Source organism: Eptatretus burgeri, chromosome 14, assembly GCF_056783735.1.
Source record: "Eptatretus burgeri isolate ZD-2024b chromosome 14, Ebu_testis_v1, whole genome shotgun sequence".
NCBI lineage: Eukaryota > Metazoa > Chordata > Myxini > Myxiniformes > Myxinidae > Eptatretus > Eptatretus burgeri.
In genome coordinates, this window is record NC_140974.1 from 46583585 (window position 1) to 46636084 (window position 52500).

The following is a 52500-nucleotide window of genomic DNA, read 5'->3' on the forward strand; positions in this document are numbered from 1 at the left end:
TCCATGTTGAGAAAGAAAGCTGCTACACCGCAACCCGCTCTCCACATGATTCAGTGTACCAGAGCCGAATGGATGGATAGGATATCCACAGGTGGGATGGGATAAACGTGAGCGAAAGTAGACATTGGTGAAAGTATTCCCAGGCAGAATCAACAGCAGGTTCTGTGGAGATGGGAGCTCAATCCTTTTGAGAGAGCGCAGATTGCAATCTTTAACAGTTCGATAAAAATACAAATTTATTTCAAGCCTAAGGGACACTTTACTCAGACAGAACTCATGTTTTGCAGCCCTACTCCTGAATCAAACCAAAGACCAAATCACTGCACCATAGTCCCAAGAAGGAAGCCAGACAGAACAATACACACACACACACACACACACACACACACACACACACACACACACACACACACACACACAGTTATAATGAGCAACACCCTGCTCTGGCGCATGCTCCCATACCTGCCCTGACCTGTAAATACTTCCAAAAGCTATCTTATTTAAAGTTATCACCTTAACTTAAAAGCAATTTACTGATTTCCCAACTGCCCGGATCATCAGCTGGGCACCGTTTTCCCTTAAGGTCTCGATCCTTTCAGCCCAGAACCTCTCCAAACGGCGGATCCACAACCCCGGTCGCAGGTCCACATCAGTAGATTACTCAACATCAATGGACCCACAACCTCAAAGTTGTGTCCAGACAGTCAGTCAACACAGCAATGCAATATCCTTATACAAACTTATTTAATTATTACTTTTATTTAAAGTATTACAACATATGAATAACTTTAATCATACACCACTTTATATGATAATAAACTAAGTGATAAACACTTTACCTTGAAGACATGACAGACACAGGCAGATTGAAAGGAAAATGTGAACAAGCAATTTATTTACAACAAGCAATGTGGAGAAGGGAACTAAAGGGCTTCAATGGAATGAAAGGGTATCCGGGGCATGAAAAGGGTAAATGCAATAAAAGGTAATCAAGGTGTTCATCCCAGGCAGGTCGGTACAAAAGGGCAAAGAAAATGCACAAGTTGCAGACTTTACTTATTTCTTACCTACCGGATAACATGACAAGGGTACCCATTAGACACTCACACAGGGGAGACAATTGGGATGAGACACTACAATGAGAATGGTCCAACATTACTCTTTTACTTCATTCATAGGTGAGACCCTAACCCTAACAGCTTGGTTGGCATCATAACTCAGAAAAGCAAGCTGTCTCTGACTACTTCTTTAATAGCCCAAATTAGTGCCATTTCTTGTGGGGTCGGTCGGGGAAGGTTTTTGTCCTTTGTCTTTCACAAACCGACTGTCCAGGCCCTGTGTTGATATCATATGTCATGATGTGGACAAGCCATATGGGGCTGCCATCTTGTTGTTGTGATTTCGTCACTAATCTCACGAGATATAAGAAAGGAATGCGAGTTCTTATATGCAGAACATGGTGTCTTGCTGCTCAATGACTGCCACATGGTGTCAAAGTTGTTGAAGCCACGACACAAAAGAAGGTGTAAAATTTTTCAGAAAAATGGAAATGTTTAAGCCGACTTTGTCCTTTACCACACAGGAATGTGCGAGAGAACTGAAGGAGCCTGGACCAGCTATTCCAGACAAACCACACTGTGCGGAGCTCATCCACAAGCCTGCCAAAACACAAGTCGCCATCCTGCTCCACTCTGCTGGCGTTGAAGCGCAGGATATTCACAAGCTCACATTTAAATTTACCGACGAGAAGAATCCTGACAATTGGGAACAGGTAATTGAGAAGTTTCTGCACATACTGTGAGCAACGGAAGAATGAGGTATTTGAAAGATACAAGTTTTGGCAATGCAGTCAGCATGACGGAGACAACAGACTACTGGGTCAATGATTTGTGAATTCTGATGGACAGCTGTGAGTGTAGTGACCAGAGAGAGAAAGACCTCAGGGATAGGATCATGTTTGGAGTGAAGGAAGAATGAGTGAAAGAGAGACTCTTGAGGGAAGCCAACGTTACCCTACAGAGGACTCTGGATATTTATCATGTGGTGGAGGCTGTAGTAAAACTCAGCTTCAAGCAACGACATCTAGTCAGCAGCCTGTGTGGGTACCTCCTGTGCACTGGCACAAGGCAAAGGAAAAAAAAGAGGTGGAATCAGAAAGCAGCCACAGAAGGGAGCCAGTGACCAAAACAGCTGGTGATATCGGTCATAGCCCGACGTGAGGGTGTGTGTGTGGTAACTGCAGTGCGTAATACCCACCACGTCGCTGCCCAACATCTGGCAAGCTCTGTAGTGTCTGCAACAACCCAAGTCACATTTAGGCACAGCATTGCTCAAAAAAGAAAGTGAAAGCAAAGGAACAGTCCATGTGGTTGCACAGGAGTCAGATGACAATGACCCAAATCTGTAAATAGGGACAGTAACGTCAACACCAGCTGTGACAGCTGTGTCCAACTCTTTGGAAACTGAGTGAGTGATAGAAAGCAAGGATTGGCTGTGAGTGGTCGGATGTCTGGCTCGGAATATGCAAGTAGTAGGGTACCTCAGAAATCAGTACTGCAACCATTATAATTCATAATTTACATCAATGATTTGGATAATGTGGTTAAGAGTCAGCTTTTCAAATTATGCAGATAACACTAAGTTTCGTTTGGAGGTTAGGTCAATATCAGAGAGAGGGGTGATCAGATTCAGGAAGGTCTAGATATTTTGATAGATTGGGCAAAAAAATTGACAGATGCAGTTTAACATAAATAAATGTAAGGTGCTGGCGATGGGTAAAAATAATTAAAATAAAGATTACATGACATCTAACACTTTTACAGGAAGGAATGCGATTTTAATAACACCGACGACAGTCTCCTTCAAATCATCAAGACCAGTTGGTGGCACCTCCTAATTATGAATGGGCCATTTGATTTCACGTGATGTCTATGTCCATGATTGATCATTGCTCTGTGGGCCTCTACATGACGTCTATGTCCATGATTGATCATCGCTCTGTGGGCCTCTAAAGAAGCCTCGTAGCAGAAATTGAGGTTGAACGCGAGTGGTGAAATCATCGTAACTTGCAAAATGATTTACATAAGGGACATGTTGTTGTCCTCAGAACATAGAAGAAAGGAAACTTCATGGTGACTCTCTGTGTAGTTGTTCCTCCAGTACCTATGATTTGTCACTTCTGAGGGCTGTGAAATTACAGCGTGTCTCACAGAGGATTGTTGAGATCAAAGAACTAACATTATATCACCAGCAGTGGTCCAGCGCCCACGCAAGCTCTTTGCTGTCTCTTTCTGTCCTGACAAGTTCCATGTTTGTATGAGTAATTGTTTCTCTATGGAACTGCCTTCCAGAGGTCATTCTTTCAGTCTTCCTACCAGGGCTTCCAGCAGGCAGTGCACTTCCACATCATGTGGAAGTGCACTGCCCCCATCCTGACCCATGATCTTTATTACCCTATTAACCCCTCGTAACCCAATCCTCTTGTTGGTTTCAGTGTTTCCTGCTCTTTCTCTCTCTGTCTCTCTCTCTGTCTCTCTGTCTGTCTCTCTGTCTCTCTCTTTATTCCATAAGCCTCCCCCTTGTAGAGGAAATTTCAAAAACTCTCATGGTAAACTTGGAGCAAAAGTCTGTCCACTCCCTCTGATACAAAGCAAGGGAAATCACCACTGATAGTCAAATAAAACAGGGTACAATGTCCGATTCTCACCAATCATGGATAAAGCTATTTTGTTAAATAGTACAGTCCATTCAATCTAATGTAGAGATATGGTCCAATGTTAAACAAAATGCAATAAAAACAATTATAGCCGCTGTGTACACAGAAAAAGGAATGTGGAACGAAAACGCCCATCAAAAGTAGAACATTTACAGGTGGAGGGGGGAAAATAACAACAAGAAAAAGAGCAATCGGAGATTGTTTTGTATGGTGTTTTTGTAGTTTTGTGTGGTGTATTTTCTATGGTGTTCGTGTACTGGCGTGTTACATCATTAATAAGAGACCTAGCTAAAACTGCCACTTTGTAACTGCTGGCAGTGATGACCAGGCACCAAGACGTCCCACGTTGATCAGACACCTGACCCTGACTCATTACATTTATTATTATTTAATTGAATTTGGAATGGGATTAAAATAAATTCAATTCAAATCAAATGGAAGACCAAATAGGTACAGCCCTGCATTGGAGTCATCAGAAGGAACCCGAACAAGCTAAAAGCAAAGATGAAGTCATCAGGAGGAACCTGGATCGGATTAGCATTTCAGCTACTACTCCTCTACCCTCAAACCCCCTGTTCTTCATTGCACGGCTCGTGAGCCACTGGCTCTGTTGGCCTAAAGTGCGGCCCCTGACGTGCGGCCAATAATGCACAAATGTGAAAACACTCCATCATTATCTGCCATAAATGCTATCTAATTGACCCAATACTTTCAAATAAGTGTTCCAACGCGAAGCATAAAAGTAACATAACTACTCAGGATATGGTGGCAGCATTCAAACAATTCTGCTTGTGTCCCAATTAACCACAACGAAGAAGAGTATGTGAAGGCAGGGTCTAATAGCAGCCATTATAGAGTCCTGCAGGCAGTGTGGCAGCTCTCACACTGATCTTATCAGCAAAAGTCGCCCCCCCCCCAAACAATAATGAAGATCACTGTTCAAACCAAACCAGGCACAGCAAAGTGAGTCTTAGTCAAAAAATTAAAAAAACCCCAGATAGTTTCACATTGATTGGTTAAGCGGTTTCAGAGAAAACGTTATTTAATTTTTCCCCAATCCAATATGGCTACCAGACCACGTGTGTCGATCAGGTTGAAATTTAAAGCATATATTCCACATCACCACTCGATCATAAATGTGAAGGTTCACTTTGATTGATTAAGCGGTTCCAGAGAAAACATTATTTAATATTTTTCTTCAATCCAATATGGCTACCAAACCACGTGACATCAATTATTTCTGAATACCCTGGTGGCCCCAAAGCTTGGGGAACATTTGTGTGAAGTTTCCCTTCGATCTGTCCAGCCGTTCTGGAGAAGAAAATTTTATAGGTCAGGTCAGGTATGGGAGAATGCGCCAGAGTAGCGCATCGCTGCGTCCACTTTCCACCGGTACTCCAGGGGCCTCCGTCTGGCCATCCCCCAGGCAGATGCCAGGCCCATCCCCATCTCCTTGAGATGCCGGTCAACCTGCTGCAACCATGAGGCACGTGGTCGGCCCATTGGCCTCCTCCACTCACGAGACTCCCTCACTGTATTTTATAGGTTTTCGGGTAAATCCAATATGGCTGCCACAACATGCGACCTATGACGTCGTATTGAACACTCTACATGAGTCGTCGTCCCTTTGTTGAATATTTTGTCTCAATCCGACAAGCAATTGTGGTGAAAAACATTAAAGTTCTGTGCAGACAGACAGACAGACAGACAAACAAACAGACCCAAATACAATACCCTCTCCTTCAGCGAGGGTAATTAACACAATTAAAAGTAAATTTATAAAGTTGCCACTGTTACAGCTTCCCAGCAAATCTTTGTTTGATAATTCCATTTATGCGACCTACGTTTCATTGTAAAAGATACCAAAAAAGGTAACAATGTATATACATATATATATATATATATATATATATATATATATATATATATATATATATATATATATATATATATATATATGTATATATCATCAACATGTAGCACAGGGAATCACTGAAAGACCAACTCTGCTGCAAGGTCCCCTCAAAGATCATCACTCCACCATCGTCTATATCTATATATGTTGATGGTTGTATTGGTCCAGCCTGTTTTGCCTGTTTTGGTGTTATTTTATATTAAATATTGTATATATTATATTAATCATTGCATCATCACTATTATTATTATTATTATTATTATTATTATTAGAGCTAAATTATATGTGATGAATTATTTGGAATTGTACATCGCATCTGGCTGTCTTTTTCTGGAGTCCAAATCCTTCTCCACGAGATGTGGGTACCCATGCTCGCGCGCGTGTGTGTGTGTGTGTGTGTGTGTGTGTGTGTGTGTGTGTGTGTGTGTGTGTGTGTGTGTGTGTGTGTGTGTGTGTGTGTGTGTGTGTGTGTGTGTATATATATATATATATATATATATATACACATACACACACACCACACTTCAATATACACTACCTATAAGGTATTGGCGGGTTTTTTGATCAGTGAACGGACTCGACATGACCGCATGATCCCCTCACTCCCTGCCCCATCTCGACGGGCCTCTCCGGATTCTGCTCTTACCTCGATGGACCATCCGCGTGTCCTTTGTCATAGAACGAGGTCTGAACCGCATGTCCATCCTATTATAAGCACATTTGGACGAACGAACCCACATAACAATCGCTAAAGAGGAATATGTATTAATAGATCATATAAATAGACAAAGACTGGGTCACATATACATATATATATATATATATACATTTTTTTTTTTTGTAAAAATGTCACGCTTTAATATTACCTGATATAAATCGGAGATCATCATCGGTACAATTGCAGAGACGAGTGTCGTGTCGAATGGTACGCCGACTGTGTGACGGCCAGTGTCACTCAGGGCAGTGTTGGATGAGCTTTTTCATCATGATCCCCATCAGGATGATTGCAGCCATTCCAGCAGAGGAGCCCCGCGCGCCTGCATCTGTTCTCAGCACCTCGTCATTCAGCCCCGACTCCCTCCCACGGTCCCACCCCATCCAGCCGTCATGTATCCCTGGCCACTCACCTCAATCCATGCCCACATCGCACCACCCCCTCCCCCAACATCAACCGGCTTATCCGATCACTTGAACCATCCGTCTGTCCATCGATGGGTGCGTGCACACACATCCTTCAATCTGTACACCCAGCAATATTAATCTTTCTGTACGTATAACCCACGTCTCTGTCTGTCTCGCATCCATCCATCGATCCACTCCCCCCATCTCTTACATATGATTCGTGTGACCCCCCGATCAATCCCTCCGATTCCGCCCCCCCCCCCAGCATTGCGCTGTCATTTTGTTTTATTCGCTTTCCCCATTTCTCTCCACGTCCGAGGGTCTCAACTCCTTCCTCGTCAGAAAGGGAATATCGCACACGTGGGCTATTGTGACGACATGCGTAAAAAGGATCAACTGCTGTTGCACTTTGTGGGTGGGATGCGTTGGGTTTGGGGTCGGGATGAGAGTGCGAGTGCTCTTGGACAAGAGGGTAGGATGGAATTGACCGAAGAGGTATCGTGAGAATCACATATGGTAACGAATGAAGATGCTTACGTTTGTTTCATCACGACATTATACAATAAATCGACAATTGTCATCTTGGACCATCCTGAGAGACGATCTTAAGGATTGCACATGATGAGGGTTTCTGGCAGGACTCTGGTTCAGCAACCCCGTAACCCAAGATGCTATGCTCAGTGTAAAAGCGGGATGGTTTCAACACACGAATGCAAGACGAGATGAACGATGGCGAGGAGAGCTTTCGCGAGGGAATCCAAGGATTCCTGGTGTAAAAATAGCACAGCTGCCCGAAGGCCATGCAGCAACTCTGGCTGTTGCTTCCATGACGAGGCTGGGCAGAATATAAATATATATATATATATATATATATATATATATATATATATGTGTGTGTGTGTGTGTGTGTGTACTTGTGGTGTATGCTTACACGTTGTAAGCAATAACGAACAGTGCTTCCCCATTGTCTCGGGTCGCTCACCTGCATTTGTTTTGTTTCAATTATTTTTTTTTTCATTTAAGGATGCTTTCCGATGGTTTTGTGATTTTTTCCGGTGTATTGGCTTCGATGTCCATCGGCTTGCCAAATCTCAGCTTTCAACGTCACCCAGAAGGCACCGAATATTAATATCAGTGAGTCGGTGAGGCAGTTAGTGAGTGGTTTCAAGGATCACATGGAAATTATGAACAGGAGGAGGCCATTCGGCCCATCATGCCTGCACCACACCAATACCAGATTAAACCAGAGTTGGTGTCAAAGCCACCCAATGCTCACCTGTTCATACATTTATCGTTTTTAAAAGACTCATCTAATAATTAATATTTTTTATAAAGCATTGCAGTGAAGTCTGATCCAAAAAATTTCAAAGCAAGATATGTATTTGTATATTGTAATCAGTAACAAGAGCGCAAGTGAGCACAATATATGCCCGAACAAGAAGGTATATACAGAATTGTGCCACTACATGGAAAACAGCATTCTGGTTGCCATGGCGACCACTTTAGATGACGAACGTAAGTCACGACACACCGTCTCCACAGTCTGTACCTATGTAACAAATATGAATTGTGAAAGTTGAAAACTTTGGGAGTTAGAGTGCGGACAGGGCGGATGGAAAACAGCATCCTGGTTGCCATGGCAACCACTTTAGATGATGAACGTATGTCGCGACACACCATCTCCACACTCTGTACCGACGTACCAAATATGAAATGTGAAAGTATAAAACTTTGGGAGTTAGAGTGCGGACAGGAACGGACGGACAGACAGACAGACAGACAGACGGACGGACAGACAACACATAATACGCCCCGATATATGTATATGTGTATATATATATATATATATATATATATATATATATATATATATATATATATATATATATATATGGCGTATAAAAAAATAGTGTGGTAGATAAAAACATTAGAAAGGAAAAAATAACTTGCACCAAAAACTTTAACATTTTCATGCTCATGCTCACGCTCACACTGACACTCACGTTCACGCCGGGGGTATCGCTATAGCTCTCTGTTCTTCAAACAGGCGAGCTAAAAAAACGAGTACGTGCCCGTACGTGCGTGGCCATACGTGCAAACCAAAAAAAAAAAAAACTTTCAAACAACCACACAGGCCGTTCCTTCGCTCTCGTAAACGACGACTGGGTTGGGGCATTGTGTTTATCTATAAATGCGCGTAACAAATCGAGAAATTATTAGAATACAGTAAGTCATCACTATCCGGAAGTGGTGTGTGCCCGTACGGAATGTTCACAGGCATTCCACGAATTATCGCTTGCATTGAAGTCACAACTGCTGTGATACTTACACACAGAGTTAAATAAAATCCAAATTAAAATCAAGTTTACCTCCCTGTCTTTGCTTGCCATGACATTCGCTGCCATTGACCATTGCCACTCCTACGCCACGGTAACTAAGGCACCGATCGATCCCCATCGGCCACGCCTTCACAGCAATGGGTCTTGTCATTGGTTTGGTAAATAAATGGCCATAACTTGGGAAACACTTGTCCGATTAATATCAAACCTTGAAAAGGCACATACTCAGGTCCCCAGCAATATACCTGGCAAGTTTCAATTAGATCGGACCAGTGGTTGTCGAGAAACAACGGTCACACACACACACACACACACACACACACACACACACACACACACACACACACACACACACACACACACACACACACACACACACACACACACACACACACACACAATGCTGGAATTATAGATAGATAAATCCATCAACAGCCCCTCCCTTTGTGTGCAGCCTTTTGGCTGCTGGTTGCATCATTGGATAGGGGCACAGATAAGCCACTGATGCAGTGCCCCGATTACCAATACACTGGTACTCATTTCGCCGACCTCGAAAAGATGACAGACCGAGTCAGCCCCCTTGTGTTAATTCAGCAGCCAACGGGGCTTGAACTCAGGACCCTAAGATCTCAAGACACCACCCGAACTGCTCAGCCAACATCAGGCTTCGAGCATTATATTGTTGCGGATTCGCGCCCGCCGGCGTGCGAACGGCCACGTAACTCGAATCGCGGCTCGTCGCCCACCGGACGGAAAATCCAGTCGTGACCCTCTCGGACTAACGCCGGGAACTAGTCACGGGTGGACCTTTCGGCCTCACCACGATCGTGCCAATCGGCCCCCTGCGTGGGATAGGGTTGCTCGCCAAATTCGACCTACCTAAGTACCCACACGGAGGGTAGACCGGGCGGTCGCACCTCGCCGCAGGTCGACTTCGGACACGGGCCACTTTAAGCGACCCGTTCCGTACTATCGGGATAACCGAGCGGTGTTATCGTCGGCCCCGACGGTTCGATTAATTATCGGGCGTTTTCGCCCACGACCAACCCTTTACGTGAAGTAAGATGGAGATTCAATAAAGGAAAAGACGAAGCGAAACGGGAAAACAGTTCAACAATAAGCACATTTATTTCGCGATGAACGGAAAGCACACATATACAATTACACCAAAAGCAAATGTAATAGAAGAAGAAACACACAATATTACACAAAAAGCAAATATAAAAGAAGACAATGCAGAGCTATCCGACTACCGAGCACACGGCAACACTTATACAATTTTACTTCACAGACGGCGCCGACAACACATATACCCAAAGCAAAAGAAAAAGAACTACCCTCCAGGATGAGGGGGGTAGGCGGGCCTGGGGCCGAGACCGCGTCGGGCCTACCCGTCTGGTGATGAGCCGCGAAATGGCGCTGGCGCCCCGACTCCGTGGGCCTCGCTGGGACTGCCTGGTATGGGGGTGGGAAAGGGGCCCCCTTGTCGCACTATCTCAGCGCGGGGGGAAACAGGAGGGGGTTGTTGATGCTCGGGGGATGGAGGATATCTCCCTGTCTCGGGTCCCGCAACGAGCGTCTCCACCACGACCTCGGTCGCGCCGCCGGCCTCTCCCTCCGCAGCTCCCCAACTCCGACACGAGCACCCCCTCGACCGTCTTCGCCGCCGCCACCTCTCCACAGCTCCGTCCTCTTCACTCTGACTACTACCACTTCTTCCCAGCTCCACCGACAACTCCCAACTGCGAACTGCCTTGACTGACGAACGCAGCCGTTTATATCCCCCGTGGCCTCGCTCCTTCACCTTTGACCCTTTACCTCCGACCCTTCACCTCTAACTGGCTCCCCATTGGACCGAGGAAAAGTGGGCGTGAATGCTTTTGATCCATGAATTTGCATATAGCGACCACACTCCAACGCCCTGGAGGCGGGGCCAAATCGCCCCACGCTCACCGATAGGACGGAACAGAAGTGGGCGTGAGTCGTTTTTGATCCGTTTTCTTCGGAAAGTCTGTGATGTTTCTGAACACGCTGCTCGGTGCGCGCCCTGCACGAGTCCAGTATCGGTGCCCACAAGTGGCGCAAGAATGGTGGTGATGCGATGGTGGCGAGTTGTGACGGTAAAGGTCGTGGCTGTTGTTGTGAAGCGGCGTTGTGGTTGGTGGTTGTTGTGTGATGGCTGTTGAGACGTGGTTGGTGGTGGTAGTAATGGCGGCTGGTCCAAAATAAAGATAGTAAAAGAAAAACGGCTATCCTGAAGAGTCGCAACCCGACTGAATGACATTTATTCCCTCGAAACAACGGGTTTGGGCCTAACTACACATATACTTACAGAGATATCTCACCTAAGGGACCTGAATGGTGGTTTGCGAATTTCGTCAACCACAACAATATATTATATATATATATATATATATATATATATATATATATATATATATATATATATATATATATATATATATATATTGTTGCGGATTCGCGCCCGCCGGCGTGCGAACGGCCATGTAACTCGAATCGCGGCACGTCGCCCACCAGACGGACAATCCCGTCGTGACCCTCTCGGACTAACGCTGGGAACTAGTCACGGGTGGGCCTTTCGGCCTCACCACGATCGTGCCAATCGGCCCCCCGCGTGGGATAGGGTTGCTCGCCAAATTCGACCTACCTAAGTACCCACACGGAGGGTAGACCGGGCGATCGCACCTCGCCGCAGGTCGACTTCGGACACGGGCCACTTTAAGCGACCCGTTCCGTACTATCGGGATAACCGAGTGGTGTTATCGTCAACCTGGATGGTTCGATTAATTATCGGGCGTTTTTGCCCACGACCCACCCTTTACGTGAAGTAAGATGGAGATTCAATAAAGGAAAAGACGAAGCGAAACGGGAAAACAGTTCAACATAAAGCACATTTATTTCACGATGAACGGAAAGCACACATATACAATTACACCAAAAGCAAATGTAAAAGAAGAAGAAACACACAATATTACACAAAAAGCAAATGTAAAAGAAGAAACACCACAATAATGCACAAAAAGCAAATGTAAAAGCAAAACACAATGCAGATCTACCACCGACTACCGAGCACACGGCAACACTTATACAGTTTTACTTCACAGACGGCGCCGACAACACATATACTCAAAGCAAAAGAAAAGGACCACCCTCAAGGATGATAGGGGCAGACGGGCCTGGGGCCGAGACCGCGTCGGGCCTACCCGTCTGATGATGAGCCGCAAAATGGCGGTGGCGCCCCGACTCCGCGGGCCTCGCGGACAGTGTCTGGAATGGGGTGGGAACGGGGCCCCCTTCTCGCACTATCTCAGCGCGGGGGGAAAACAGGAGGGGGTTGTTGATGCTCGGGGGAAGGAGGATATCTCCCTGGCTCGGGTCCCGCGACGAGCGTCTCCACCACGACCTCGGTCGCGTTACCGGCCTCTCCTCTCCGCAGCTCCCCGACTCTGACATGAGCACCCCCTCGACTGCCTTCGCCGCCGCCACCTCTCCAACTCTCCACAGCTCCGTCCAACTGCCTTCTCCGACTCCTCTCTTGACTGGCTCTTCCCAACTCAACTCCGAACTCCACTTGACTGACTACTACTGCTTCTTCTTCTTCTTCTTCCCAACTCAACTCGACTCCACCAACTCCCAACTCAACTGCCCTTTTTGGCGAGCGAACGCGGCCCTTTATAGCCCCCGTGGCCTCGCTCCTTCACCTTCGACCCTTTACCTCTGGCTGGCTCCCCATTGGACAGAAGAAAAGTGGGCGTGAATGCTTTTTGATCCGCGAATCTGCATATAGCGACCACACTCCGACGGACCTGGAGGCGGGGCCAAATCGCCCCACGCTCGCCGATAGGACGGAACAGAAGTGGGCGTGAGTCGTTTTTGATCCGATTGCTTCGGAAAGGCCGGCGCTTTTGCACCCGCTGCTCGGTGCGCGCCCTGCACGAGTCCAGTATCGGTGCCCACAAGCGGCGCGGGAATGACGGTGATGCGATGGTTGCGAGAGCGAGATGTGACTGCAAGGGTCGTGGCTGTTGTTGTGAAGCGGCGTTGCGGTTGGTGGTTGTTGTGTGATGGCTGTTGAGACGTGGTTGGTGATGGTTGTGATAGTAGTAATGGCGGCTGGTCCAAAATAAAGATAGTAAAAGAAAAACGGCTATCTAGAAGGGTCGCAGCCCGAATGAATGACATTTATTCCCTCTAAACAACGGGTTTGGGCCTAACTACACATATACTTACAGAGATATCTCACCTAAGGGACCTGAATGGTGGTTTGCGAATTTCGTCAACCACAACAATATATTAAACACAGAGGTTAGAATGAGCTTTATATATTAGACACATATTTAGTGCATTAAGTAACATATGCAACTGTTATGACAAAGGAGCAGGTCCAGTCGGTGTCAGTCCAGTCGGTGACATTTCCTTAAATACATTTTTACTTCTGTATAGTAGTTAGACAGTATTTAAAATATCATTTTTTGGAGCAATAAGTCTACAAATTATGTGTGGGTGTTCGTTATGTAATACGTATGTAAAACAGTGGTGGCTGTATGTCACCCCCCCTCCTCCCAAAAAAAACTACTCCGAGACCCTTGGGCCAATTGACACCAACATTTCAGAGTATACCCAAGTGATCCCTACTCAGGATTTTTGTGAAATATTTTTCAAACAAATTAAAAAATATATATATATATATATATATATATATCGAAAATTTTTATTTGGGATTTTTTTAAATCAGATTTCTCATCGTTGTTATTACTCGGGTTGTTTCTCCATTGTGGAGGACTAGTGGGCAGAGAAGGGCACTCCCTCCCGTAGGGCAGGTGTAGCCGCGAGTAGTCGAGAAAGAGCTCGTGTGCAAAGGATGAGCAAGAAAAAAAAGAGAGATCGGTTATAGCAAAGATGAAGTTCAGATTGATTACACACAATTATAATTCATACTCGTGCACTGTGCTTTAGTTTATACAGTGTCGGTTCTGCCAAAGCAGTTCCTTGGCAAGACATATCTCGTGCTTTTTGATACGTTCTGGCATCCTGCCTTGCTCTCCAAACTGTCGGCGTGTCGCATCCAAAGGCCAACTCCACCACCCGAACCTTCTTGGATTACTGACTTCCTCTACTCTCGGAGCCAACATGTGGCACTCAATGGAATCCTTTCATCTCCTCTCCCTGTCAAGGCGAGTGTGCCCCAAGACAGTGTTCTGGGCCGAGTCCTTTTCCTGATCTTCATCAGTGATCTCTATGACTCTCTGGAAAATCCTCTTTCTCTATTTTCTGATGACTCCACTCTCATCCTAAACCTCAAACATCCGGAACCTTCACTCTAACCTGACAGATCTTTCCATACAGGTTTCTAATGACAAACCAGACATAATCTGCTCAACTGAAACTTTCCTCCTTCAAGACGTCTCTGACTCCTTAGTATATCTTCCTGGTTACTCCCTCCGGTATGACAAACCTGAGCCTCGTCCTGGTGGCAGAGTTGCTCTCTTCATTAAAAACTCTTCCTCACTCTCCATGCACTACTCTCACCCCCCCTCCCCAACACCCCCAGGAAGACCTCTGGCTCTGGCTTCCCATCCTCTCCCACCTCATGTTTCTTTGTTTGTTGTACCGTCCACCAAACATTGATGACTCCATTAACAACTTGCTCTCCAAAAACATGGACCAACTTCTATCCTCTCATCCGAATTCTTTCTTCCTCATATGTGATGACTTCAATTGTCATCATGCCAGTTGGCTAGGTGTGGGCACCTCTCTCACCTGTCATGGCACTTCAGCAAAAGACTTCTGCGACTCGTTAGGACCGACACAATCTGTCAACCTCTCGATCCGGATCTCAACCAATGGTATTCCATTTCTTCTGGATCTGATTTTGACCAATTTCCCTGAAAATATCTGCCGTTCTTCCTTCGCTCCAATCTGTTCATCTGACCACATGCTTGTCAAAGTAGACATCTCCTTGGCTGCTATTAAAGAACCACCTCATCGCTGTCAAGTCTGGCATTTCACTCAGGCCGACTGACAGGGACTTCAAGCAGCCATCAAACATCTGGACTGGTCTCCCATCTCTACTTTCTCTGACAACTCATCCTGGGAATTCTTTCAAAGAAACTTGCTATCTCTCATGCACAGATTTATCCGATCTCATATTCAGTTGTCCTACCCTTCCTCCCGCCAATGGTACAATGAAGCTTGTGGCGTTATCCTGAAACAACTTGTTATCCTGAAACAACTTGTTATCCTGAAACAACTTGTTATCCTGAAACAACTTGCCTTCACCTCATGGAAGGCAAATCCAACTGAAGGCAATCTCAGTTCCTTCAACAAAGCTCAGAACAAGTGTGTGTCCACCCTCAGGAGAGCCAGGAAACAACATCTTTCTAATCTCAAGTCTGAACTCTCAGACCTGTCTCTCTCCTCCAAATCCTGGCCGCATATATTTAAGTCGGTTTCTGGTGTATGTTCCCCCTCCATCCCTCCCTTACCTCAAATGGCCGCACAGCTGACATTGCACATGAAAAGGGTGAATGCCTAAACTCTGCATTTGAATCGAAATATTGTGTTCCAAACCCATCGCTTTCTGCACCCATCTTACGGGACATTTTCACAAAAGCAGGTCAGGTAACGGTAAAGACTGTCCCAGAATTTCTATCAAGCATATATTGCCCAGTCAGTGCAGAGGCCTTATGGTGATCCTGCGTTGCTGACATCATTTGAACATTTTTCTTGGCCTTATAAGGGGTTCAAGCACTATTTCGAGAATATCAAAGAAAGTTGATTTTTGAGTTTGTTCTTTACCATTACCTGACCCGCTTTTGTGAAAATGTCACTTACCCAGTCGCACCTAGCTGTTCCTGGACTCTGTGTCCTCTTCCGACAAGGTGGAGATTTTGTTGTCAAACCTCAACTCTGATTCTGCAATTAGTCCAGACGGCATCAGCCCACGTGTCCTAAAAACCTGCTCTGCTGCTCTTGCTCACCCTCTCTCTGTTCTATTCACCCTCTCATTTGCTCAAGGTCATCTGCCATCTACTTGGAAAACCAGCAAACATTACCGCTCCGCATAAAAAAGGCGCAAAAACAAATCCTTGCAACGACAGAGCAATCAGCCTTCTCCCAATCATGTCCAGGCTGGAGTTCCTCAAGGCAGCGTTCTGGGCCCTGTTCTTTTTCTGGATTTCATCAATGATCTCTCGGACTCTCTGGAAAATCCTCTTTATCTCTTCGCTGAACCATCTGTCATCCCTCTGAACGGTAAGTAGCAGCCTCTTCACTCTCTGCAGATCTAGATAAAATCACAAGCTGGTCAAACACGTGGAACATGGCCTTCAATACTTTCTCAACAATCCTCTTGAAGAAGTCCTTTCATTCAAGCTTTTGGGTCTCACTATTTGCCATGATCTTTCTTGGGAAAGCCACATCTCCAACCTGGACTCCAAAGCCAGTTACCGATGGGGCATCCTCCGTCGCGCAAAGTCCTTCCTTCCTTGGCACACCGAAACTTCTAACCACTTACAAAGCTTTCATCCACAGCCTGATGGAGTGGTGCTCTCCCTTCTGGGCTGGTGCTCCCACCTCTCACCTTTCTCGGCTTCACACTGTGGAAACCAAGACATTTAGGATCACCGTTATCTCCCGTGATAAAGCTGAGTCTTTGGGTCTCACTCTCTCACCGGAGGCAGGTTGATAATCTATATCTCTTCAATCCCACTCCTCTGTCCAGGTCTTCAAAACAGCTGTTCACCACCCTCTCATATGTTTCCCCATCTCCAAAATCTTGATCTTTTCTACCCCCGCTAATCCACCCCAAACCCACCTCCTTCAAAATTCCCTGTTTTCCTTCCTGAAAGTCCCTGGATAGGAGTGTCCATCTTGTTAACCTCCGCCATCTTCGAAGATGGACGGAGGTTACTGTTTTCACCCCTTTCTGTTTGTTTGTGAACAGTATTACGGAAAAACTCCTCGACGGATTTCGACGAAACTTGGTGGGGGGGGGGGGGTTAGGTATGGTCCAAGTATCATGCCATTAAATTTTCCCCCCCCCCAAAAAAAATTGTTGGAGAAAATTTTTTTTTTGCATTTCTACATGTTTTAAGTGATTTCCAACCCCCCCAAAAAGTTTTTTTTGCATTTATACATGTTTTAAGTGATTTCCAACCGCCCCCCCCAAAAAATTGTTACCCCCCCAAAAAAATTGTTAGAGAAAAAAAAAATTTTTTTTTTTGTATTTCTACATATTTTAAGTGATTTCCAACCCCCAACCCCAAAAAATTGTTTGAGAATTTTTTTTTTTTTTTGCATTTTTACATGTTTTAAGTGATTTCCAACCCCCCCCCCCCAAAAAAAGGGGAATTTTTTTGCATTTCTACATGTTTTAAATGATTTTCAACCCCCCCCAAAAAAAATTGTTAGAGAAAAAAAAATTTTGCAACTTTTTTTTCAACAAAATTTCGTTTTTTTTTTTTTTTTGCATTTTTACATGTTTTAAGTGATTTCCACCCCCCCCCGCCCCCCCAAAAAAAAATGTTGGAGAAAAGAACTATAACTGTGTCAGCACTGTTGACATATTTAATGAATAAGATACAAGGTTCACTTGAGTGACCCAGCAGTATTGGCGGCGGAGGTTTTGCACTCTCCCGAGTGCTCCCCCTCTAGTTTATCCCATGTACCCCACCCCATCCCTCTCCCTTCCACAGATATCCTATTGTCTTTGTTCCCCTCTATTTTGTGCTTCCCTCTCCCGCCCCTCTTGTCTCCTGCCTCGTTATACGTTTCTGTGCATTAGCTCTTACACGAGCCTCAACATGGGGAAACAAACAAACAAAAAAAATTGGCTTAAAAATTGAAGCAAGCGCTTCATCCGAAACCGTTAAGGAACATCTAGCTTGGCAAGCGCTCGCTAGCTGCTTGGTATCGATCAGTCTGTGTGTGTTAATCGTTGCGAATGGAATGGAAGGGAAACATTGCGCTTTTAAAATTGATCCGACTTTTCAATTATTACTCAACAGAGGGGGCTTCAGTACCCATGATTCAGTGCGCGGGCGCCATATTGGTTGGCAGCTGAAGAACTGAGAAAAGGGAAACAAGAACGAACAGTAACAAAGCCAAATCATTATAAAGCGAAACGTTCCATTACACATTACAGTAAGTGACGAGGACGACGAGATAAACGTGCGAGTTTGTGGACCGACTGATCCTGTCGTTACCACAGAAGTGAATGGAGCCAACATTGCGGCGCGCACAGCATTGTGGGATTATTCTGAAAACCCTCGATCGGTGTTTTGACGAGAGGGCAACAGGTGTGCGGGTTTTCAGATTTCACTTGCCAACTATAATTCCTATATTAGGTGCGAGTACACCTTCGGGATGAAACAGCACCGGCACGTGGATAATTAATGGACCCGTTACGCTCTTTTTTTTTTTCTGTCGACATTTCCTTGTATAAATAAATAAAAAATGCAGTGTATTCGGTCCTTTTAAATATTGTGAAAAGTAACGTCGTTGCTCATTGTCGTACTTCTAGTCTGCTATCGAGCGGCGACCTGCTTTGTCATGAGGACAAACAAAAAAAAAAAACAGAGAAAGATTATTTGCACAATTTTTTACCGCCATGGCGGTGTAATTCGCGCCAGTTCGCATCCGGACGTCATTCAGCGAATATGTACGATCGTTTACAAAAGTACCACACGTATTTGTTTATATTTAATTGTTTCAATGAGGGGATGATATATAACCCCGATTCCACGGAAAGGATCAACATAAACAAAAATTGAAAAAAATTATATTAAATTTTTTTTTTTTTTCTTAGTTGTGAAACTCGCGTCGTTAAAGAAATACGATCCGTAAAGCGCAATAAAGAAATAAAGGGCGAGAGGAGGAGTGTGAGAGTGAGAAAGTGAAGACCGTTTTGAATTGAGACCTTGGAGGTGTTCAGCATGTCTGGTAGGTGGTTTCCGTGGACGAGTGAAACATGATCGCTGTGTGATTTCCTTATAATACGAGGTGGACGGGCCGTGCGGACTTGTGGCCTGTAACATTGTACATCGATCAACGGGACACGCAACATCCTCGTTTCCTGGCAGTTCGATGTGCAGAGGAACGGGGGGGTGGTGGGGGTGGTGGTGGTGGTGGTGGTGGTGGTGGTGGTGGTGGTGGTGGTGGTGGTGGTGGTGGTGGTGGTGATTTCTTATTAAAAATGGGATTGGAGAGGGCTCGGTACAGAATCCCCAAGTAGACGGGACAAAACGTTCGTGTCCACTATTTAATCCCTCGTCTCATTTACACCGGGTCTCCACCTGGAAGACTAATCTATCTATAATTGTGTCTGTGTCTGTGTCTGTGTGACCGCTGTTTCTCGACAACCACTGGTCCAATCTAATTGAAACTTGCCATGTATATTGCTGGGGACCTGAGGATGTGCCTTTTCAAGGTTTGATATTAATCGGACAAGTGCTTCCCAAGTTATGGCCATTTATTTGCCAAACCAATCACAGGACACGTTGCTGCGTAGGCGTGGCCGATGGGGAAAGGGCGCCATTTAGTTACCAATGACAGGACATGTTGCTGCGTAGGCGTGGCCGATGGGGAAAGGGCGCCATTTAGTTACCAATGACAGGACACGTTGCTGTGTAGGCGTGGCCGTTGGGGAAGAGATCCTCAGTTACTATTGACAGGACACATTGCTTGGCATTTTGCACCCACAGTATCTATCTTCTATCTGTAATTCCAGCAATTTCTGTTTGTTTGCCTTTTGAAGGTTTGAAATTAATCGGACAAGTGGTTCCCAAGTTATGGCCAAGTTAGAGCGCATTCCCCATTAGGGGTTACAATATACGGACTTCCGGATAGTGATGACTTTTACTGTATTAATATGGAATAGGCAAAGCCTAGAAGCGAACGTAGAATTCTTCTTGCATTCGCTTCTGACGTTACCAATTACCTCAACATTACCTTCACAACAAGAACTACACCGCCGAGAACAGGATCTCATCTGAAAGAAAAAATAATATCCTCAACATTACCTTCACAACGACAACTACACCACCTAGAACAGGATCTCATCTAAAAAAAAAAATTTCCTCAACATTACCTTCACAACAACAACAACTACACTGCCAAGAACAGGATCTCATCTCAAAAAAGAAATACTAGATTGAACGTAGAAGTCTTCTTGCATTCGCTTCTGACTTTACCTATAACTTGTTCACAACTGTATACGCAATTTCCGGTTACTTAGGCCTGGATTCGGGATCAGCGATCAAATAATGTAAATCACGATTAAAAATTATTTGTTGATGATGCGGGAGATATCTTTATTAAAATCAGTGGAGGAAATATACACCATGTCTGATATTATTTGGGTCTTTCATGTCTCCGACGATGCCTTTATCTCCCGGCATGCATCATTCCCCATGACAAAAACCGGAAACAAAAAAAAAAAACGGAAGCAAAAGGGTCATAGGCAACGACACGGATTCCAAATTGCCATGGTATTGTGTTGTTGTTGTTTCCTATTCTCTCATGTGCACGCGTTAAGTAATATTCACAAGATAGAAATAAAACCCAATCGTGTTTATACACCGCACAGCGTTTAAAAACAACCGGAAGCAAAAGGGTCATAGCCAACCACACGGATTCGAAATCGTCAGGGGTATTGTGTTGTTGTTGTTTCCTATTCTCTCATGTGCACGCGTTAAGTATGAAGCTCACTGCGTTCACTATAATAATTTCTTGATTTCTTATGCGCATCTATAGATAAACACAATGCCCCAATCCAGTCGTCGTTTACGAGAGCGAAGGAATGGCCTGTGTAGTTGTTTGAAAGTTGGGTTTTTTTTTGCATGTACGGCCACGCACGTACGGGCACGCGAGAGCAAATGAACGGCCTGTTTGGTTGTTGTTTCTGGCATGCGGTTTGAAAGATTTTTTTTTTTTTTGTACTTGCGGCCACGCACGTACGGGCACACACTAGTGTAAACTATTACAAAAAAACCACTAGGCCTATAACAGACAACATTTATTATCTCCACGCTTTTTAAAACTGGGGGTGGGGGGGGGGGATATTGTAATCGGCTCTGTCTGTCTGTCTGTCTGTCTGTCTGTCTGTCTGTCTGTCTGTCTGTCTGTCTATCCGTCTGTCCTTCATGCTATCTCCTCCTAAACGGTTGGGCAGAAATTCCCCAAACTTGGTCGTTATGATCAACACATGGCATGAAGGTGCAAGAGCAGTCAAAAATTCAAGTCCCAAAAAAATGCAATTACAGGCACATGTTTAAACATTTTTTAATAAAACTTTGTATATGCAATCAACATTGGGGACGCATGAAATATGTAACGATTTTTTTGGATTTGACCTCGGTTCATTCCCCAGGGGGTGGGGAATTAGCGTCATAGGTGTCAAAATGAAGAAAAAAATTTTCTCAAAATTTGATATTAGGTCATTTCTTAGTGGAAATTTTTGCCATCTTTCAACTTTGCTTTAGGTGGGAAGTGTGGGTATTTGCGATGGCCGTGTCATCGACTTCGCTCTACTTTATATACAGTATTCTTGAGGAAAATGGCAGGGGCATAGAAGAGGCCCCTTTATATGGTATGTGTCACGTGGCAAACTACATAAAAAAGGGGCATTCCATAGCTTGTGGAAAATGCCAGACGATAGAAAATAAGGCACATTCAAAAAAAATCTCGTGTTCATGCTGTACTTCTGTCGGCGTGTAGCATCATGTGTCAGACCACACACCTTGTGGTCTTAGGAGGAACCAAGTAATGCTCTCGAAAAGTTCATATATTGCTACTGTAAAGGGGTACCAACTTTTTTAACAAATTAATCACACACATGCACATTATCTTATGGCTTTTCATTTTCAAGGTACACAAAAAACTTAACGTACTGACGGGTTTTAACCGATATATGTCGGGCGCCCCTTTATATGAACTTTTCTCGAGTATTACTTGGTTCCTCCGAGGAACACAAGGGGTAGTATAACATGAAGAAGAGATTTTTTTTGAATGTGCCTTATTTTCTATGCCCCTGGCATTTTCCACAAACCATGGAATGTCCCTTCTTAAAGCCCCTGTCACACCTTGACGATTTAGCCAGCATATGGCAACGTATCAAAATTGATCTAAAACGCTGGCGTACGCTGAACTATTGATGTTTTTTTCAGTTTTTGGCATATATTAACGAGTTGGACGTATGCATAACGTATTAGTAACGTACACAGAACGTTTCAATAAGTTATAGATAACATACCAACGAATGCTTAGCGTGTTGTCGGCGTTCACAACTTATGCCCAACGATAGTCTAACTTATGCAGAGCACGGCAGAGTATCGCAGACGATCACGTGACGTAGCCTATTAAAATGCTCCTAAAAAAACATCGAAGTGTCAACATCACCGTCATGCCGAAGAAGAAGAAAAAAAACAAAAAACATGGAGTCTGGAACACTGACGGATTCCTCCTGTGAAGCCCATTTTTAGATACCAATTCCCCTAAACGCTGCGAATACGCCATTATATGGTAGCTGTAAGTTAGAAACGCGTTCAGCAAGTTCTGTGGTCATCCGGAAGACGTCATATACGTCTACATACATCAATATGCGTTGGAGATACGTAACACATAGGTTCAAAGCACATTACTCGTAGGTTAGAAATAAATTTCGGGTACGCTAGACATTACCTCGACGTATTTCGACTTGTGAGTAACTTACAAGTAACGTGTGTCGACGTGTCAACGATCGCTTAACGTGCCTACAACTTATGGCCAGCGTATGCGGAACGTGTGAGTCAGACGCTGGCATACGTCGGAAAATTTTGAGCATGCACAAAATTTGTTGACGAGCTCGGCGTACTACGATGTATGCCAGCGTGCTCTTAACGTATAAAAAACTTACCCATAATGTATTCGACGTGTGCCAGTGTATTCGCCAAATTTTTCAAACGTCAGCATACGCTGGCTAAAACGTCAAGGTGTGACAGCCCCTTTACTACTGTTTTCCACATGCCACATACCATATAAAAGGGGCCTTTTCTATGGCCCTAGAATTTTCCCCAAGAATATAATGGGTTATGAAGGTTGTGGTCAAGTTTCATCAAAATTGTGTTTGTTGTTTTGGAGAAGAGAGCAAATACATATTTTGGGGGGGGGCAACCCCACCCCCCCTCCCCGGAGGAATTTTCAGCCCCTGTGTTAAAGTTGCATAGAGAGATACCGATCCATATAAAGGGAGGGGTACTTCATGCTTCCCTTGATTGCTGCAGGAATCTCTGCTTCTGATAACACTGCCATTGCATACTTGTATCGCACAAGAACAGAACTCAAGGTAATAGCTAATGAGCAAAAACTATCAATCAAAAAAGCAAAAACTATGGCATTGAGGTGGAATTTGTTTTGAAAGTCATTAATTAGACAAATTGGCCGATGTATATTCCAAGTTTCACCTAGTTTTAATGAATAGCTTTTGAGATACGAGTGCCAACACATTTTAGGTGGATGGATGGACAGGCTGACAGACACCAACATGAATTTCAAGGTTTTTCTTTAAAAACTGAAGAATGCCGAAATGGACGTTGCTGAAATTTGGAACATATTACATCGACGTACAAAGGATTTACTTCCGAAATTTGCAGCCAATTTTTACCAGTAGAAGCTGAGAAACGAATTTTCAGTCCCTGTGTTAAATTTGCATACAGAGAAACCATCCCATGTCAAGAGGGGAGCGCTTTGCACCTCCCTTGATTTATTTTTATACACTTCATCATTGATAACGACCTACCACCTTTAATTATTTATTTCTATACCCCTTACCTCTCCACATTTATTTGTTTATTTACATGTAAAATCTACACATCCCATTTTAAGGTGAGTTTGGGGATCTAAACATCCCCTTTGATCTTCCTCTTGCATATGGCAGCTTGGCTGCCGCATGGCCATCATTTTGTTGGGCTGCGACTATGCCGCCGATGCTGTGCTCCTCTCCCAGTACACTGGTACTCATTTCACTGACCTCAGAAGGATGACAGGATAAGTCAACCACACCTGGTTTTCATTCAGCATCCAGCGGAGCTAAAACTCAGGACCCGAAGATTCCAAGCCAGCCACCCTAACCACGAAGCCAACACCAGGCTTCATTCATCCCCTTCGATGAAGACTTGCGTCGTTGTTGTTTTTATAAGGTGTGGTGCATCTCCTGTGTGTGTGCAATCGTGTCTTTTTATAACTTGTTATTGTTTTTTTGTTTTTTTTCCCAGCAACGGGAAGGAGTTTTGGACGAAATAACCCTGGGTAAGTTCATTCTGCACATTATTACCTCCGCCACCGAAGGTGAAGGTGGTTATGTTTTCACCCCTTTCTGTTTGTTTGTTTGTCTGTTTGTGTACAGGATATCTCAAAAGTTGTGGATGGATTCAGATGAAATTTGGTGGGCAGATTGGGTGTGTGACAAGGACGAACTGATTCCATTTTGGTGAATATCCGTATCTGCATCAGGCTACTAGAATTTTTGAAGTCATTCTTCACCATTGATAAATAGGACCAAAACTGATATATCGCACAATATCTCAAAAATTTGTGGACGGATTCGGACGAAACTTTGTGGACATGTTTGGTGTTTGAGAAGGAAGAGTTGATTAAATTTTGGTGAAGATCCGAATCCGGATCCGGATCTGATAATTTTTTATTTGATTCTTCACCATTGAGAGATCGGGCCAAAAACGATATAGTACTGCATAGTATGATATTTTAAAAATGTATTGGGTTCTCGTGGATCAGGCATTGCGTGGCGGAGGTATGCGCTCTACCGAGTGCCCTTCTAGTTTATGATATAACTGTGCTTTTTGTGAAACTATTTCTTAAATTACTAAACAGATGTCATGTTTGTTGGGATCATCTTCACAAAGTGCAGGTTTCCCAGATTTGTACACTGCAGACAGTTGAGAAATGCATGTTACTTTTCTTAACTTGTAAATTTCTGCAGACATCTGTTCCTTTGTTTTTTTTTTTTTCTTGCCTCTTGTTGGTGGGAAAGTTGAACAGAGCTGTTTGTTTTATAATTGTGAAATTCGGTTTTATCACACACTGCAAAACAGCTTTTGGAAAATGCACAAAATGTTCTGTAATAATGTGATGACACAAGCTTTCAAACAAATAAAACAAAACGGTATTTCTCATGTGATGAAAAAGCTAATCCTAGTGTATTGCAGCACACAGTGCCGGGGTACGTACATGACAATGTTTTGCCGTACATCTTGGTATATCCACTCTTGAAGAGAACTCCCTTTTTATACAGTGGACTAAGGCTCATGGTGGCGCTTGTACATAAATTGCATGAACAACAAATACATCAGGAGATGTCAGTATACCTCTATATTGTTGCCTGCACTGCCCCCATATTGACCATTTCTTCATATCCACAACGGCAGCTGTGACCAAGCACGCCATATATAGAGGAACTCCTCAAATGACCACACTTGAGGCAATTTGGTCGCCAAATGCACCCAAGCAGAGAATGGCCTTTGCATTCTGAACAAGGTCGAACAAGGCAGGTGAGGAATTGGGAAAATTACACCAATTCAATTCCTCCAGGGGTTGTCAATTAAACCAAAAACGGTTTGTGCAAGAAGGATGGCAGGTGCAGACGCACACACATCAACTTAGGAATACGTACATCATAAAGACAGTAGACTTCCTATGTCGGGATAGCACGGACACTCCATAGGTTTCATGCAACACAAATCTTCCAAAAAAAATAAAAATAAAAATCGACCAAGATACAAATGTATAAACTTATAAGGTTGTCTTACCAGTTGTCTGCAGAGGATTTCACATCCATCAACATCCATGAACCGATTCAAAAGCATCGCTGCAGTCCAAAACTGACCCAAACCAGCCCATTTGTAATTCTCCTTCTCTTTCTTTTTCTTAATCTTCTTCTTTTCAGACAGCTAACCCAAATTTGGTTGAAGCTCAGTATCTGCTTTAAATATGAATCTACTGTATTTTACAGTGGTAAGGTCCATGACTACTCAAAAATTTTAAAACTTGAAAGGATTCCACAAAGTAGGCATAGCTGGACACCGATGCATCGGCCATAGGCCAATGAAGGGCCAAGACTGGTGGGTGGGATAATGCATGTCAATGAGCCTGTTGGGGGTGGTCCTTTTGTGACACAATTGGCCGAGGGTCAATCACACCTATGTGGGTGTGGTTAACGGTGGAATATTATTGCTGCCTATTGTATAGTTATGGTCGCCTATCAGTCCGGATAACTCCGATCTAAGTATGGTGAGTCGCTAAGCGACCACAATAGTCCCTCGTCCCCAGAACTTCTTGCCGTACTCCAACGCCCAGAGCCGTGTTACCACATAAGATGAAGTTCCCGGTACATGCGAGTATTGTGCCAGTCGGCAGTCACATGACATCTTATTTATTGGTGAGCTGAACCAAGTCACGTGACTGTGATCTTAACTATGGGCCATTCACTAGATCAATCAGATCACCTTAGCTGCTATGTTCCAGTGTCTCAATGTGAGCAGGATGAGTCGGGAGACAAGTTTGATTTAACAAGTGTATTCAAAGAAGAAAAACACACACACACACACACACACACACACACACACACACACACACACACACACACACACACACACACACACACACACACACACACACACACACACCCACACACACACACACACACACACACACACACACACACCAGCAATCAACCCCGTTTCCCACTACGCGTACACTCACAACCCACAGAATAGTGGATATATACAAGCAACTTAACACTATAATAGGGCACACAGACATCCAACAATAAACAAGTGAAATCCTTCAATACAGCGCGTGTGGTGAAGCAAATGAGTACACGAATGTTAAAATATTGTTGCGAATTCGCGCCCGCCGGCATGCGAACGGCCACGTGACTCGAATCGCGGCACGTCGCCCACCGGACGGACAATTCTGTCGTGACCCTCTCGGACTAACGCCGGGAGCTAGTCACGGGTGGGCATTTCGGCCTCACCACGATCGTGCCAATCGTTCACTCGCGTGGGATAGGGTTGTTCGCCAAACTCGACCTACCTAAGTACCCACGCGGAGGGTAGACCGGGCGATCGCACCTCTCCGCAGGTCGACTCCGGACACGGGCCGCTTAAGCGATCCGTTCCGTACTATCGGGATAACCGAGCGGTGTTATCGTCGGCCTCGACGGTTCCGATTAATTATCGGGCGTATTAAGCCCACTACCAACCCTTTACGTGAAGCAAGATGGAGATTCAATTAAAGAAAAGACGAAGCGAAACGGGAAAACAGTTCAACATGATGCACATTTATTCTGCGGCACATGGAGAGCACACATATACAATTAAAACAATTATGCACAAAAAGCAAATGTAACAAAAGAAACAATGACGCAGAGATACTACCGAAATAAGACCGACACACGGCAACACTTAACAGTTTTACTTCACCAGACTGGCGCCACACACACACACGTTTACACAGAAACAAAAGAAAAGGGCCACCCTCAAAGACAAGGGGGCAGATGGGGCCTGTGGGTCAATATTTGCGCGGGACCTGAAAGAGCGGTCAGGTCCGCAAGACCGGGTGGGTCCTACCCGTGTCTTTGTGATGAGCGGCAAATGTGGCAGCGCGGCGGTGCCCCGACTTCGTGCTCCTTCGCGGGTTTCGTTGGCACTGCTTGGACTGGGGTGGGAACGGGGCCCCCTTTTCGCACTATCTCAGCGCGGGGGAAAAAGGGGGGGGGAATTGTTGATGCTCTGAGGAAAGAGTATAGCTGGCTTGCTTGGGTCCCGTGACGAGCGATTCCACCGCGACCTCGTCGCTGACCAACGTCTTCCTTGCCTCGGACCCGAACTCCTCGGTCTCTTCCCCCAATTCTCCTCAGCCGACTGCCGAAAACCACCAGGACGCCCTCTCCTCCCGACTCCACTCCGCGCTCCAAACTGACTCTGCCCAAAACTCTCTGCGCTCTTCCAAGGCCGACTCTGCGCTCTTCCAAGGCCGACTCTGCGCTCTCCCAAGGCCGGGTCTCCGCTCTTCCAAGGCCGACTCTGCTCTTCTGCCACTCTCCGCTCTTCCAAGGCCGACTCTGCCTTTTCTGCCACTCTCCGCTCTTCCAAGGCCGACTCTGCCCAAACCGACTCTGCTGAGATTCGCCTTGCGCTCGGCGCTTTATAGGCCAGCAGGAGAACCCATATGCAAGTTTCTGGATCAGGACGAGCTCGGGGGTGGAGCCACGCTCGCCCATTGTATAGAGGAAAAGGGGCGTGAATCTCCCCTAATACTAGAATTTGCATATCTCGATTCCACACAGACGCGCCTGGAGGCGGGGCCAAACCGCCCCGCGCTTGCTGATTGGACGGATCAGAAGTGGGCGTGTAGCATTCCTGATCCGAATTCTCCTCTGAAAGGCCGTATTTTGCACTCGCGTCCCATACGAGCCCAGGACAGCCTGACGCTCGGTGCTCCCAGGTGGTGCGGGAATGGCCGCAGAAGGAGAGAGGTGAAGGTGGTGGAGGGTTTATGGTGGTGGTTTATGGCCCTGGTGGCGTTTGGAATGGCGGTGATGCGATGTTTGCGGGAGCGAGTTGTGAAGGTAAAGATCGTGGCTGTTGGCGTTGTTGTTGTTGTTGTTGTTGTGAAGCGACGTTGTGGTTGGTGGTTGTTGTGTGATGGCGGTTGAGACGTGGTTGGTTCAAAATAAAGATAGAACAGAAAAACGGCTATCTCAAAGCGTCGCAGCCTGAATGAATCACATTTATTCCCTCTAAACAACGGGTTTGGGGCTAACTACACATGTACTTACAGAGATATCTCACCTACGGGACCTGAATGGTGGTTTGCGAATTTCCACAACCGCAACAATATGCAATTTATGCTTTTTCAGTTGAAAAACAATTAAAAAGCGTACTTAATATTTGAAATGTAAAAATCTTGTTATTATTGTGATAAGCACCTTTATATATAACAGAAGGAATGAAATCGTTCGATACAGCGTCGCAGGCGGCTGCAAAAGAATGATGTGAAATAAGAAGAACTTAGCTTTCAGCATTCGGCGCAAAATGTCATGGTGGGCAGAAATGACGTCTTTCGTTCGTTCGTACATGAGATGGGAGCGTTTCTTGGTTTTTTTCCGTCAAGCAATAAATTCAATGGTTTTCACATATATATATATATATATATATATATATATATATATATATATATATATATATATATATATATATATATATATATATATATATATATATATATATATATATATATAACACATTAGTTTCACAAATTTCCATTGAAAAAAGGCTGTCTTGTGTGAATCTAAGGTGTTGTTCATGCGGAAACCGGCAAATTATTATTATATTGGCCGTCTCTTCGGATTTTTCCGTCAGTTGTCTGCCCATGAATACTCGGGTATTTCCGTCAATTGTTTCCGTCAGTTGTCGCCATTTCTGTCTAGGTTACGCACTGCCATCTACCGGACGGCGGTCACTTGAGGTGCGTGGGGGGGGGGGGGGGACACCGGAGACATGGTAGACACCAGGGACATTTCAAACTCTGTGAAATTGTTTACCAGCGCACGCGCTGTAAAAAGAGTAAGTGAGAAAGAAAGAGTATGGGTGGATAAGTCAGACCTCCTCTAACCTTGGGGACAGCTCTGGGGAGCCTGCACAGCCCCCTATGGATAACATTCTGTGACGGCCCATGGATCTTGAAGGGTTGAGCTGCCTCCCGCTCTTCTCCTCTGTGTGCACCAGCTTGTCCCATGCAGAGTGGCTCGTCGCAAACCCGGCATGATGGTAGATTAGGTAGGGCAGGTTAATGGCAGCAGGCAGAGACAGCTCCTTCAGATGATCGTCCAGACGCAAGAGAGTGAGAGAGACCCAGACTGTCCGACTAGACCAGATGAGGCGAGAACAGATGATCAACCAGAGACAAAGTTCAACCCAAGGTCAACCGACAGACCAGCGATGATGACAATCCAAGACAAACCCAGACAGACAGACCCAGACTGAATGTTTGCAAGCAAGGACTTTCATTACCCTCTGCCTGTTTGTAACTCCACCCGTTTTTTATTCTTGATCTACAAATATGCATATGACCCTGATCCCATTGGTCGGTTGCTCGAGGGCACATGTTGTCCTCTCACCTAACGCGATCGGCCGCACGTGGTGAGTTTCGTGATCCCTCCCACTGATTGGTCCTGCCTTATAGACATGCCTGAGATGTTTAATTTGGGTAGGGTCCAGTGTCTAATCCTGCTTTACCTTCCCGGCAAATTAAACAACCCCATTTCAGGACTGCGCTTCCCAATGTGCCACCTTGATCAAAATACAGCCAAGTGTTACCTTAAGTGGACACACTGGCTAATGGCTACCCATGTTGGACCGGCAGGGACGAACTTCCTGTTACTACACACTATGTCTATCCAATAGAAGCAGACAACTGAACAGTTTGGAAAAGGTTTATAATAATTAATAATGAAGAGCACGCATGTACAAGCAGTGTCACAACAGAGAAATCCTTTTACTTCCTTCCTTCCTACTATGCACATAAGCCCCTCCTACTCAGTCACTTGTCACATATATGAATGGAAACCACAGTCATTCCAGGAAACAAGAGGAGAAAAAGGGACAAAGAGAGGAGAGAAGAAGACTGGTCATATTTGCGGCCCCTTGCTCACCTGCGTGTAAGCCGGAGGTAAAGTGAGTGCAAGTAAAGGGAATGGGGGGTGGGGAAGAGAGTGCAATGTAAAGTTTTGAGAGGGGCCAGGGTGAATGCGTGTAGCATTAGATTATATGGCGTGAGGTGAAACAATCAGTGAGCCCTGAAAAGGGCAGTTGTTGCTTTGCATTGACTGCTTGTTCGTCCAAAGGGAACGGGGTATAATAGAGACAGTAAGAGAAAGATCACATAAACCAGTGTCTTTGGACAACGTGCCTGTGAACTCTCCACTGGATTGGCCCGTCTGCCTCGGCACTGGACTTTGCTCGCTCTCGCTTGTCCACCAGCTTGTTCTGCAGACACCAACTCGTTCAACTTCTCCGTTCCCAGGTGCATGCCGTTCTAGACTCTGGTTCGGACTTTTATAGCTCAATGCTGCTCTCCACCATGGCCGGATGTCTCATTCCTTTTGCTCTCTTATGGGACGTCAGGGCCTCGGAGGCGTGGCTGGTGAAAAGGTGTGACATCGTGCCTCGATAAGGTTTCCCCATTTCACTGCACAATGTACTACGGAGATAACTATACGAGGGTTTCTTTACGTGGCTTGGTTTGTGCTTCACCGGGTCCACTGAAAACCGTCACAATATATAGCACGATGTCTCAAAAAGTTATGGACAGATTGTGACAACACTTGGTGGATGAGTTGGGTCAGTGACAAGTACAAGCTGATTAGATTTTGGTTCAGGTCCGGATACATATCCAACCTATCATTACCTCTGCCACCAAAGGTGGATAGAGGTTGTTTTCACCCCTGTTTGTCTGTGAGTAGGACATTGAAAAATGGTATGGATGGATTCGGACGAAATTTGGTGGACAAGTTGGGTGTGTGACGAGCACAAATTAATTAGATTTTGGTGAAGATTCGGATCTGCATCCGGATACTAGAATTTCAAAGTTTAGCCTGGCGGAAGTCCCAATTGTAACCATCACCAGAATGTGTGCATATGATATTTGCACATTTTCAAAATATATTTACGTGGGCAACACATTATTTTGGATGTACTAACTTGGATCAATGTGCATGGACAAACATGATGTCCATGCAGACATTGACAAGTGTAGTTGAAAAAAGCAAAAACAGATCTACCAGCTGGACGCATGCTTGTGGATGACGTGCACAAATAAATAATACAGATGCATCACTGAAGTGCAAACAAATCGATGAAGTGCAGAAGCGTTGAGGATATGTTTCACGATATGAATCATCATTTCCATGACCGGATTAAGTGAAACCTTGCTTGCAGACAAGATTTCCTTTGCAGATAGAAGCTGTGCTTCAAAATCATCAACTCTGCCTTGAATTGCTGTGAGTCTCATGGTAATGCTTCTTTGAACTTTCCATCTGATGCTGCAAACTGCAAGATCCAGCACACGACATGTGAGGGAACAATGTACATCACAAGATACACGAGGGTTGCTGAACAAGCAAAATATACATCGTTTACACGACGAACAACAAATATATCAATGGAAGGAAAACAGAGAAGAGTTAAAATGAGCCTTGCTATGCCTACGTACCTTTCCAGAGACTGTGAAAGCTGATCACCACGAGACTTCTGTGCTTGAGCGTGTTGTTGACAAAGAAATTCATTCTTTCCTTCTGTGATTGTGTGCGATACCCTTTCAATCTTCGACTGTGAATTGACTTCACTTAGTTGCACCTGACAACAGTGTACACTGTTTGGGTTACTCCATCCTCAAATTGGTAAAACGCATTTGTTTTACCTATTTACCTCCGAGTCCCAGCAGCAACAGAAACTTATTCCAACATTAAAGTGTAAATTTTAGTTTTAGGTTATTATTAAACTCACACGAAAGGGTAAATAGCCTGATGTTGATCAGGTGACAATTATTTTTTTGAATAGCCCACTCCCAGTGGACACCCAAGTAAAACAAAACATGGAAGGACTGGAGTCTCATGAGTTTCTCTCGATGGCTTTCAGAGGTGAATTATCTAAGGCCATTCATTGTACTATGAGAAGCTGTTAGAAGAAGACAGCCAGACATAAACTCACCTGACGTTTGCGGAGAAGGTCACGGTGTGGACAACACTGTTCCAGTTCAACAGCCTGACTCTGAAAGAGCTTGGCCTGCTTCACTATCTTAGCATCTGCTTCGTTGATTTGACGATGCAGAATGTTTATCCTCTTCTCTTGTTCCTGCCGCATTTTCAAATCATCAATTTGCGATACACAACATGAACATGTGACCTTACATAAATCAGGGGCCTGTGCCCCAGAATGTGTGCAAATGATATTTGCACATTTTCAAAACATATTTACGTGGGCAACACATTATTTTGTATGTACTAACATGTATCAATGTGCATGGACAAACATGATGTCCATGCAGAAATTGACAAGTGTAGTTGAAAAATGCAAAAACAGATGTACCTGGTGGACGCACACTTGTGGATGACGTGCACAAATAAATAATACAGATGCATCAATGAAGTGTAAACAAATCAATGCTGTAGCTGTAGCGCTCGACCGAGTGCAGTTCGAGTTCAACTTTGCTCTAGGTGGAAAGTGTGGGGATTGGCGATGGCGTTCCATTGATTTCGCTCCAGTTTAGTTTGAAAAGAAATTTAAAAAAATCTTTTTTTATTTATTTTATTTTTAAATGTTTTCGGGTTGTCTGTCCGACTATGCTAATTTTCTCTGTTTTTCTCTGCAAACACTTATCTGATTGACACAAAATTTTCACCATAGGTGCGACTACTCATGTAGAATGTTTTCATGATAATTTTGATGTCATAGGTCACGTGACGTGACAGCCACGTTGGAAAAAAGGAAAAACTTTGGACTCTGTATCTCTGAAACCGCTCCATGGAAAAAATGGAATCTTGGCACGTGTGAAGTACTCCCAATGGGAAACAAGTTTGATTTTTTTTTTTTTTTGGTGTTGTCATAGGTGGCTTCGTTATGATGTCATCATTTCATACATCAAACACTTTATCCAATCAGTATGAAAAAATTTGAGGGTCTTCTATGGCTAAATTGTATAGGGGAAAAAGATTGATGACGTCATCTGGCAGTCATATTTTTTTAAACATAAAATCTTCCAAAAATCCTCTTTTCTTAAATGGCTGAGATCAAGGTGAAACTTCATAGGTATGATCGTCCATCAATGAGGAACAAAAAGTTCTCTACCTATGATGTCATAGGTCACATGTTTGGCAGCTATGATTTATGAAGAATAAACCTTTAAAAATCCTCTCCTCCAGAACAGCTTGACAGATCGAGGGGAAACTTCACCCACATGTTCCCCAAGCCTTGGATACCAGGGTGTTCACAAATAATTAATAGGTCACATGGTTTGGCAACCATATTCGATTGAAGGAAAATCTTAAAAAAAATTATTTCTTTTGAATCACTCAATCAATCGACATGAAATGTCACAATTGTGATCTAGTAGTCATGTGGAATATATGTTTTAAATTTCAACCTGATCGGACGCATGGTCTGGCTGTCAGAATTATTTAACATTTTTGAATCTGAGTTCAGGGATTTAAATCAAACTTGGTACAAGTATTATAATGATGTAATAATGTGGTGGAGGTATATCTGTCAACATCGTGACGTCGAAGATTGCTGTTCTAGTTATTGACTGGAATGGGTCCGATGGCATCACCCTTGCATGCATTTCCTAGTAGTTCATAATCGGTAAAACAAGTTGATTCCAGACAGGACTTGTGTGCCAATGACAGCAAGATCATGGTTCTATCTCATTGAAATCTCACTGGTTCAAAACTGATGTTGCGTTGACCATTTTACTGAATGTAATTATTCATCAGACAATTGGGTGTAACTGTGTTTTCACTGTTATATCCACTTGTTTGTGAAGGTTATTGTGATCGTAACTGCAGAAAGGTTTTTTGACAACGATGAGTTTGAATTTCAAGGATCGAGTCATTCCCATCATGGTGTTTTGCCCATTGCTGTACTCACTGCAGGCTGTATCGGTTTGAGAGAGGAGGATACCGTATGGCTGATGAGTCTCGTGGTCGGCCATATGGGCAACACAGAGGCTTTGGGGGTTACATGGTACGTGCTCCAATGGCATGTAAACAGCTAATTTGAGAGAGTGGTATGTTTGTTGAACCTGATTGGAATGAGCATGCATTCTGAGAGAATTTTCTTTCCTAGGGAGGTGGTAAGCGATCAAGTGGTCAAGGTTCTTGGGGAAGGAAGAAGGTTGGGCATTCTCGAGGAGCTCCTTTTGCCAAGATGTTGCATTTCGATGATGATGGCAGAAAAGGTGAGCATCTTGAAAAACAATTTTACTTTCCCTCCTGCAGAACAAGCATCCTGGAACAACATGTGTTTCCTGTGGAACAAGTTGAGCCAGTGATTTTCCATTTCATAAAAATGCCTTTTCCATTTCCAAAAAAAAAACCTAAATCTGTTACAAAAATAAATTTTGTTTCGTGGTGTCAATTATAAGAAGAAGCAATTATTTGTGTGTTTGCATTGGAAAAAATCATTTTTCCTGAAGTCTCCTCACTAAATATCTTCTGCAGCTCCTCTGGGCAGTGAGTTTTGCCATTGGGATGACAGTAACATGGGGAATAATAAAATGAAAGCAAAATGATAAACAGCAGGTGGAAAATTGAGGAAACTATCCACGGGACTTGGTACTTTAAACAAAATTATTCTTGACTAGCGGAGTACCTGCCCTCCGGGCAATCTTGTTCCCAGCGTGCAGCATACTTCTGATACATCCTTTTATTTGGGCGGTGTATAGTCAACAGACCGATGCCTCGATAACTCATTAAAAATAAAATATCACCTGGGTTACATACATGAAGCAAAAACATGCATACTGCTGATGGACAAATCCTTAGTATAATTTATGGACCGGTGTTTGTGTGCTTGTTGCACTACTCCTCCTACAGTGCGAGGCTGATTCCATACAGACTTGCTGCATAGGATTAGCATTGCCCCAATTAATGTATAGGGGTGTTTTTATTTTTACTGGTGCTCTTGGGGGGGGGGGAGGGAGGAGCAAGGTGGGAAACACAAATTCTCTATATAAATGTGTATCGTGTAGCACCACCCATAGGTGGGAAAAGGTATTACAAGTCTCCACCATTTACAGTGCAGTATTCCTGTCCCCACATTTTCCAGTGCAGTGAGGTGTTTCAAATTGTGAGCAGTAAGTATGTTTTTTGCTTCAAGCACGTAACCCGGATTATTTGTTTTTATACAGAGCTGTCAATTGCCTATACACTGCCCAAGTAAAGGTATGCATCAGAAGAACGTGTTGCATGCTTGGAACAAGATCGCCCGTAGGGCAGGTACTCTGCCAGTGCAGTATAATACATCGTGGCTATATAGCTTGGATAATTTTAATTGCACTGGGCCATAGGCTGATATCAGAGGCCTGAAGTTGTGGTCTATACGTACTGTCGCCTTAACAATGCCCATGACGTATATTGGCTCCAATCCTTCAATATTTAATGATCCTTTAACAGTCGCTTTGGTTGTTTTACATTGAACGGAAAACTAAAAGGGAGGGCATGGTGATGGTGGATAATATGACACGTCCAAAGATGTTTAGGAGTTTTATTCATTTATTTATTTTATACATAGTCGAGGTTTGTGGAAGAACTAGTACACTGAACTGATCAAGACGTAACAGACAGAAACAGGACGTAAAACACGCATGAATGGGGTGGACAAGTTGGACACAGATGATGCATGGGAAAGACATGATGGATATAGAAGGAAACTCCAAGGAGGGAAAACTGGAAAATTGGAAGGAGAGATTTGTGTGGGACTAACGAGGGTAGAAAAGATAATGGTTTTGGATAGGGGATAATCTGCGATAGTGGTGAACAGCTGTCTTGAAGACCTGGAGAGAAAAATGAGATTGAAGAGGATGTGGAAATTGATTCCACAGGTGGGAAAATGGAGGAACAAATGAGTGGAGGTGAGCAGTGATCCTGGATTTAGGTTGTTTCACAGAAGGGGTTGATGGTGGACTGTGCGAACCCTGAAGAAACTGGGGGTGGACAAAGCACGGAAAGAGTATAGGGTGTAAGACCAGAAAGGAGGCAGTAGAAGGCAGAGATACCACTGACCTGTCCGTGATGGTAAAGTGATAAGCCCATAATCTCAGATTCATCGTTGTGAGGATGTGAGGCAGGGGAGTATGCCCAGACGGGAGATCAGTACTCCCTTAAGCTGTGGATGAAGGCCTTGTCGGTGGATAGGAGTTTTGGTATGCCAAGGAAGGACTTTGCATGATGGAGGATGCTCAGTTACCAAAATGGGTGATGTATTATTTTTGCAGCTTATAATTGTAGGTGGAGTCGAGCCAGCTTTCCAACCAATGGGTATAGAGTGGACATACATACATACTTGCATGCATACAAACACTTGCTCCATTATAGTATAGATTATGATGTTCGTGTAAGGTCACTTACAAAGGAAGTATGCAAATGTGGTGGATGTCAAGAACTCAATTGTCCACTCGGGCAAAGTACATAAAAAGAGAATCTTTAATTAAAAGTGCGGGGAGAACACTAATGGCAAAGCATTCAATGATCTCCGCGAACAAGAAGCCTGAAGCAATTCCTCTTATACTCATTTGACATCCCAAAAAATGGGAGGGTGAGAAGTTTGGCAATTCAATTATGGGAAGGGCTGATAAGTACAAGGTGAAAGTTTGCAGTGTTATCAATCATTATGTACCATGCCATATGCAGAGCGTTGTTGCTGCCGAAGCAGTTTCTCCGACTAGGAAGTCAGGGAAGGAATTTGGAATTTGTTCATTGTGCCGGCGATAGCTCGCCTACTCTTTGTGAATAACATTGTGGAGTCTTTAACGTCCACCAACTAATACTGGCAGATGGGATGTCCAGTTTACCATCCATCCGAGGGACGGCACACATACTGGTGAATCACCCTGCCTGTGAAACACTGGGATGACAGCTTATAGCTGGGTCGGGATTCAAACACAGGCTAGACAGCTTAGACAAGAGTGTGCATACTTCTAGACCATCCTATCAGTCCTTCATGATATTAGCTTTTGTGTTAACAAAAGAGGACAGTAGAATTCTGAAATTAATTTCAAAAATGGCTTAAGTGAATTGCTCAGTCATTCTGTGGCACGGGTACTCAGTTTGTTTTGCACAAGGGAAGCCAAAAAAATGCATGAAAATTTGATATTGTACATGGAGGTAACATGAATTTTTTTCTACAATATTATCATCATCATATAATAATCGTTCATGATGGTCGAATTGTAGGTAATACGACAGGTGTCAGCAGATCAGGATTCACAAGAAGGGAATCTGGGAATTTGTATCCTGAGTGAGCACTGCATAGCAGATCATTGGGTTATTATGTACAAGTTGTAGGTTACACAATATTCACAAATTACTTTTGTAAAAGCTCAGAAAATATAATTTATCACACTTGCAGACACACTTTCATCTATTATTTAAATATCTCTACATGTACAGACATGGCTCCTGCTCTTTAAAGAGTATATAAAACTATCAGACTACCCACCCCCCGGGTGGGTCGAGTTTGCGCATTACTTGCTGAAAAAAGTATAGTCTGTGTTTTGCAAGAAGACTATAGATGTTTGTGTGGTGTGCGCTTAAAAGGTTTTATATAGTCTAAAGGCTTAAAGCGTATGTTCCAATCGTAGTTGGTGTCTAAGGGTTTAAAGGGTCTAATCTCTCACGCATGTCAAAAGGGTCTAAAAAGATCCAAGTGGTCTAAAGCTCGAAATGGTCAAGGGTCCAAGCTGTCTCATATGTCTGAAGGGTGTAAGGGGTCTTAAGGGACTTAAGGGGTGGAAATGTTCTTTGGGTCTAAAGGATATAACGGTCGAAAGGGTGAAGGGATCTAAAGGTGTTCAAAGTGTCGAAAGAGTCTTCAAGGTAAAAGGGGTCTTGGGATCTTCAGGATCTTGAGGTCTCAAAAGTCTTGAGGGTCTTTTAGGGGTCTTCATGGTTTTAAGGGTCTTAAGGATCTTTGTGGTCTTAAAGATCTTAAGGGTCTTCGGGGTCTTCAGGGGTCTTAAGGGTCTTCGAAGGTCTAAGGGGTCGCAGCAGTCTAAGGGGTTGAAAGGTTTAAAAGGTGCACTCCAATAGTATGTAATTAATAGACTACGTGTAGTCAGGGTGCACATGATGTTCAAACAGTATGTAATTAATATACATGTAAATCATACGGCTTCACAGATGGATGGACGGATGGACGGTGTTTTTCGTTTTTAGCTCGCCTGTTCGAAGAACAGAGAGCTCTAGCGATACCCCCGGCGTGAGCATCAGCGTCAGCGTGAAAATGTTAAAGTTTTTGGTGCAAGTTATTTAGAAGCTTGCCATTCATTTAATATGTGGACGAGGATGCTGATATTTGGCATGGAGGTTCCTTTGGGGTATACTATTGGTGTAGTGAAGTTGAAATTAACAAATGACTTTAATTTTTTTTTAAATTCCAACCTAAGATGGTGTCAAAGCCACCCAATGCTTGCCTGTTTATACTAGACGCTTGCCATTCATTTAATATGTGTACTAGTTTACTGATTACAATATACAAACACATATATTGCTTTAAAATTATTTGGATCAGACTTCACTGCAATGCTTTATAAAAAAATATTATTAGACTAGTCTTTTAAAAACGATAAATGTATAAACAGGCAAGCATTGGGTGGCTTTGACACCAACTCTCTGGTTATATATACTGGTACTGTGTAGCTCTTACTTTAGTAACACTGTTGCTGATATAGCAACATATATAATGGCTTTTCATTTTGCTGTTTTTGTTGCAGCTGGTTCACAGTTCAAAAAGGGGGGTCAATCTCAGTTTGACCCTGAAGTGAGGCAAAACCCGTAAGTTTTCAATTTTTTTTTACTGCATTTGTCTTGCAGTTTGTACTTCATTTGACTTTTTTTGCTCATTGAAAATGTTGAGAGTGGATAAAATCGCCCTCTCTCTTTCTTAGCCAAATATACAATTATAAAAGAGCATGAAAAAAACAATTTCTGACATTGTCAAAATAAATACTGGAACACCTCACCATTAAAACTAGATGTGTTCCACAAAAATAGTATGGATAGTGAAAATGTGTACAGCAAAAAAGATTTTCTCATTGACATAGTGTTATAAAAATTGAAGATGCATTCCTGAGGACCTCACACAATGAAACCTAACCTAGCTAAATGCAAAAGGCATAATAACTCACGATATCAACACAGAACTTCACAAAATGTATAATTAAATGAATCCCCACCATAAATACATTGAAATAGAAGAAAAATTAGAAGGGGACTCTGACATTGCCAGATATGCCTCCACCCACATTATTACATCATTATAAACACTTGTACCAAGTTTCATTTAAATCCTTGAACCCAGATTCAAAATATATATTTTTGTCTTTTTTTTTTTTTGTCTAACAAATCGTCTTTGGGTTGTGAACGTGGCCTCCCCATGTTGCAAATTACTCCTTCGAGTTAATAAGTGTGTCAATTTTTTTGGGCGTGATTCATCAAGTTATAACCATAACCCCGAGCCGCCATTGGCTTCAGCCGAGTCAGTCTCACCTCTCGCGAGGGCTATTCTGTGAAGGCTTTGCTTTGGCGGGATCAGATTTGAGTCCTTGGGGAGTCAGGCCTGGTCGTGTTGCAATATTAATGGAACAGTTTCAGACTGGTGTCCAGGTTACGTGACATTATTCTGAGAAACAAGGTGCCCAACAATGTTGTTGCACACTTTTCATTATACTTGTGTTTTTTTTTTTTCTTTTTCTTTTTGAATCTCACTTTTAGAAACAAGTTCCTCTTGTATTGTGCTTTGTGCACCTTCAACACACTGGAGGTGAAGGAAATGGACAGCCATATGGAAGGTGACGAGCACAAAAACTCATTGCTACTTGTCGACAAGCACTTTCCGAAAGAGAAGATGCTTTCTCGCTTCCTGCATGTAGGTCTGAAATCGTACTCCTTGCAAATTCATAAATCGTAGTCTTTGCACATTCTTGTCTCCCGGCCTGTTCTCATGTGTGTGTTCTCATGTCGTCAGTTTGCTATGTGTACCGTCGCACTGACTAATAATGACATGGCACTTGAAAAAGCAGTTGAAGCCATTACAATGAACTGGTTTAAAAAACATTAAATTGGAATCTTTGACTTGATGATCTGATAGTTATTTTGGAACAGGAGAGGATCCAGATGTTAAACAAGAGAACTCAGATCAGCAAACGAATCTGGGAGGAAAAATATGGAGCATCATACAAGATCGAAGGTGGTGTAGGAGGTGTTTCCATTTTTTAAATTGACAAAGAATGAAAGTGCTTGTTCGTAATATTTTGAACTATCATTTATGAATAGAAATGCATGAGATTCAAAGTCCATATTCCTTCATCATGCGTGAGATTCAGGGTCCATATTCCTATCTTCATCTTTATCATCATTTGTAACAAGTACATGGGGCCTCAAAGTATGTTTTCATTGTTATCAGGTTTTTGTTTGTTTGTTTTTTAAAATATATATTCAGGCCAGAATGCGCTCCCCACATCATGAGATATTTAAGCATGAATAATTTGACACAAGACTGAAGAAGTTTTATTTGAATTTTTAATGCTTATTGAATATATATAAATATATACTGTATATGTATATATATATATATATATATATATATATATATATATATATATATATATATATATATATATATATATATATATATATATATATATATATATACACACACACATGACCCCCATACCCCCTAAAAAGACAGACTATAAGATGGTGTAAATGTGGGGTTTTGTTCTTCCCGTGCCAAAACCACAATGCTGATGGTGTTTCCCTGCTTGACAGTCAAGCTCAGTCGCTGCTTGAACCAGACCAGTTGCCGTATATCGCCAGTGGATGCAATGAGCCTTCTACCAATATCATTAATGATGTTGGACATAGATCGGCCATACACTCCGGTTGTTTCGATGGTGATTGGTTTAAATAAATAAGTTTGGCTGAGGCCAGCGTATTTATTGCTTTTAAGAACTTCCGCATCAGTGGCAGCTGCTCCAGCCGTTGAGGCTATATTATAAACGTGTGATTTGGCGAATGTGTCGATGCAGGTGCAATCCCAGGTTAGGCTTTTCCCATTCTTGTATGGGACAATGATCAAGCCATCTGGGCAGGTGTTTTCACCAAGGTCTACACCAAGGATTTCCAGGACAGATGGTATCCCTGCACCATAAAAGGCACGTTTGACCACATAGTTTAAGGCCGAATGTATAAAAGATCGGCCGGCACTGAAATGGCACGACAGACCATGGTGTCCAAGTGTATCCATCATGCTGCTGCATTGACATTTTTTTGCTGCTCACAGACTGATGCTCCAACTCTTAGTGTAACCGCAACCCGAAAAGATTCAGGGTCAAGCTGTGTTCCCAAATAGGGAACAGGACTGCATGAAGCCACATCCCACTTTCCGTAGTGGCTGCGGCCAAAAGACGGGCTCTGGTTACCTGATCCGCACTGTTCAACAGGCTCACAAAAGACACTCTTGCCGCCTCAACGTCCCATGCCTTTTGGCTAAGCTGGGACAGGCCTTCGGGTTCACAAATGCTGATATGGGTTGAACTCCATGACAACACTGCCGCTGTCAACTCCCCTGTTTGCGCCAAACCGCTTTCGCGGGACAGAACGGCATCGACTAAGGGGCGGGCTGCTAGCAATGAGGAGATGAAGCCAGGGAGGGCGATGTCAATAGCCCTCCTGAAACCCAGACCTCCCTGCTTAACTGGGAGCGTGGCATGCATCCAAGCAATCGTTGAAAGCAACATTAGAGATTTTACTAACGATTTTGCAAACATGCGGTCAAAAGCTCCTAGTTATCAGGTTGTTTGTTGACCAATAACATTTCTTTCAGCAACAGCACTGTTATTGTGTCTGTAGGAATGGAACTTCCAGACTGCATGCAACTTTCGGATGTTGTACGCTGCCCTGCATGTCGTTCATATATCCCTGCACTTGAGTGGGAGGTGCAGGTACACTTGCAGTCTATGCGACATGCTTCAAACTTTCAGGTTGGTCGGTGTGAGTGTGTGCATCTGCATACATGGTTGCTCGTTCTCAGGCAAGGCAGAAAACATGATCTGGCAAGCTGGAAGGTGTTCAGTATCTCAAATTTCTGGGCCTAACCATCATGTACAACCTCTACTGGGCAGCCCATATATTAAAACTGGCCTGCAAAACCAGCAACAATGTGGGTGCCTACCCTCCATTTTGATAAGTCTTTCTTCTTTAAATCTTAACTTCTCTCAGCCTAAAAGACCTTTGTTACCTCTGTTACCAAAGGTGGACTGAGGTTGTTTTCACCCCTGTTTCTCTGTTTGTCTGTCTGTCTCTTTCTTTCTGATTGTGAGCAGGATATCTCAAAAGGTTATGAATGGATTTGGCCGAAACGTGGTGGACAGGTTGGTTGTGTGCCAAGGACGGATTGATTTGATTTCCTGAAGATTTGGATCCGTATCTGGAAATGAGAATTTAAAAGTGGTTCTTCACCATTGAGAGATGGGGCGAAAAACGATATACAGTATCACACAATATCTCAAAAAGTTGTGGACAACTTGGGTGTGTGACAAGGACGAATTGATTCGATGTTGGTGAAGATCCAAATCCGGATCTGGAAAATTACAAAAAAAAATTGAAGTGATTCTTCACAATTGAGAGATTTAGCCAAAAAACGATATATAACATGATATCTCAAAAAGTCGTGATGGGTTATGACGAAATTTGGTGGATAAGGGGTAGGTGACAACAACAAGCTGATTTGATTTTGGTTCAGGTGTGGATGTATATCAGGCCTATCAGTGGGACACAAAACGTAAACTGCTCAGCCTGGCGGAGGTGTGTGCTCTACCGAGTGTCGTTCTAGTTCTGCATGAAGGTCTTATCCTCCATATGCTCAGCTTGTGCTTCCACTTGACATCTGTGTCTTCTGGATAATGTGTAATTAATTGAAGCATTCAACCCCAATGGCATCTTATACAAAGTAGAAACACAGGACTTGCTGTTCTCATTGCAGACAGGTAAGTGGCCTCTATTTTCTACCCTCCTCTCCTGAGGTATTTCTGCCTTTCCTCTTTCATCCCTTAATCCCTGTCAGCCCCTCAGTTTTATGCATTCATCCAATATAATAACACTATCCTTGAGAAACTCTCAAAATTCCAGCAGGCTGCTCACCTCCACTCATTTCTTTTTCTTCTCCAAATGTGCACCCTCCTTCCTCGGTTGGAGTAATCCCATTCTTGTCTCCAGGCCTTCATGTTGGCAGGATATCACCACCTCAGGTTACCCTACATCCTTACCAGTGATATTTCTATCCTCAATGACCCTTGTCTACTTTTCCACATCTGCTTGCAGGTTTTGCATGGAGCATTTTTGTAGTGCGAACAAAAATGTGAATTGTTGTCAGAAATGTCCATTACAAGGCTTTATTCCTTATTTGTTGTTGCAGTTTTCGATAGTGAAACTCCTCTACTTCCTATATTTGCAATTTCTCTTCCTGAAAATCTTCATTGACATTGAAATTCTGAACGGCAGATCAGTGTCCATCTCTACCAAGTGCCGTTCATCTCTACCGAATGCGTCGGATTTGAAAGTTGGCAAACTTCACATTGAAGATGACCCAGGATCCTCGTCAAGATGTTTTGCTGGTCTAAATTGATTGTAAATGTTAGAGGTGGCTCTTTTGTGGCCAAGTTGTCTTGCACTGACTTTTGTAAATGTATGGGCCACAGCAATGTAAAGCAATGTGAAGATGTAAATATACAAGTACATCTTCAATGAAGCTAATGGTCATGTGTTTTGCCTGCATCGATACAGGACATCCAGAGCAACCATTTTGAGAAGATAAGGGACATTGTGATTAAAGTACTGAACAAACGAGGAGACAATCTTCAATACGAACGCTTCAAAAAGGTTTGCATCCATCGATGTGAATGGGGTTGATTTAGGAGTAGGGTCATTAAATATGAGATGAAAAATATGACTGGCATAGACATCAAGGTGTGTTTCATTTAAGAGTGAGTGTTGGGAGTGTGAGATGCCTGGTTGGAGGGTTACAGGCCAGTGTTGTGCATGAGGACATTTTATTCACTGTCTTTGTCAGGGTGAAGATCCTTTTGCTAAAAGTTTACTTGCTTTGGAGAAAAGAGAAGAGCCAATAGTGGAAGCAAAGGAAAAGAAGCTATCCGAAACAAAAAATATGGAAAAGAAAAATCTGAAGAGAAAGAGCCATGACAAAGAAAAAGAAGAAGCAACGGAAGAAAAGCAAGAAAAAGACAAAGAGCAAGCAATGATGGAAGAAAGCTCGAGAGAAAAATAAGAGAAAAGTGAGCATAAAGAAGACCAAAAATTGGATGACCGGGATCTGTTGGAGCAACAAGAAATTTAAGTTTCTCGAGACTCCAATCAAGGTAAGGGTTGTGAGGATGGGGTGGATAAAGAAGAAGAAGAAGGAAGGCATTTGGTGGAGTTTGGAGAGGATGTTGGAGGGGATTTTGAAGATTTGTGTGAATAAGATGACATGGTGTAACAGTTGTCAAGGAAGAATTTTTTTTTTCTCCACAATTTGAAACTTAAGAAACTTTATGAGCAAGATGACGTCTCATGTCCTTGTGTGGTAATAATATAACCTTGCATACATTTTGTTCTTGCAAACATTTTGCAAAGGATTAGTTTTATGGACAATGCAATACCCCAGTAAAAGTCTCTATTGAATAAAGTTTTAAAATAATGTGTTTTTATATCGTGAGTTTTTTGCATTCTCGATGAATGATTTGTGTATTAGTCCATGGGTCAGGACCAGAAATTTCACTTATTGGTACCATCTCAGGGGCAGTCTTGCTCTGATTTTTTTTTTTAATGCCTCCACTGACGAAGTCGCCGGAGGCATTATGTTTTCGGGTTGTCCGTCTGTACATACGTCCATCCACGCTAATTTTCTCTGTTTTCTCTGCAACCGCTTATCCGATTGACAATTTTCACAATAGGTGCGACTACTCGTGTAGAATGTTTTAATGATGACTAGAAGGGCGCTCAATAGAGCACATACCCCCACTCGGCTGATTAGTTTACATTTTGTATCCCACTGATCGGCCGGATCTGGATTCGGACCTGAACTAAAATTTAATGGGCTTGTTCTTGTCACCGAACCATTTCACCTACCAAGTTTCGTCCAAATCCGTCCATAACTTTTTGAGCTATCGTGCTATATATCGTTTTAGCCCGATCACCCAATGGTGAATAATCACTGAAAAAATTATTGGATCCAGATCCGGATCTTCATGAAAATCGAATTATTTAGTCTGTGTCACATACCCACGCTCTCCACCAAATTTCGTCCGAATCTGTCTGCAACTTTTTGAGATATTTTGTTCACAAATAAACACAGACAGGGATGAAAACATAACCTCCATCCACCTTTGGTGGCAGAGGTAATTATGATGTCATAGGTCATGTGGTTTGGCAGCCATATGTTTTTTGTTTTTTTTACATATGTTTCAAAAATCTTCTCTGAAATGGCTGAGCAAATCGAGGTGAAACTTTATGGGTATGATAGCCTATCCATGAAGAACAAAAAGTTCTCTACCTATGATGTCATAGGTCACATGGTTTGGCAGCTATGATTTTTTTTGAAGAATAAACATTTAAAAACCTTCTTCTCCGGAACGGTTTGACAGATCGAGGGGATATTTCACGCACATGTTCTCAAAGCCTTGGAGATACCAGGGTGTTCACGAATAATGAGTTGGTTACAGGGTCTGGTAGCCATATTGGATTGAATGAAAATCTTTTTAAAATTCCTTCTCTTGAACCCCTTCATCAATTGACGTGAAATGTCACAATTATGATCTAGTAGTCATGTGGAATATTTATTTTTAATTTCAACCTGATCGGACACATTGGTCTAGCATGAAGAATTATTTAAGATTTTGAATCTGGGTTCAGGGATTTATATCAAACCTGGTACAAGTATGTATATTGTATAATAGTGTAATAATGTGGGCGGAGGCATATCTGGCAACGTCACTATATCGATGAGTGCCCTCCTAGTTTAATTAGCCTATGTCTAATGCATATATTTTGGTATGATAACCATTGGTGAGAGGTAGCTTCGTCGTCGTAATCAACTGTTTAATGTACCCACCCCACCCCGAGGAGAAATTTAGTTCTCAGAATGTTTCCATATTATCTCGGCAGCCTTTGCGTACAGTGCCTGGTCAGACACGCATACAATCTTGGACAGCCCTAAGCATTGCATTATGCGAGTGAGTGATTCAGCACTTTGTTGACCATTGACATTTGTGTTGCAGGAGCATCGATGATGGGTAGATAGCCAATGTTGCCCTGATCAAGGACTGTGACATCACCTCGAGTCAGGATATTGAAGCCAGTCCAGCTGCTAATTGATTGGTCTTATTCCTCTGATAAATGGGCCATAACTCAAATGAGGTTCTTCCATTTAGCAGGCAGGACAATGGCAGAGTTAACGTTCACACCTTCAGTTTGAAGTGGCCTCTGTCTTTGCCCAACATTATATGCATAGTTTTAGCTGGCAAGATTTTAACAACAGAGGCAAGGTTTGAGCTGGCTGCATGTCGACTGCTTTTCTGGGATAGCAATTCTATTGATTCTGTGGGATGTCCCCTCACTACTGCTGGTCTCCTCAAGTCAGTCAATGTTGTCCCAGGCTAGGGTAGTGAAAACTCCAGGATGGGTGTTTGCTTGAAGGGCAACATCATATTTTGACACTGAGAGCTTCTGCATACAGAGCTGTGTCAATCTTTTCCATCTGTCAGTAGGATGGTGAGAGTAGGATACTCCGTAACCAAGTCTGTTGAGGGTCTGTATGAGCTCTTTGTTCCCAGTCAGAGATTTGACTGTAAATGGCAGAATTATGTGTTTGGGTGGCTTTGTCTTGCCATGATTGATAGCAGAATCAACCCGTGACCAAATGAGCTTTCAGGCTTCTGAATGCAAGCCTCTGATAACATAGTTCCTTCTTTTTCCCAGGCTGAAATCACCTTTGAGACAGTTCGTCATGGCACATTAGCAATTTCTTGAGCCTTTGTCACTCTCACGCCTGACAAACGCGCACCAACAATTACACCCGAACTCACTGAGGTCTCTTATTAAGGCCTAGGTCACATTTGCCATGGCGGCCGCAGTATTTTCACGGTCACACAATGTAGCAGTCACATATGTTTTTATTTTTTGGGGAGCCGCACGGCGTATTTAGGCCTAAGTCACATTTGCCACGGCGGCCATGGGGTCTCCAAAATCTACGGCCATTAGCAATTATACGGCAGCCGCAGTATTTCCACGGTCACACAATGTAGCAGTCACATATGTTTTTATTTTTCGGGGAGCTGCACGGCGTATTTATAAATTGTGGAGACCGAAAACGTGGGGTTGCCGTACGGTCTTTCATTTGATGTCGCACGGTGACCTTAGGGCGTTCTTGCGGCGGCCATATAATTTTCAAGGCAGACGCAAGGTGCCCGCAAGGGGGCCCGAAGGCGAACGTGCGGCCAGAGGGACGGTAATGAATGGGTTAGTTTTGTTATTTTTTTTTACCAGTTTTTTTTTCGGCTTGTCAAATTGCTATGGCGAACGTAGAAATGAAAAAAGTTATAACTCCGCGTTATAATTCCACGGCGACCTTACGGCCTGTAAAATATAGCCATACGGCGTAGGGCCACCCTGAGGCCACCTCAGAAACTCTGCGGCCGCCGCATGTTTCTGTCAATTCAGAGGGCGTACGGTCGCCATATCCTCGCCGTAGAGCAAATGTGACTTAGGCCTTAGGTCTTAGAAATTGTGGAGACCGAAAACGTGGGGTTGCCGTACGGTCTTTGATTTGATGTCGCACGGTGACCGCAGGGGGCCCTAAGGCGAACGTGCGCCAGACGGACGGTAACGAATGGGTTAATTTTTTTTTACCATTTCTTTTGTTTCGGCTTGTTGAATTGCTACGGCGAACGTAGAAATGAAAAAAGTTATAACTCCGCGTTATAATTCCACGGCGACCTTACGGCCTGTAAAATATAGCCAAACGGTGTAGGGCCACCCTGAGGCCACCGCAGAAACTCTGCGGCCGCCGCACGTTTCTGTCAATTCAGAGGGCGTACGGCCGCCATATCCTCGCCGTAGAGCAAATGTGACTTAGGCCTAAGCCATCCTGGTTCTTTTTCCAGTGTCAAGCCACAGCCCGCTTGTATATCATAATATAATGGGCGTAAGCCTGGAACTTCTAACACACTTTTCTCCGAACATATTCTGTTCATAATTCTGAAATCTTCACATTATGTGTTCCATGTATTTATGCAGGTGATAGTGGATTAAAAAAGTCGAATATAGATAGAATTTTCAAAGAGGGAATCGATGACGTCACAATCGGCAGCGTTCGCCGGCAAACCGACGGCCGGTTCCCAGACGACGTGCTTTACTTAACCAAGTCCATGAGTTCAGGACGTTTGTTCAACTCAGCATTTACGACTTTTATCCTGCCATGTTGTTAATCTGTTGATGGAGGTAATGTAGAAACGATGAATATGTGAAATTGTTTCTCATCCGGGACTATGTGTCAAAGCCAACAATCTAAAGCGACCGGTCTCAAACGCTACCATGGGCACCCAGACACGCCACCAATATGAACTGAGCTGTTGAATGTGGTGCAAAACATCCAAAGAAACTACCGTAGCTGAGTATCGTGATCCGTCCTGTCCCCCATACCCATCATAGATGGGTATCTGCTAGTACATACAAGGAAAGAACTGCTGAGAACTGATTTACATATTTCATGTACTGGTCACGTACGTGTGGCAACCCCATACTTCGCATATATGTTGTACGGCCCATGTACCCTGGTGTTTCCATTTTTAGCTCGCCTGTTCGAAGAACAGAGAGCTATAGTGATACCCCCGGCGTGAGCGTCAGCATGGGCGTCAGCGTGAGCGTGAAAATGTTAAAGTTTTTGGTGCAAGTTATTTCTTCCTTTCTAATGTTTTTATCTACCAAACTATTTTTATATGCCCGATTTTTTTATTTTTATATATATATATATATATATATATATATATATATATATATATATATATATATATATATATATATATATATATATCGGGGCGTATTATGTGATACCGGTCGTCCGTCCGTCCGTCCTTTCCTGTCCGCACTCAAACTCCCAAAGTTTTCAACTTTCACGTTTCATATCTGGTACATAGGTACAGACTGTGGAGACGGTGTTGCGACATACGTTCGTCATCTAAAGTGGTTGCCATGGCAAACAGGATGCTGTTTGCCATCCGTTCCTGTCCGCACTCTAACTCCCAAAGTTTTGTACTTTCACGTTTCATATCTGGTACATAGGTACAGACTGTCGAGGCGGTGTGTCGCGACATATGTTCGTCATCTATAGTGGTTGCCATGGCAACCAGGATGCTGTTTTCCATGTAGTAGCACAATTCTGTATATACCTTTACTTCTTGTTCGGGCGTATATTGTGCTCACTTGCACTCTTGTTACTGATTACAATATACAAATACATATCTTCTTCTTCCTTCGGCTGCTCCCGTTAGGGGTCGCCACAGCGGATCATCCGTGTGATCCACATCGTGATTTGGCAATGTTTTACGCCGGATGCCCTTCCTGACGCAACCCTGGTCGCCTCTTACGACACAGCGATATGGTACACCTATTTTAACTGGGGTATACACCGGCCCAGTACACTGGTACTCACTTCGCCGACCTCGGAAGGATGACAGGCTGAGTCAACCCCTCTTCTTCTTCCTTCGGCTGCTCCCGTTAGGGGTTGCCACAGCGGATCATCCGTATGATCCGCATAGTGATTTGGCACATGTTTTACGCCGGATGCCCTTCCTGACGCAACCCTGGTCGCCTCTTACGACACAGGGATATGGTACACCTATTTTTAACCGAGGTATACACCGGCCCAGTATACTGGTACTCATTTCGCCGACCTCGGAAGGATGACAGGCTGAGTCAACCCCCTGGTGTATTAATTCAGTGGCCGAACGGGGCTTGAACTCAGGACCTCTTGGATCCCAAGCCGCTGCCCTAACCACTGCGCCAACACCAGGCTTACAATATACAAATACATATATTGCTTTAAAATTATTTGGATCAGACTTCACTGCAATGCTTTATAAAAAATATTAATTATTAGACGAGTCTTTTAAAAACGATAAATGTATAAACAGGCGAGCATTGGGTGGCTTTGACACCAACTCTGGTTTGTCCACTACCTGTACATTCCACCTTAGAAAATAGTCTTCTTCTTTCGTATGGCGCCACCGAGTTGATGACATTACTTGTGCCGAGCATGTAACAGAGGAGACCACTTGAAATTTGTCATCTCCTCCACCTTAGAACATTAATTCTGAAACTTAAGTTGCAGCGTTTCAAACTACAAACACATAGAAGAAATATGCGGTTTTATCAGTTAACTGTTGGAATCTTGAAGTCAGACATCTTGGTGAATGTGTTGTTCCTATTGTTTAAAAAGCATTGGATTTGATTAAAGAAAAACGTCAAGTTTTTTTGCATTTATTAGAAAACTAAGTCAGTATTGTAAAGATGTTACCCACAAAACGAGTCAACCAAGTACATCGAGTTTTTAAATGTTGGTTGTACTCGTATATTGCATGAAGCAGGTATAAATCAGTATGATGTACAAAACTAGAAGAGAGATCTTTTACAAGAACATCCCTCATGCCCTGCTCATTGACCAAGAATGTCTTGCATGTGATTAATAGCTCATGTTATGCTGGCATTGGAGAAAATAGCTCTGGAATAAAAAACAAATTCAACATGGAAACCAGCATTTAAAAAAAAAAAGATTGAGGCTCATGGTAAAATGAGATGACAGTTTAAAACGACAACAAATTTAAAGGGGGGCCGTAGATAGACACAATAAGCAGGGGAATGAACAAACAGAAAAAGCGGAGAAAGAAGGGCAGGCAATTGAGCGCTGGGCTCGGGGAAGAGAAGACGGTTAATGGTCATGAGTCTGTGCTCTGTGCGGACCGGGTTTCTTCTGCGGATCCGCAATGAAGCAAAACGAAACTGACATCGTGACTAGGTTTGAAAGAAGGGTGATTGGAAGCACAAAGGAGAGCAGTGTTGTGTAATCCTGAGGACCATAACATGGCAAGCAGGTTTGCGAGAGAGGGAGCAGAATATTTGGGAAGAAGTCGAAAATGCTTAAAGGTCCCCTGTAATTCAAAAGTTTCTGGTTATTTATATATTAACTTGACCTTCCTAGTGAAGAAATCACCCATGTTTCTTTTTTAAAATCAACAATGGGATAATTAGACCAATATTTTAAACATTTGTAGCGCTTTTCCTAACTTGCTATGCCCCGCCCCTCAAAAAAGTGGAGTTCAGCGAACTGCAGGTCACGTGACAGTTGACGTCATCTCCAGAACGTGACTCGCTCAGAGTCGCTCAGCCGTATAAAGTACGTACAAATGCATTGTGCATATGTGTTTGCTATCTCACTGATCGTCTTAATTCCTGTGATTGTTTCACGAAAGTTTTTAAGAGTTTTAGCCTTACTTTCGAAAATGCC

The 52500-nt window shown here is 43.5% G+C and overlaps 1 protein-coding gene across 1 annotated transcript; it reads left to right on the plus strand.

The window, feature by feature from the left end:
• The first annotated feature begins 18788 nt into the window (after positions 1 to 18788).
• Positions 18789 to 45639, plus strand: LOC147013094 (DBIRD complex subunit ZNF326-like). The gene is made up of 10 exons (XM_085854673.1): positions 18789 to 19054; positions 24364 to 24397; positions 34818 to 34908; positions 35011 to 35122; positions 39656 to 39716; positions 40656 to 40809; positions 41046 to 41130; positions 42795 to 42925; positions 44727 to 44822; positions 45013 to 45639. Exons 1-10 carry the CDS (start codon positions 19048 to 19050, stop codon positions 45226 to 45228), a joined length of 987 nt encoding a protein of 328 aa, XP_085710799.1. The 5' UTR covers positions 18789 to 19047; the 3' UTR covers positions 45229 to 45639.
• The last annotated feature ends 6861 nt before the right edge of the window (positions 45640 to 52500 follow it).

Excerpts from the sequence above, each read along its gene's own strand:
- LOC147013094 (XM_085854673.1), top strand. Across the intron at positions 24,398-34,817 it reads TTTGGACGAAATAACCCTGG|GCTGTATCGGTTTGAGAGAG; the intron begins GTAAGTTCATTC and ends TACTCACTGCAG. Across the intron at positions 35,123-39,655 it reads CGATGATGATGGCAGAAAAG|CTGGTTCACAGTTCAAAAAG; the intron begins GTGAGCATCTTG and ends TTTTTGTTGCAG.